We start from the raw sequence: 72,089 nt of genomic DNA, 5'->3' as shown, positions 1-72,089 counted from the left end.
ATCCTCGTCGCCAATGTTATGATCCTGTTTAGGGAGTCACAATACTAAGGTGAGTCCTGGTGTTCACTGTGAGCGGTTAAACTACGCATGTGCTCTTTGTTTGACAGCAGAAATGTCTGGCTTACATAGTACCACACGAATCCATACTATCATAGATACAGGGATGTTAACTACCCCAGAATTTTTTTTTTTTGATTTGGTCGAATTCTGGACTTGCACCATAATAAATTGATTAAATTTTAAGATTTTTAAGTGTCCATCACTTCCTTATTTTTATTTTACTATTAATCAATTTGCGTCAAATACTAAAACTTTCATAATACTTCATATTTCTCACAATAATTTGATTTTGAAATTAAAGTTACAAAATCAATTTATGTTTTCTTTGTAAACAAAACAGTAATTTGTTTTTTTTTTTACTCCCGGGCAACGTTGTGGAACTGCTTCCCAGCTGACTACAATATTGTCATTTCCAAGTTCAATGTAAACAAATTCTTGTTGAGCCATGAATCAAATTCTGGCCAGTCATTTGAAAAAGTTAAAACACTAAATTATTTAATACAATTTTTGCTATTAAATAAATAAAATCATTTAATTTATTTATTTTATTTATTTATTTTTTTTTTTTTCAAAGACTTTCAGTGGTATACACCTTTTTTTTTTTACACAGTGATCACCACTTATGAAGGCCCGGAAGCCACTCAGGGATAAGGGTTATTGCAAGTACATTACGTTAGTGTGGAGATTTGATGAAGTGTTTACTTAAGGGGGCGGTTCATTAGGAATTTGTTAACATTGGACTTGAAGACATCCAAGTTGTAGTCCGGAGGGAAGCAGGCAGACGGAACAGAGTTTCAAAGAAAACTTCTTTTCTCTTTCTCTCTTCATTCTGTGGGTGGTATTATCCGCAAGAGGTAGGCGCCTCATGTGGAGACTAATGTATACATCTGATTTTGTTAATGATTCTTTTGGTGTCTGTGTCTGTGTCTGGTAGGCGCAATTTTGAATAAAATGAGTTTGGTCACATCATTGAAAAAAAAAACTTATTTTTATTTTTTTTTAAACATTTAGTGGTATATAAGTTTTCAAAAAGATTTTTACTTTTTTCTTCATTCCAGCAAAATAAAGGGGAAAAAAAATTCTACTGTAGAATGAACATAAAAAGAAAAAAAAATGTATAACACCGAAAGCCTTAGGAAAAACAAATTATTGATAGGGAAATGAACAGTGTACAAGCCATGATATACATGTCTGTTATTATTGAAAAAACTATTTTATTCATTTAATATGAAAATTTATGTAACATTATTTTATGTTCTAATTTTTCGAATATCTTTACAAAATAATATGTCGGAAGTATTTAAATATTACCACATTATTTAACAAAAACACAAGTTTTCCATCTTTATTGTAAAAAAAGCTTTGTCATGTTTCTTTAGGAACATGTCACATAATAACAAGGGAAATAACTCAGTTATGCTAAAAAGGCAAAATGCACAATTTATTAAAAAATTGACAATATTTACACGTTATTTACCTCTTGGTACTCTCCTGTGTTTTTTAAGCTAAACATTTTATTTTCGATAATTTTCATCAATAATTTTTTTTCTACCTTATCAGTTTTAGTAATTTTTGGATATATTCATTATTGTATCTATTTACTATGCCTCCCCACGGGACAGAGTTAGACACCAGGGTCGTTTTTTAACGTGGAGAAAAGGTACAAAAATAAAAATTGTCTCGGTCGTGAAGGATTTCTCCTCCACCGAAAGAGAACAAGAAATAGAAGTGCAGCATCTGAAGAAAAGATACTACACTTTGATCTTGTCCCGAAGGCCAAGTAACCCTAGAAAAAAATGACATATATATGATATATTCATTATTGTAACATGACAATTAAGTAGAGAAATTGCCTTGAAATTTAATATTAAACTTTCAAATTTTGCTATTATAATATAGTTGCACCAGTGTTGTGTAGCAGGGGGAGAATTTTGTCTGTTGCATGTATATCTCGTATGCATGTCTTTTTGTGTCTATGTATGTAATTGTGATACGTCTAGTGTGTGCATATATATATATATATATATATATATATATATATATATATATATATATTGTGGTCAGGTCATGTCATATGCTACTGGTACCATGTAACCCAGTACTACCTGCCTCATGGTCGGGTCACCGGCGACTAAACTGGTTCCCCCTCCAGACTTGTTTGGTGAGGAGGGCAGCTAATCTCCCTGAAGGATTAAAAACAAGACCTTTCAAAGGGGCGAATGAACCCTTTTTCGGGGTCAACGGCCAACTAGCACCGTGTATATTTGTGTGTATGTATATATGTGTTGGGGTGGAGAGGGCTCCCGTAAGCCGTGGGGAAGGCAACCTTTCTAGAAGCAAATCTCTGATTTAAAAAAAAAAACATGAAGCGGAAGACCAGTACCTGCATTAAGCTGGTCTGCAGTTTAATTTGTTGCTGGCTATCTTGCTCTTGCTTGTTGCTGAATCTGAATATTTTGAACCGAGAGAGAGACTTAGCTGTCGTACAAAGCTAAGACTCTGTAACATCATCTTTGTATAGATACTCCCTAAGGCATTTGGGCTCATGGACTGAGGGAGTGGCACTCGTCTGACAAGACGTTGCAATCATCAGTATGTATGTATGTATATATATATATATATATATAATGTGGTTGTGTTCATAATGTCTTATGTGTGTATAACCAAAATGTTGACATACCTTTTTCTGCCTCTTGTCTTCATCACTCGTAGCTGCAAAAGGAATTACATGCACAAAATAACAAGTCGGAGGCTTCTTTTAATTAATGCTTGGTTTATTTCTTTCTCAAACTTGGCGGTTCAACATTCATTTTTATCGGCCGTTCTTAACTGTTTTTTGTGTTTCTTTCGCTGACGTATCCCTGCGCTAATTTGTTCCGTTCAAAATCGGAAACCAGACTGACTTGCATGCACACGAGAGAAAATATATCTTCCTCTTTTTCTTTCATGCTCTCTCTCTTTCTTTCAACGTTCTCTTTCACATGTACACGAATGACCTATGGCTGCTATTGTCGGCCCCACTACAGATTTTGACACATGTCAGCAACACTTTTTGTACTAACAAACCTTTGCAGCAAAATCACAATTTTCAACATGCCAGCCTAACCCGGGATCTTCCATGCATCATGCAGTCCACTTGAGGATCTCTGGAGAAAACTGATTTTGTTGACCAGGTCTTATAGGAGTTTTCTGGCTTATTACTTTCACATAGATGTGTTACTTTTGGAGTTTGAAACGATTTTCATTGGTTGAAAATAATTTGAGTTTACACATTCTCGTGAAAACTTGCTTTCTTTACATAGTGAGGAGAAGGAAAGAAAAAGTAAAGAGAAAGGAAAAGTAAAGAGTAAAGCATTTGACTTGTTACTTTTGGGGTTTGATATGATTTTCATTGGTTGAACGTATTTAACATGTTTAACATGTTCCTTGCTTGCTTTTAGAAGTGATGATGAAAGGGAATTCCAATGTAAGAGTTTAGCGATTGGAGCCATTTGCTTTTTAGCTTCCGTAAGAATCATTTTACAATTCCGCTACAATCTCACCATCTACCCTACAAATTCATTAATCGTTATCGTCGAGTGATCCTTGAGTCTTGATAAGTGGTTACACATTAATTTTTAAAAAATGTCTATCATAATATCTTAACTCTGTGCGTACATCTATTTAAATTTAATGTTAATTGCTGTGGTATATTGGTAGATTCCATTGTGTATCTAAACAGGGGTTATCCTGTTTAGATACACAATGGACTCTTCCAATCTATAATATAAAAGGCAAAATGCGTGTATATGTGTGTATTTTCCACAGATGCGTCGGACCGTGACAAAATTGGTATCGTTTTAAAGCTCGATGTCTTGGACGACAAATATTGAAAAATTGCCCCAAAAACATTCTTTCACCATTAACTGGGCTGTTTTTTACAAGGAGGGGTCACTTTTTTCATCAACATTTTTGCAAGTCATTCAAGCTTTGCATCAACGCCGTCGCATAAAACACGTTATTTCGACCGGCTGTGATGTCACAATAGCAGTGGGTGCATTGATAAGATCATTTTTTCACCTTTTCCTCTTTCATGTTACGGGTTTGAGCCTGTCTACTACTCCTAATCTTTTTTTTTTTTCTCAACCAACCCCCTTACAAAACCTTCCACACACTCTGGCAATGCCGGGTACCCAGGCTAGTAAAAATATAATACTTTAACTGTGATCCACTTGGTGGCTTGAAGTAACAGAAGCTACACTTACAACATTAGGCGTTTGTCTTTTTTATTATGCCTTTTATGTTTTCTTACCCACAGTTTGATATGAGAAATTGGGTTTGTATTACTGTATACATAGATTCGAAAAAGTTGTCAAAAAAGAAATATATAACAAATAAATGTTATCAAAGGCAAGACAAGTTTCTTTTCTACCTAACTGGATAATTTTTCGTGTTTTTATTCAATGTAACATATTTATTCAGCTCGAAAAACATACAGTGTTTACCGATGTATTGGAAAATTCAAGATGGCGTCTGATTCTCTCTTTAACACGGTAAGTTTGGGAAAAGGTGTTATAAATAAAAAACTATACAAAATACTATTAAAAACCCGCTGAATGTATGTCAACCTATGTCACGGTAACATATATTGAGCGAGTTTTTAACAGTATTTTATCCGGTTTTTATTTATAACACCTTTTCCCAAACTTATTGTGTTAAAGAGAGAATCAGACGCCATCCTGAATTTTCCAATACATCGGTAAACACTGTATGGTTTTCGAGCTGAATAAACATGTTACATTAAATAAAAACACGAAAAATATATCCAGTTTGGTAGAAAAGTAACTTATCTTGCCTTTGATAACATTTATTTGTTATATATTTGTTTTTTGACAACTTTTTCGAATCTATGTGTACAGTAATACAAACCCGAGAAATTTTGTCTGCCTATTTTTAATTAATTTTGTTTTCTTTTTTTTTATTGTAGGTTACCACATCAAATGATAAATACCTGATTGCCTGATTTTTCATCGTCCAGTACTTTGGGTTTTTTTTCTGAGCAACATCTTAATTCTACCGGAAATTAAAGAAAAAATAAAACATTTCAGTTACCAGGATATGAGCCGTTACAACCATGAGGAACTTTATAACCATCATGCCTCATTCAATATGGCCACTCTTTCAAGCAAGTGGCACATGACTCAGTTAAAAAAAAAAAACAAAGCAAATGGTGAAGTAAAAATTGGCTGACGTTTCAAAGACATTATTTATTATTCTTTGTCATTTTCTGTTAAATTTTAAGCTTTTATTTTTGTGAATGTATACATTTTTCGAGTAAATTTTACATATATTTCAAATTATGTATCCGGGCCAACCAACATTTCCGACACTGGAAAACAACCAGTGCACAATCTATGGGCAGCCATTGTATCAGATCAATCAATTACGAAATCCAACGTCGGGAAAAGGGTACATACCTGAGGTTCCACGGAAAAGCTCATATCAGAGAATCTCAATGCCCAACCATGTTCCGATAAGTGTAATCTCAAGTGGTCAGAAGGAGTCTACGGCAAAAGATTTTTCTGCTACAAACTTCGCTACTAAAGAATTTTCCGCTAAGAACTTTGCTGTTAAGGAGTTTGCTACTAAAGAGCTTGCAGCTAAAGATTTTGCTGCTAAGAACTCTACAGCTAAAGACTTTGCTTCTAAAGACTTTCCTAGTGAGAAGTCCTTTACGGCCACAGAAATTCCCCGGAAAGATCCTCATGAAAAAATAGTAGCAGAAAACCATGGAAATGCTTCTGTGGGACGTAAAGATTTTCGGGTTCCGGATATTGCTCGTAAAGATTCAGCTCAGATTATCCCAGCAGACAATCACCAAGAACATCTAGTAAGACAGAAAGATTTACGAGTCCCAAATATCCAACGGAAAGAGACCTCTTCCCCTCAAATGGCGAACATGGAAGGATCACGTACCCCAATTGAAACGCCTAAGCGACAATACTTCTGTACAATGTGTGGAAAAAACTTCCCTAACCAATTCTACTTAAAGATCCATGAACGTGTTCATACCTCTGACCGGACATCTCCGTACCAAATGTTACCCCTGTCGTCATCATCATCATCGTCATCTCCTTCTGGAAGCGTCAGCAGCATCAGTGCACACCGCAGCAGCAGCAGTGGCTACTGTTCTCCACCCCAAGTCATGACGAACGTGAAACTGACGCAACCGAACCATCAACAGCAGCAGCAGCCAGCAAATGTGCATAATAGCCAGCCACAGACAATCCAGTCGCCTCCCCAGACGATGCCGACTAGCACAAGTAATACGTCTTCGCCTCCTACGACACCAGCTGTCCACAACGCAGAGGCTTTTGAGAAACCGTTCCGATGTAGCATATGCACAAAGACGTTCGCACATCTGAACAACCTGAAGATGCACATCCGAACGCATTCTGGGGAAAAGCCATATAATTGTGTAGAGTGTGGAAAATCGTTCGCCCAGAAGAATAGTCTGAAAGATCACCAGAGGCTGCACACGGGCGACGTGTTTAACTGCAGCTATTGCAAAAAGCCGTTTCTGAACGCGTTTTTTCTTCGCAACCATGAGCGAACGCATACAGGGGAGAAGCCGTTCAAATGCGATGTCTGTGACAAGGCATTCACGCAGCGGACAAATCTAAAGACACACTTGCGCACGCACACAGGGGAGAGACCGTTCCACTGCGAGCTTTGCGATCGGACGTTCGCGCAGCTGACATGCCTAAACGACCACAAACGCACACACACAGGCGAGATGTACACATGCGGCGTCTGCCAAAAGGAGTTCTCCAACCAGTTCTTTTTGAAAAGTCACGAGCAGTCGCACGACTCTGGCGAAGTTTTTAAGTGCAGCATCTGCAGCAAGACCTTCTCGAACAAGTTCTTCCTGAAGAACCACTCAAGGATTCACAGTGGAGAAAAGCCGTTTCAGTGTGAGTACTGCGACAAAAAGTTTGCGCAACAGGGCAACCTAAAGATCCACCTAAGGACCCACACTGGCGAAAAGCCCTTCATATGTGATGTTTGCGGCAAGGGGTTTTCACAGCGGAATTGCCTTGTCGACCACACTAAAGTCCATACAGGAGAGATGTATCATTGCTCAGTTTGCAACAAGGGCTTTTCGAATACGTTTTTCCTAAAAAGTCACGAACAAGTCCATTCGGGGGAAGTTTTCAGCTGCACTGTGTGTGATAAGACATTCTCAAATAAATTTTTCCTTAAAAATCACTCGCGGGTCCACACAGGGACAAAACCATTTGAGTGTGATATCTGCGGTAAAAAATTCTCGCAAAACGGCAATCTGAAGACCCACCTTCGGACCCATACGGGGGAGAAACCATTTATATGTCACATTTGCGGCAAGGGTTTCGCGCAGAGGAATTGCCTCACCGACCACAAACGTGTGCACACTGGTGAAATGTACGCCTGCAATGTTTGCCAAAAGGAATTCTCAAACCAGTTTTTCCTGAAGAGTCATGAACAGACTCACAACAACGACGGCGAGGTGCATATGTGTAGCATCTGCGACAAGACGTTTACGAACAAGTTTTTCCTTAGCAACCACGAAAGAACCCACTCTGGGGAGAAGCCATACGAATGCGAGATCTGCTCGAAACGGTTCTCCCAGCGGGGGAACTTGAAAAAACACCAGCGTACACATACTGGCGAGCGTCCCTATCAATGTGACATCTGTGAGAAGTCGTTCACACAAAAGAACACGCTCAACGACCACATGAGAATCCACACGGGCGATCTGTTTCATTGCTCGATTTGCGATAAGGGTTTTGCAAATCGGTTCTTTTTGAAGAGTCACGAACAGAGTCACACAAGGGAGCGGCCGTTCCAGTGCCACATCTGCAACCGGAGTTTCTCACTGCGGGGCAACCTCAAGATTCATATGCGGATGCATACAGGTGAGAAAGATTACGTGTGCGACGTTTGCGGCAAGGCCTTTGCGCAAAAAAATTGCCTCAATGATCACAAGAGGATCCACACTGGTGACATGTTTTACTGCGGCTTCTGTAAGCGTCCGTTTGCAAACAAGTTCTTCCTCCGCAACCACGAGCGATCGCACACCGGGGAGCGGCCCTTCCAGTGCGAATTCTGCGACAAAGCATTTGCCCAACGCGGGAACCTTAAAACGCACCTGCGTAAGCACACGGGTGAACGTCCCTTCCGGTGCGACGAGTGCGGCAAATGCTACTCGCAGAAGAACTGTCTCAACGATCACCTGCGCACGCACAGCGGTGAGATGCTGGAGTGCCGCTTCTGCGACAAGACGTTCGCGAATCGCTTCTTCCTACGGAGCCACGAACGGCAGCACACCAACGAGAAGCCCTACCACTGCGACTTCTGCGGAGAAGTGTTCGCACAGCCCGCCTCGTTGAGGGCGCACATAAGAGAGCACATCGAGGCAGGTGAGAAGCCTGTCTACCATTGTGACGCGTGTGGAAAATATTTCACTGACCGAAATAACTTCCAGCGTCACGAATGCGTTCCAACACTCCGTCAAATCCCCTCCAAAATACACAGCTCCAAGAAGAACAGCAATAATATTGACGATAGCAACGAGGATAGCCAAGATAGCAATACAACCATCGTGAATAGCGACAACAACAGCGATAACGGTAATAACAACAACGACAATATTAAAAAGTATAATTTTGATATTCTTCAAGAGATACCGCCTTCGGAGGAGAAGAGCCCTCCCGAGAAAGATACGCTTACGCCTCTCGTAGTTCCAACTTCGGTACCAGCTAGTTATTCGCAGGAAATGCCACCCAGCTGGGAGAATAACTATATTTGGTTAAGAGAGTTCCCCTTACCTCCCTTGATGAGTTCTGGATGGACCAGTGTTCCGACGGGATTCACATACGAATCAAACGATAATAACAACCAACCAAATTCTGATGCCCCTGCAAAAAACTAACATGATAATAAATGCATACCTTAATTGACCCCCTCCCTGCTCTACTCTCACTTCCCCACCCCCCAACACAACCTACTTCAAACAAATATAGAGCCCTGTTAACTCCTCCCTAAAAACTGGATTATAAAAAAAATAGATAATAATAAAAAAAGATTTTTTAAAAATATTTTTATTCTTAAACCGACCACAACAAGATACATTTCGGTTCAATGGTACGACAGGATTGCGATCGAAAAATAATGTCTTTGATTTAAGAACAAAAAGAAAATCATGCTTTCTGATTTGGGGATTTAATTCAAGCTCAAACTTTTTATTTGTTTTTTTAGTGGCTTCAAATCAGCCATTTTACTTATTAGTAATAGATAAAATAGTGAATTATCATGAAAGTGTGATATTCTGGTCACGGCACCAAAAATGCATCCCCCTACTCCTCGTGACGTCAACAAAGTTAGCCATTCCTGGATTCCGATTGGTTACTTGGTATCTATCAGCAAGAAAATTGCCACTCTGATGAAACTGCAGATGTTCAGAAGTTCAGGTCCATCAAATTAACACTTTCCACACACACACACATATATATATACTTTAAGATATTGAAATGAATTAGATCACAGGTTAGTGAATCTAGAGGTTTCAAGTTTTATAAAATACTGGAAGGAAATTTTTTTTTTTTTTCAAGGATTAATTCTGTATTTGGATACCAATTATCATATCTTTTTTTTTTTTTTTCTTTTTTGCTTTCCACACTCATTCCCTTTCTCTATGTCCCTTAAAGGCATTTCATCTTTAATATTTTCTCTGTATATTCTATTTAGCAAAATAATTTCAAACTAATAGTATTTTGCTAAAAGTTTTCCTCTGAGGAGATGTGCTTACATTGAAAATTCATGGATTAAGGACATTAATTTAGACATTGTATTCTTTGGTTCAAACAATAAATTTTTATTTTGAAAAGTGATTCTTTTTAAATGAAATTTGAGCATATGAAATTATATATATATATATATATGATTGCTTCATTTAATCACATAAATTGATGCACAAAGATATAATTTTATGTGTAAATTTTCAGTAAAATATGTATGGCAATTAATCTACATAAAATATTCCGCGTTTCATTCTTGTGAGAATTTGTCAGGCTTATGCAAAAAGTGGTGGTTATCGTGCATATATATATAAATGCACGATGACCACAACTTTGCACATAAGCCTGGCGAATTCTCATGAGAATGAAGCACGGAATATTCTGTGTAGCTTAGTTGCCATATATATTTTCATATCTTAGTATATTATATATTGGCCGGTATTAATCGTGACACCTTGCACTGATGATTCCCAAAAGGATGAAACACTAGTGTCTGTAGGTATTTAGTAATTATTATAGTAAATTATATATATGCGTTTAGAGATCTAAATGATATTTAAGTCGAATTTCAAAAGTAAAAAGTTCTCAAGCTCTGTGTGTGTGTTTTTTTTTTCCACGCATTTTGAAAAAAAAAAAGATGTAATAGACTAGCATAAAGCAAAGAAAACACGCTATAAAATACAAAGTCATCGTATCTTCAGGTATTGTTTATACTGTTTAAATACAAATTCTCTTTGGATAAAAAAAAAAAACAATTTGCAATATTGCTCTTCCAAAAAATTTCCTTGAAAATTTTATTAATTATTTTGCTATTTTCACTCTTCAATATATAAGTCATGTATTGAATTGTTTGATATTTGGATATTTTATGTCTTTTTTTCTGAAGGGAAGTAGAATCATATTTAATATTATCTTTGGCGGTTATATTTTTCTTTCATTTACACTGGCTTATTCAAGTTATTCAATTTAAACGGAAATCTGCTCCTTCAAACATTTAACTTCTGAAACTTGATTTAAATGCTATTTTGAATCTATGAATTCTCTTATTTTAAGCTTTTTTTCATGCCAAAAGTTTTGAACTTATATTTGCAAGTTGAATATAATTTATAAAAGGTTAAAGTAGTTTGCTTGAAGCATTGTTTAATGTGTATATAAACGGAATTTATAGAAGGCAAAATAATGCAGAGATTTAACAGATAGACTCAAGCTGAAGCTACTTAAAGTATAATGGTGGAACCGGCCACACAGTTTGACTTTATTAGATCAATACATGTGTGTATAGTATATGTACAACCATATATATATTTTATATAACTTTCTAGATGTGATTTTTTTTTTTTTTTTTTTTATATAGGAGTCACCACTTATCAAGGCCCAGAGGCCACTCGAGGATAAGGTTTAAAAAGTGTACAGTAGTCAATGGGACAATATCATAGTAATCGTTAGTAGTGTAAATTTGGTAAATTGAATAACTTAAGTGGAACGGCTCATCAAGAACTTGTTTACATTGAACTTGAAGATAACTATATTGTAATCAGCTGGAAAGCAGGCAAACGGAAGAGAGTTCTACAGGTGTGCAGTTCTAAGAAAGAAGCTTTGTTCATGGAATCTGTTTAGGTTTAGGCACGGATAAAGAGTGGGGAAAATTATTGATAGTGGTTTCAGCTAGACGAGTGTTTCGTGGAAGTTTGGTGAGGGGGGGGGCCATAGATGACGAGCACTTGCCATGAAAATAACGATATGTTTTTATATTCTTAATTGCATCAGTGTGATATACCTTAAGTTGCTTCAGTGTGAGTCCATCCGTCCTATCCCTGTATTGTTCTGCCTTCTATAAACCTAAATTTTATGAATATAATTTTTCAGATAGCAACAAAAGTAATAGTCTTATCTGAATTTTAATTTAATATATATTAAAGAGAGGATAAAAGGAAGAAAAAACTCTGCAGGCCATGGAATTTCGAAGTTAAATTCTTCTCATCAGAAGAGAATTATTAGGTTTGTTTATTAAACAAATATTATTAAAGACTAGACTGGGTACCCGGCATTGCCCAGGTGTTTAGAGGTGTGTGTTGAGCAAAAGAAAAAAGTGGTAGAAGGCGGGCAGGCTCGAACCCGTGATGCGATGGCGGAAAAGAAAGTGAAAGAAAATCTGACGTCTTACCGCTAACTCCATGACACGACCAGAAGTTCGGAACGTTAAAATTAGGCAAAGTCAATGCAATTGATATGATGACTTGCAGAAATCGTTTGCAAAAAATCGACCCCTCCTTGTAGAAAACTGCCCAGTTGAGAGTGAAGGAATTAATGTTTTTGGCCAATTTTTTGATGTTTGTTGTCCAAGATGTCGAGCTTAAAAATGATACCGATCTCGTGAAAATCTGTCGCCTCTGTCAAAAGTTTTAGGTAGGCATACATACATTTAAACAGACAGGTGAGATTTATACATAACAGAGAGCTTACACCTTTTTTTATTTTTCTTAGTATTATTTTTGTGCGAAAATCAAAAATGTTAATATGTCCCATATATATGTTACAGTGGTTTTTGCACCATTCCGAAGGCATCTTCGGGTGAAAGTCGAATGATGTGCTGAGAAATACTTGAGGAAGAATATGGATAGCTCAATAGTGCAGTACTAAAGCTATAAGTATTTTTCTTTAAATAATAATTAGTAAAAAAAAATATATGAATTATCTCCCTTGTCTTTTTTTTCTTTCATCTGTTTAGTTAAAATGTTTTATAATATGGATTATCTAGGCCAGACTAATTGTTTTTTTTGTTTTTTTTAATAAATTGTAGAAACATACTTTATTATATTGCTATTAACACAGTACTACAATAACACATAAAAATGGTTGGTTAGAAATAAATTAAGAATAAATAAGATTGATTTGTCAGCTTAAAGACTATTCGGATCTGACTTTGAAAATCTGACAAGATAGTTATGGACAGAGATGATAATAATAAAGAGAGAAGATATATATTCTACATGTAACTACCTGGCTTGCCTGAAAGTAAAAAAAATAACTTGCATATTTATGAATGGAATAAAAAGTAATTTCAAAATTATTTTGTGAAATTGTAAAAAGCTACTTGTCTTTAAGATTTAAAATTGAATTGTTTTTAGATATTTATTTTTTCAAAAACTCTGTGTATATGTGTGTGTGTATATATATATATATATATATATATATAAGAACTTTAGTTTTTGCCCATTGCCAGTCATGGCAAATTTTCCCTCAAAAATTGAAAAGGTCTACAACCTTTTTAATTTTTGTACCTTAATTTTTCTTGCCTGATGATATCTCATATGATTGAAACGGTCTGCACATCATAGCAAGATATGACTGTATTTACATATATATATATATATACACACACACAAACTTCCGAATAGATTTATCCAACAATCAGCTGGTATGGAATCTCTGAAGAGATGGTAGGCATCGAAGCCCTATAGGATAAGGAGATAAAATTTCTAAAGTATTGTTTGTTCTTACTTGGAATAATAAAAAATCCTTGATTTGAATAAAAGTTTTTTTATTTTCATTGAATCACTATAATTTGCTTATATATATATATATATACACACACACACACACTAGTCATGGATTTGTCTTCAACAATTATTCCAACAATGTGGAGCATTGTTGAGGTTTCTTCTAGCTCTACTCTATCAGTCTGAAGTATGGTTCTGTATAATTCTAGGAGGTCTACACTTTACCTTCTTAAGCTTGTTAAAGGGTTAGTTTGTTGCTAATTATCTATGACAGCCCTACCAGGAAATGCTGATGGAGCTGTCCAGTTATTTTTTGTATATACCTCTTGAGTGATGACTTTACGATCTCCACTTCCGACCTTGTCACATCTTCCCTTCACATTTGGAAGGGGTAAATAAAAACACGACACAATTTAATGTATCTGAATATTCAGTGGTTAAAAGGAAAAATTGGCCCATCAAAAGTTTTCTCAGCTGGAATTAAGTATTTTTAGGTAGAACTGACACAAAATAAGATATAACAGTGCTAATAACACAGTGAAAGGAAAAGACAAAAAAATAGGCTAATTCGAATTAAGTATTGATATTTCAGGCAAATTGCTATTTGCTTCTGACTTTGAAAATCTTTACTGGCGAGACCTGTGGAAATTCCACTGCGGACTCTTTCATATATAATATACAGAGCTATGACAACAGCATTTTCTTTTCCTTGTTTTGATTCTCAGATATATATCCATTGATATCTTGTATGTTTTTATGGAGAGTGGTATGGTTCTCGGTTGATTAATTGTGTCGAATATATACTCGAGAGTCAAAACAATGAAAAGAATATGCTGTTGTCATAGCCCTAGTAATATATTGATGTTGGCATTTTGTGGATGTTCAGCATAAATGGAGAACGACACCCTGATATTGTAGCTCTTTTGTTAAAACTGCAAAAGTATCTGTCTAAGCTTGCATGAACGCCCGGCAAAGCCCGGTCGTAAAGTACGCTTAAATATGATATTTTGATTTATGCAGATTTCATATATTATAGTCAATTTTCTATCGATACTTATATATTAAAAAGTTTTGATTTCAAAATATATTCATATGACTGGAGTGCATCAACTTGAATCTATATGTATGTGTTTTAGCACTTTTTATATACTCCCTAGATTATAATAGCTACGATTTGCGAAGAGATGTCATATCTAGATTTATTTTGATCAACTTTTATAAAATTCATGCTATCCCTTCCTCTCGTGTGTTTGTTCGGCTTTTTTGTATAAAAGTCAAACAGAATCGAAAGCGAAGCCAGCTACCCGGCCTTTCATGCCAGAACGTCCAGAAAGCAATCAGCTTTGATCAATGTCAGGGGGAACCCCCCTCATATCAGACAATTGCTATTCATTTAGACACTCCCTTGTTGTAGGGAGCTGGTTTTCCTCAACATCGTGGGGAAACAAATAAATAAGAACAGCAGAAAGCTGAACTGATTGACATCGCTAAATTTCAACGATTTTCACTTCCTGTGGCCCAGTAGCATCACTGTAAGATCTCGCGTTTTCTTTCACTTTCTTTTCCACCTTCTAGTTCGTCACAGGTTCGAAACGCATTTCTTTTTTCTTTTACACCTACAAACACCAGGGCAACGCTGGGTACCCCCGCTAGTAACAATTAAACGACAGTCACTTGGGAAAAAAAAAAATGTAAGCATGACACACAAAATGACACACACACTATCGTATTAATATATAGATAATGTTACATGGATATTAGTGTTGGGACGATTAATCAGAACCGAAAAAAATCAGAAGATTTGTGGGTATCGGGATCGGGGAAAATTGATGCCTATTTTCTAATGCCAAAACAATTCTTTTGTCTTTTTTTTTTATTTTGTTTAAACCAAAATCTTCCATTGCTGGTAATAATGATAACATATTAAATATTTATTGATTTTAAAATACCAGTTGAAAGCTAAAATCGATAGATCCTCCTCCACAAGTGTATTTTGATGTTTAAGAAAATATCTGCATATTTAACAATTGTTTTTATGAAAATCGGGGGGGGGGGGATAATCTTATAGTTAAATAATTAGAGATTTATAAAGAATCGGAATTGGTAATTGTATCGGAATCAAGAATTTAGTACAGAATCGGTAATTGCATCGGAATTGGGAAAAATATTGGAATCGTCCCATCACTAATGAATATGTAAATCTGAAAAAGAAAATTATTGATGAAAATTATAAACAAAAAAATGTCCAAACAGAAATAATAAATTTGTGCTCATAAATTAAAGGAAAACCTGGATTTTTGGCCTGTGCTACTGTTGTATCATTGAACCCATATTTTAATACTCAAAAATGTTGGCGGAGGTATAAACAACCAAACTGCCTATTGACTGGTTGGGTTTGTCCTCTTCAGTGTTTACTTGAATCAAAAAAAAAAAAAAAAATAGTGGTACCGATACTGAACAAATTGACTGTACATTATGCTTGTGACGAGCAGGAGAGAAAAAAAAAAAAAAAAAGATATTTTGGCACTGCTGTTGAATTGACATTAAAAATACCAAATATTTTTTTTTTCCTTTATTTTTGTTTCACCATCAGTACATTTAAATGCTTATAAAAAAAATTTGCTAGACTATTTTCAGTGTTGTATCAAGAGTTAAAACTGAATTTGACTTAACAACCGCCAACAATGATAAACGGTCTATTAAATCATCTGCTGGTTGAACGTGTTTTGTACAGAAAAAGGTATTGATCAAATTATTGTTGATCACACTAGCTCTAATGATAATAAAACAATGGATCAAGCATTTTTATTAATGAATCTTATTGTGTGTACTTAAAGCATCAACATATTGCTTTCTAAAAGTGCACTGTTGATGATGGATCAAGTTATAAAACCATGGATCAGGTGAAAAATATCCTCAAAGTCAAATAACAAAAAATATCCTTATGTTCAAGCAATCTGATGTTTTGTTTTTTTTGTTTTTTTTTTTCTTGGCTCAGTTAGTTTGTGAATCAAGCTTACTCAATTAAAGTTTTAAAAAATTCATCTGTCTTTTAATTAGACCAGTTTTAATATTAAAATCCATTTTTTTTTTTTTTTTTTTTTTTTTTTACATAATCATGTGTTAATTAGCCGTCAAATTATTTTCTTATGAAAACGGTGCTGATAAAAAGGCAGACCTGCGACACATATCCCTCTTAAAAATTATTTTTACTAAATTGATTTTTTATTTTAAATTCTTGTTGATACTATCTATCAATTACCAAATTTTCATATAAAAATAACTTTCGAAAAAAATTGTTAAATTTTTGGAATGGGGGTTCAGTTTTCTATGTAAGTTTAATCTAAAATGTCCCTCTCCTTCATCCCTACTTAATTTTTTTTGACAGATGTTAAGTCCCTAAATCTTGTTCACAAGCACCGTTTCAGTATTTTTTTTTTTTTTTTTTTTTTCTCAAAGAAGGGTCATTTTTAAGTTAAATTTACACAACAAATTGAACTATCTTTTGTATTTTTGTTGTTTTGTTGTTTAATTAATATAGAGTTCAGATTTTTTTTTTTTTTTTTTTTTTAAGAAATAAAATTTCGGTTCTTATTTAGAATTCGACTTAATTAAAAATAAAACAAAAATGCAGATAAATGTTATGATGTACATACTTGTCACGGAACAAAGATGTCATTTTCCAAAAATCACAAATGGATCAAGTAGTTTTTGGGTTTTGTTTTTAATTAAGAAAATCAAATTTTATAACAAAGCCAGACACTATTTTTTCATCTGCCATGATTTATAAATAAATAGTGAGACAACTCAATTCAGATTATCAAGATCAAAATTAGTCTTGCAAATTGATAGAATTTACTCTTAAAAAAAAAAAAAAAAAAAAAAAAAATCGCTAAAATCTGTAAAATTTTTTTATTTTCTTAGTTGTAAAAAAAAAAAAAAACAAACTTATGTCATTTTTAGAATATGACACATTCATATGACATGTATGTACATTATAAAGATTGCTCTGTATTTTTTTTTTTTTTTGTCAATTAAGTCAAAAAAGTTTAAATTTAAAACCTTTTATTCACAAGATAATGTTTTGCTATATGGTAATTTTAAAAAGAAAAAAAAACCTTTTTCTTTTAAAGTTTCTTGAAGCAATTTTTTTACAGGCGCTATTCAGACTAAGATCAAAGTATAGTAGAAATCATTCTGGATATGGGTAAGTTTTTATTTTTCCTCTTTTTGGGTAGCTGAATGTATGACACACTTAAATCTTGTGTCAAAGTTTGCCCTTGTAGGGATCTAACTAAATAGAAAAAATTTTGTTTTAGTTTGTAAGCATATTACAGACTATCACAGTTCAACCGCTAAATTACACACGAACCAGCTACAATTTCTAATGTCATCTTTGATCAATTCCTTAGTGCAAGCAAAGGAGAAGGTTAACTATCTCGGTAATGCAGCTGGCACTTGTGAATCAGGTCATTTGGGGAATAACAGTGCACATGTCCAAACCATCAGTCTTCGGTTCTTATTTATAATCAAATCTAATTCAAAAAAATAAAATAAAATAAAACTACAAAAAAATCTTTGTCATGTTATGTAAACTGTTACTGAATGGAAATGTCAGATTCCAAAAATCACATAAATTGATTAAGTTTTTATATATATAAGTGAGAATGTGTATATGTGAGGGCAATTCTCAACCTACATACTCAACAAATTTTTTATCTACAGATTTGATATTTAGGCATGTGAAAAAAATTTTAATCGGATTTTCATCCAGAAAAAAGAGCTGCTAATGGGCAAAATTAAAAAAAATTGGTATGTGGGGATCATTGGATTTTTATCTGTCAACTGCTCCACGAATGCGCATGTGTGAATCGTTGACATTACAGATTCCCCATGCTAAGAATAAGTAGGTTTGAAAACACTTTAAAGATCGGGTCAAGTTGGCGTAATGGTTATCGTACTTGACTCACTGTCTTTAGGTTTTGATCTTAGCTCATTTTTTTTTTTTTTTTTACTTACAAGAAGTGAACTGTTCAGAAAAAAACATAATACTCGCATGCACATCTTAGTTTTTGTATAAATTAAAATATGCATACTATATTTTATGACTGGACAACACCGAGTGCCCTGCTAGTATATAAATAAAATCATTTTTAAACAATTTAAAATGATTAATGTTAAATCAGTAGCATTATAAGGTTTATCTCGCAAGTTTGAATTATTGTGGACTTACCTGCCCTTGTTTCGTTTTTTTGTTTCAACATGGTGATCCAAGACTCCCTTTTTATTTACTCGTAAAATTTGTTTTTTTTTAGTTAAAATTAAACCTATTTGATCAATTTACATAATTTTTGGAATATGACATGTTTGTTTTGTGACAGGTACATACATATTAAAAAATTTTCCGTATTTTTTTTTTTTTTTGTTAACTTCTAAATAAAAACAGTCTTCTTGTTAGAAGGATCTCTTTAAGTTCTGTGAATATGGTATCTCAAATGAATGCTGAGTATGCAGTCGGTGATAGAATACTTGAGGATGCGTTGCACACACTTTTAACGAATGCTTCAAGCTACTGAATATCTGCAGTACAAAGTAACTAAGTTTCAGACGCATAAAATAATGTAGACAACAGTCTGTTATATTAGGAATTTACTGAAGAGCTTAATTTCTTGCCTTGATCATAGGCAGTGTTACAGAATGTGCCTTGTTCATTCTTATAGATATTTTGTACTTCTGCTGTCTCGTAGCTGTAAAAAGATGATACCAAGATATTTAAATTCTTCAACTACTTTCCTAAGGTTTCTGAATTTTTGAGATGAGGATTTGTTATTCGTATTATTTGGATTCATCGGACTATTGTTCTCACTTTTTTTTTTTTTTTTTTTTTTTTTTCCACATTTTGATCGATGTAACCTCTGATTTTCTTCAGATTTATCTTGTCAAACTCAGAAATGTTTCTGTCAAACTCAGGAATTTCAGACGGTACCCTTTATTTACTTCCTGGAGATAGCATGCTCTTGTTCCATCAGCCATGACGGGATAGAGATTCTGAGTAATTCGCAATTGTATTTTACAGTCACCCACACTGAGAATTAGACCTTCAACCATATAAATAATAAAAGTAAAAAAAAAGAAAAGTAAAAACAAATAATACATAATTACTCATAATAATTAGTAATAAATACTGATATTTACAACCAAAAATAAAAATAGGTTTAAGGCTCCTAAAATCCATGGCGCAGTGGTTAGAATACTTAGAAAAATCAATTGTAAAAGTGATATTCTCCTGAAGGTTCAATTCTCAGTGTGGTCGACTGAAAATTACTTAGGCTGCCGGAACAAAGGTATGCTACCCTTATGAAGTAAAAGGGTTCTGTTCAAAATTCAGATGGAAGAATGCTGACTGAAAGAAAGGCGTTTATTCACATTCCCATTCAGTGATGTTGGCAACGTCAAATGCATTTTGTGAATGTTGTACCCAATATTGTTGCATCATCTGCAGAGTCCAAGTCGGTGACTGCAAATTCTTGTTGTATCTGCATGTCCTGAAAACCTTGCATCAATAATCCAATCCATGAAATAGTTGAAAAGGTCGGATGAAGGAATACACCTTTGACGAAAATTAGGCTGTTTACAATGTACTTTGTGGTGAGGTGAATGTCAAAAGAACACAAAGTAGTCTGGTAGGTTTAAGCACCAGAAGCTTTATTCAAAGAAACATACCAGCCTATGAAGTTGGCTGTGTTTCACACACACACACACACACACACACACACACACAGTTTCATAGTCAGTTATAGTCATCGCTATGTACTTCATAACACACCCTTAATCCTTTATGACCTGAATTATGATGTAGATAATAAAAAAATTTAAAAAATTGTTAATTTTAGATTGTGGCATACTGAATGTAAGCAATGGACAGTTATAATCTGGAGATATCTGGCATCTACCTGGATACTGAATTAATATGTATAAGGCGTGTTTGAATTATTTATTGATGCCGTTATATTCATTTAGTTACAACTGAATGAATTAGATCATACAGGCTTAATGGGTGATTGTGTTTCAGCATTCTTCTTTGCATGTTTTCAAAGCATGTAATCATCAGATCACTGCATAACAAGGGAGAAATGTTTAAGCGCTTTTTGGGTCGGCTATCATAGAGCAGAACCGGTAGATCCTACACATTCAAGTAGCCAGTCTTTGAACTCTCTCCAAATGCTGGATATCACATATTATATACTAGTCTGGGTGTTTAGAGGTGTGTGTTGAACAAAAATAAATAAAAATACTTTAAAAAGTGGTAGTAGGTAGGCAGGCTCAAACCTGTACCGAAAAGGAGGAAAAGAATTGGGGGGGGGGCGTCTTTGCCTTTGCGTCCATCACCAAACCGGAGGAAGCAACGGTTTAAATTAAGGCTAGTCAATTGAAAAGAGATGATGTCTTTCGAAAATATTGGAAAAAAAAAAAACATAAGGCAAACGAACGATGTTAAATGTAAAAATCGAAAAAAAACAGAAAAACGAACGTTAAAACTGCTTTAAAAAATCTGAAAAATAAAAAATAAAAAAAAGTGAAAAATGGCTACAATAAGCCTGTTTCGGTATTAAAATTTTAAAAATCGGTGGGTACCCGGGTGTTTTTGGGTGTGTGTGGTCGGGGGGTGTTAATGAAAACCTAAGAATAAGCGAAGTAAAAAAACCAAAAAAAAACCAGAAAAACGAATGTTAAAACTGAAAAATAAAGCGGGGGGGGGGGGTAATCAAAACGTCGAAAAAAAAATTAACGTAAGGCAAACGAACGATGTTGAATGTAAAAATTGAAAAAAGAAAACAGAAAAACGAACGTTAAAACTGCTTTAAAAAATCTGAAAAATAAAAAAAAAAAATTAAAAGAAAGTGAAAAATGGCTTAAATAAGCCTGTTTCGATATTAAAATTTTTAAAAATCGGTGGGTACCCGGGTGTTTTTGGGTGTGTGTGGTCGGCCGGGGTGTGGGTGTAAATAAAAACCTAATAAGCGAAGTAAAAAGAAAAAAAAAAAAAAACAACGTGAGAAATGGCTTAAATAACCCTGCTTCAATATTAAAAAAATCACATCACGGTTCGAACTCAAAACGTTTAGATAATGACCTAACGCTCTAACTAACTGAGCTGACACGACGTACATGAAATTGTGTCAGTTCTTCAAATATTTAAACTAAATCAGGTTTTGACATCGTCTGACGCATGTGTAGAACCGATCTCGTCATGAGAGGATGGTTTTTGCTGACCCCTCCCCGTGTAGAAAAGTGCCGACTTCAGGGTGAAAAAATTAACGTTTTTGGCCAATTTTTCGATATTTGTCGGGCAAAGGATGGGGCTTTCATATGAAACCAAGTTTGTCAATTTTTGTTCAGTCTGTCGAAAGTTTTTAGCAGACACACAAACATACATTTTCGCTTTTATATATATACTAGCAGGGCTACCCGGCGTTGCTCGGGACCGTATAAACAATGAAAAAACAAAAGCAGATATTGAATATATGTTTTATTCTTAGGGGAGAGGAATCTTTCATCTCTATGTATTATTTGTTTTATCTACCTTAGGACTGGTATTGTTCATGTTTTATCCCTAGCGTAGGTAATTTACAGCATGTATATGAAATTGTTTTACCTTAGGGAGAAGAGAACAGGTAATATACAACATAATGTGTCTATATTACATCCCTGGCAACGCCTAGAAACCAGCTAGAACATGTATTTCAGTCAATCTTTATTACATCCTGGGCTATGCCGGGAAACCAGCTAATCTCTATTTAGTGACTTGACCACCAAAATACCTCCCTAAGTGTGTCCTTTCTTTTGAACTTATTAGATATAGGTATCTAGAAATGTGTGTGAAATTTTGTTGAATGCATTGTTCACTATGATTTTCTTATTGTTCTACACAATATCAACTGTAGCGAAATAACACAGTAAACTTAGTGTAGTGTTAGAATAAAGAGCAAAGGAAAAAATTAGAATCATATTCTGTAATTGCAAATCTAAATTTGCTAGCGTGTACCAGTATTTGCCAGGTTGTGGAAATTTGGGGCTTCAATATGATAGCAAATTTGTCAAGTTTGGTTGTGTCTGTCAAAAGTTTTAGCGTTACATACAAACCTACATACACACAGATGTTTGGGATTTGGGGGGCCCCCCTTGAAGAAAACTGATCAGTTGACCCACTTCTAGTGGTCCGTTTGACGTGAAATTTCGATATTTGTCATCCAGGTGATGGAGCTTAAATATGATACCAAATTTGTCAACTCTGGTTGTGTCTGTCAAAAGTTTTAGCGTTACAAACAAACATACATACATACATACATACACACAGATTTTTGGCTTTTATATATATAGATATAGATGGGGAAGAGACCTGGATACCATACTCTAACAGTGGTCTGATGAAAGAAATATAAAGAGAGCTAAGTTGGTCGTATTTCAAATGCACCGTTTCATAGTTGTAATCATAGCTATGTATTCCATAAAACACTCCCTAATGAGTTATTGAGTTTTGGTATTCATCTTTGCATATCTTCAAAGCATCTGGTCATGAGACAGTTTTCCTCATTTCTTTATGCAATCCTTTGGTATAGTTTAAAATTCTATGAGATTTTTCAAGCCGCACTAGTTGGATGATAGAGAGCAGCATTAAATAATCTGAAACAAAGAGAAATCAAATCTATAACATCTATAATATAAATTTCACCTGTCTGTTTAAATATATGTATGTCTGCCTAAAATTTTCTACAGAGGCGACGGATTTTCACGAGATCAGTATCATTTTGAAGCTCGACCCTTCGGTCGACAAATATCGAAAAATTGGCCAAAAACATTAATTCCTTCACCCTCAACTGGGCACTTTTCTACACAGGGAGGTTTTTTTTTTTTTTTTTTTTTTTTTTTTTTTTTTTTTTTTTTTTTTTTTTTACACCGATATTTTCAAAAGTCATCGCCTCTTTTCGATTGTCTAGCCTTAATTTAAACTTACGTCACTTCCGGTTTGGCAATAGGCGCAACAGCTAATGTGTCATGTTATTTTTTTTCACTTTCTTTTCCTCCTTCGCGGTACAGGTTCAAGCCAGCTTACTACCACGTTTTTTTTTTTCTCAACACACACACCTCCAAACACCCAGGCAATGTAAATATATGAATCCTATAACAGCTGATCTTAGCATCAAACGTTGACAGCAACTCTTACAATATCATTTGTAACAACCAAACGGTCTTCTCACAAAAGGAAAACAATTCCTTTTTATAAACAAGTATTTCCGATCACCTACACCGTTGGGTGTAGGTTGAACAGTTTCTGGGTGAAGAAAGGAAAGTCTTCTTTGTGGAATATGTCTTCAATGAAGATAGCTTCGCATGGCTGTTCATTAGGCAGAAGAGAGGAAATATCTTATTTTGACAGTGTCAAGACTCTCGACCACCAAAATAAGACATTTCCTCTCTCCTGCCCACTAAACAGCCATGTGAAGCTGTCTTCATTGAAGACCAGATGCTTCAAATACATGCAAAGAATGCTGAAACACATTCTTTAGAGGTGTGTTATGACTAGGGCTGTGACAACAGCATATTCTTTTCATTGTTTTGACTCTTGAGTATATATCTTAATATCTTATATGTTTTTAGATAGACGGATGTGGTTCTTGGTTGTCTGTGTCAAATATATACCCAAGAGTCAAAAGAATGAAAAGAATATTCTGTTATCACAGCCCTAGTTATGAAGTACGTAACTATGGTTACAACTGACTATGAAACAGTGCTTGTAAAACATGACCAACTTCTTCCTCTTAAACCATTGTTAGATTATGGTATCCAGACCTTTTCACTATATCTAATGATTAGGGCTATGATAAGAGAATATTCTTATGATCGTTTCGACTCTCGAGTATATATCCGACACAGTCAATCAATAGAGAACCACATCACTATCTAAAAACAAAAGATATTAACTGATATATAATCGAGTCAAAATAATGAAAAGAATATTCTCTTGTCATAGCCCTAATCATAACACATATTTCTGGTTCCATCGAACGTGGGCTTAGCAGTAACTTTTGTAAAGAAGAGGTAGTTAAGTCAAATTACATTTTTCAAAATAATATGATTGAAATTAATTTGTTTTTCTGCTGTAAAAAAAAAACAAAAAAAAACATAATAATAATACTCGATCAAATTAAGTGAAATTTTTTTCCGGAGATTTTCAGTCCAAAATGGATATGTATAATAAAACCTTTTTTTTTTTTTTTTTTTTATATTTTCATTTTTTTAATGTCCTAATTAAACTGTACAGGTACCAAAAAAAAAATATACAAACGAGCCATTTTTAAAGGATAAAGCAAACTTAATATATGTGAACCCAAAGTCCAACATTCCTCATCAATCATAACTACGGCTATGACAAGAGAATATTCTTATGATCGTTTTGACTCTCGAGTATATATCCGACACAGTTAATCAATCGAGAACCACATCTAAAAACATACAAGATATTAACTGATATATACTCGAGATTCAAAATGATGAAAAGAATATTCTCTTGTCATAGCCCTAGTGATGAGTGATATCCGGCATTTGGTGAGAGTTCAAAGATTAGCTACTTGAATGGTGCAGGGTCTATCGGCCATGCCCTGTTATAGCTGACTCAAAAAACTTAACCGTTTCTCCCTTGAATGACGATGACTACGCAGCAATCTGATTTTTAACTACAATTTTCTAAATTAGCATTATGATAGACCACAGAACCTTTCTGACCACCACGATTCAAAAAGAGGTCTCAAGAAGTCCTTCAAGACAGGTGAAATTAATACATTCTGGAAGCTGATTGGCCCTTGCGGGACCAAATCACCTTATAGGGGTGGTTCTCCAAAAAGAGAAAAATAGATGCTATGTTTATGACTGCTACAGACCAAAACTAGTACGAATACCTGATGTTGTTCGAGATGGAATGAGAAGTTCTGTGTTTCCTTGCAGCCAGCCTCAAACCTTCATATCACCATTGTATATTTTTTTACTTTTTATAATTTTCAAGTTTGGAGGTGGACACTCACGGATGTGCTCAGCATTGCTTGTTCGTACATTGAATAATGTTCACGGATTAAATATTTTAGAAAATAATGACTACATTTACACACTCCTATTGGGAAAGGTATTAACCCGTAACCCGTTTTACTATTTATGTACGATAAATTAAAACACGACAAATGTACGATGAGATACGACAATTGCTTCTGCTGATTCTCTATTCGCGTGATATTTAGGCACGACTGTTTTTTTGATTTTTTTTTGTTTGTTTTATTTTCACTAAAAGTCTTTGTAAAAGAATTTTTTTTTTTTTTTTCTTCCCACACTTTTGAGGAATATTAAAAAGCGGAGTCAAGCATAAACAAAAAAAAAATGTTTCCTTAAGTTTAAAAAAATATATATTTGCTTACTTTGTTAAAATCGTAGTTATAGTTAGCTAAAAGCTCCCGGAGGTTTTGTGCAAGCCTGTTACTGGTGAGGATTCAGAATCATCTTTAGGAAAGGAAATTTTATGTTTTCCTCCTAGTTATAAATTTGTGAACAAAAAAAAAAAAAATAAATAAATAAATAAAAATAGGTTTTATTCAATATAGAAAGTAGAACCGGCAGGAAGAAATTTCTCGTTTCTTCGGCAAGGGCTGGTATGCCGAAGCGCTTAGGGAGTTGTCAGCTTCTACGAGAGCGGATGAGTTGTTGCGTACAATAGGCATGTCTTGCTTTCCAGTTGAGTTCCCTCTACTAGCTGACTAAGTTCCCAAAAGGGGCTGAAAAAAAGCTCCTTAAGGGACAGATTAATCAATGCGCTCCACCAGCTGATTGATCAGAGTGCGGCCAAATCACTCGGGGAAGAGGGGCATTGATTCATAACAGAAAACAGATCATTATTTTATTTGCTGGTACACATCCCTTCTATTTTTTTTTTGGAGGGGGGGGTTGCAATCATGAAATAATGTTAATACTCTAAAACAGATTTATTGAAGTAAAATATATATATATATATATATATATAATTTTTTTTTGTGTGTGTGTATTGATATATTAAAAACCTGTTTTTTCTATTCATTTAAAAAGAAAATACAACTTTGTTATGAGTCATGGAATTGCATTCACTTGCAAAAGATCTAGCTAATTTTTTTAAATATTCGTTTTAATTAATTCCCTATTAGTTTTTTCGGTTTTCTTATGGGATGATCATCTTTAGTTAACTATTACGTGTAATTATATTCATGCAGATATAATACATGATTTATAATTGCATAATATTTGTGTTAAAAGGTTATAGTAAACACAAACCTCTTATATATATATGTTTAAAAATTTTGCCTACCAAACTCCTGTCAGTTTTTGGTCTACAGACATTAAACTTAATATATAGGGTATTCGAACCCTTGCAAGACTTCTGTGCAAAAGTGTGAAAATAAAAAAAATGGAATTTGCCAGATGAAGGTCGAACGATGGCATTATAAATATGCATGTGTAACGTAACAGCTCTTGGTTCATATTTGAATTTTTAGTTTTGCAGTAAACATGTCTTCATAGCTCAGGCATTAATGTCAAAGGAAAAAGTAAATCGTAAGTTAAATGTTTTGGTTTTGATTCTCGGTGGCGTACAAATAATTTTTTTATTAACTTTTTAAATCATTACTATATATTGGATCCAACATAATAGATTAAATACAAAATCTGCGTTAAACATTTTACGACCAAGCAATGCCGGGCAGCCTGCTAGTAATTTATAATTAAAATGTTTATGATATGAAAGATTATATGAAAAAAAAAAAAAATAAAACTTACATTTTTTATGATGCTTGATTTAGAAAAAAAAAAAAAAAAAAAAAAGTCATATTATAAACATATTGCAATCATGAACTAGTGGAGGGCACCCAACCTTACTAGATCGTAAAATACACTTAAATATATTTTAATTCATGCGGATTCCATATTTATTGTTACAGAGCCAACTTTCTAATGAATATATTATACTTAATATATAATAGTGATTTCAAAAATTAAAAAAAATTTTTTTTTTTTTAAATTGACTTGGGTGCCATCAGCTAGAATCGAAACCAAAACACAGCATTCTAGATGAGTCTCCTGCCGATGTGGCTATCAAGAGATAGATTGAAAGATTTAATATTAAACGACTTAAAGAAATGAATTGAATTTGGGTATGCACAGAAAGTAAAAATATGTCGGCAAGTTGAGAAGAATATTTTGCATTTCAACTTGCCGATATGTTTGTTTGGGTGGATGAATAACGCATACAAAGATTTTGCTCGTTACTAATCATACACCAAGGATGGTTTATATTTCCTATTAATTTCAGTGTTTTCTGACGAGTAGTTTAAGAGTTTATTGGTTAAATAATTGCAGACACACACACACATACATCGACTATTTATATAGATCATATACAAATAAAGACATTGTTATTTTTATAATTTTTCATAATTTGTTTGAGGTTTGTTTTTGTTTTTTTTTTTTTTGTTTCATTAAATCGCTTCACAATATAAAAAATTGTTAACATCATTACATGATGAAAAACTTTTCTAATAATTAAAAAACAAAAGGGACGATTCCGTGTCGTCAGCGCTTCCCGTAACAGGCTCACGCAAAACTTCAGGAGACTTTAGCTGACTATAATCGAAAAGTAAACACACCAATAAATTATTTAATTCCCTCAAATCACAACCCTTATTTTCGTACAAAAATTTAGCCAAAAACAAAAAAATAAATAAATAAATAAAATAAAAAAGGCCAATCTGTCTAAATAAAAAAATCTGTTGCTTCTTGTTGTTCTTGACATAAGAATCCCAGATTACTCAAACGGTGAGTCTTAATATCAGAGGAATAGACTCAAAAGACTCATCATCATGAATGATGCTCAACACCAAAAATAATCAGCAAAACCATGTCGCGCCATAATTAATAAAACCTACCCCCCCCACTACCACCAGCTATGTATGGATGAAATAACTTGTGTTCAATTAATAGTATACAATGAATCATTGATCATAGACTGCTTCAGCATTTAATAACCCTGAAATGGTTTGATAAACCAAAACAATAGAAAAAAAAAAAAAAAAAGGAAACTTGAAGGCGTGTATAATTGTCTGAATACCCAACAGAATAACAAGGATTCATCTCAGAATTTTAGACAATAAAGAAATCAGCCATCTTTTTGTTTGTACTTTAAAAGCAGAACAAGATTACAAAAAAAAAAATAAATAAATAATTAAAGACCTTCGTGTTGATTGTGATACACGCACATAAATGGAAACAAAATTTGAAATTCTTGAGAATTTAGAAATTTTTTTGTGTGTAATGTTTTTTTTTTTTGTTGTTGTTGTTAAATAAAATCCTTAACACTGAAACCGAAAAAAAAAAAAAAAATGAAACGCTCAATTATCTCCCTTGTATTGACTTTATTTAATTAAAAGACCCACTGGTGGCAGAGGTTCTCAACCTGTTATGGACCCTGGCCTACCAACTGGCGTAAATCAAAAAGTATGTAGTGGAATATACCATTTTTAAGCAAGAACACATCGAATATTTTTGTTAAAATATATTAAGCTTAGCTGACTTTAAGGATTTATTCTCTAAAACTTTGTAACAAGTGAGATTTTGACTATAATAATATATATGAAATCTGGACCAATTAAAATATATTTAAGTGTATTTTATGCCTAGGCAAAGCCCCCCCCCCCCAGTATTTATTTAAAAATAATGTGTGCGTATATGTATATACACTAGCAGAGAGACCTGACGTTGCCGGGATTGAATGATGATCAACGAATGTTTCACACTCCCACATTTTATTGTCACTTAAATTGGTGAAATCATCCATTTTTCAATCAAATCGATTAATTGCTTGCTCTAGTTGGGGACCCACCGCGGTGCACCAAGAGGAAGCTTAATATGCCTCCATGCAGTGACTTGGTTCACAAAACATTGTACTTTACATTACACTGTAGAGAATCTTCTGTTGGTTTTATAAAATTATTTTTATATAATGGCTTGAATTAAAGTTTAAAAGGTAAAAGTTCATTGTTCAATTGTGCTTTAAACAGAAACATTTATTTCTAACACAACTCTGTCAAATTATTCTTATGTTAAATTAATATCTTTGGGGGAATAGAATTAACATTTATTCAAGTAAACATTTTAATAATCATTTCATTGAAAAACAATGCCCCTTATTTCAAAATATACAAGGATGCCCATTTTATTATCAAACTAGCCGTACTACTCTCCTTTATTGAAGTAGCACTTATGCAGGTTGAACCGGCTTCCTCTGAAGGAGTAAATTTCATAGAAGTATGAAATTCACAAGCGATATATATCCCCGTTAGGGGATATGTTAGGTTTAACAGCTCTTGCAAAGAGGTATCACTGTCCTGCATACAGCACCTACTATTTCTAAATAGTCACCTATCTGGTACTGATCAAGTTTGACGTTGCTTAATCAGTGATCCAATGAGAACTGTTGTGAGAATGCCGTATATATTATGCCATACTGACTCAGGATCTAATTATGTTCAAATTAGTTTTGTAAATATTTCTGTTCTTTAACCAAATTTTTTTGTTAATTCAAGATCCAGCATATCAAAATAAATAAGGAACACTAACTCTTACTAAAATAATAAGTTATTCCCCTTTAAGAATATCCCCCCCCATCTGCCTAATAGCACTAAATTTCAGAACCAACCAGATTAAGATTTTTATATATATAATAATATATTTATATATATATTTATATATATATAATTGTATCAAAATATGTTAGTTGATTAATAACATGGTACAACAATAAAAAAAAATGAAAATTGATTGGTCAGAATTTAAGTTTAATTTGTCAACTTAAATGCTATTTTACAAAGTTCCAACTTCTTAAATCCTGTAGTAGACTTCTGAACATGTCAGCATACACCATTAATAGTTTATGGACCAAGCTGTTGAGAACCGCTAAACTAATGGCTTGCAATATACACAGTACTTACAGGTTGAGAACACCTCTACATTCAGATATAAAACTGTAAACTTCTTTTAAAAGTTAAAAATACAAAAAGAAAAATATTTAGCCAAACTCAACTCAGATTAACATGAGCTGTCACAAATTTCAGACTGAAACCATTTCAAAAGACAACTGTAGTCTTATGTTTCCAAATTTTTGAGATGAGGATTGATAATTTGGATTATTCAGACTACTTTCATTATCTAGGATGTTACGAGATGCTTTAAATCAGTTTCCAGACTGTTTTCGTATGGACACTTATATTGATAGTATACACATGAAACTAGTCCGCTTCAAAGTAATCTTCTCCGGCTGCAATGCACTTGTTGTACCGTTTCAACAACTTCTGGAAGCCCCCTGTGAAGTCCTCCTGTGTGAGTGTGTCAATGACCCTCATTACAGCCGCTTTCATCTCAAATGTCCCATAACGGCAGCCTCTAAGGTTTTCCTTGAGCTTAGGGAATAACTAAAAGTCATAGAGAGCAAGATCTGGACTACAGGGAGGGTGAGGAACTGTCTTGATGCCCATCTTGGTCAAATTGTCTGATTTTCTGAGCACCCTTGGGACAAACTTTGTACGAATCATCCGAATCTTCAGTTCCTCGCGAATTGTGTGGTAAAGTTCCCACACTGACATCAAACTGTGCACTTATTGTCTTTAGAAGAACGACGATCCTTATTCATGAAATTCTTTTAGTTAATTAATTCTGGTGTTCTGACTTCCTTACTTCTCCAACACCTCTCATCATGCCTTACAGACTCCCTGCCTTCCTTGAATCTCTTATGCCACTCAAAAACTGATGCTCGATTCATTAAAGATGGTCCAAAAGCAGTTCAAAGCACTCCATATGTTTCTGTGGCTTTTTTTTTTTTTTTTTTTTTTTTTTACAAATTTAAAAAGAGAATTTTATTGTACATCATTCTTTTTTTTTTTTTTCATTTTTGAAATTCACCAGTTGTGACAATCAGGCTTTGGTAGCTGTTCATTTGAACCTGAAATCATAAAAATTGGTCAGTCATCTCACAAAATGTATAGTAATAGCATACTGAATTTTCAAGAGTCTACGACAATTTTAAATGTGTGTACAAAAAGTCTGGAAACTTATTGAAGGCATCTCATATTTTTAAGCTTTGATGTAATCTGTGGTGTAACAGATGTCCTCGATAAAATTCATTTCCAAGTCATCATATCGTATGAATCCAAAGATCTATTGTTAGCATTGGTTTATCCGATATTTTTCAAGAAATCAAATGGTTATGGGATGTCGCATGTGACGGTTGCCAATATCCTAAGTGAAAGTGATTCTTGTTGAACGAACTGGATTTGAACTTGAGACACCCAGGTTGTCAGTCTGGGTCATTAACCACTCGACGACCGTCACCTTCCATTTTTAAGTGACATTCCTCTGAAAGTTGAAGGTTCAATCTTCAATGGAAGTAATACTAATACAATTGCAAATTAAAACCTCTACCCGGTCATATAGCTGACGAAACAAAAGCATGCTACCCCCATGGATAAAAAAAATAAAGTGTTTTATTGGAAATTCCATGCAGATTTACGAGTTCAGCAGAAAGATACACGAGTTAGACAAGGGACACTTGAAGAGGGTCCATATCAGCAGAAGCATTGTGAAAATAACACTCCAAATATAAAATTTAGTTTCAGCAAGATAAAAAAATAAATAGATTAAAAAATAGAAACTTTGCACATTTATTTAAATGGTCCATATATTGTTTTGTTTCTAAAAGGAAAAAAAAATCCAATTTGTAATATTGTAATCTGAAATGTTTAAGTTAGTTTTGAGATAAAAATTGCACTTATATTTTGTCCAAGGCAATCATGCAAAAAAAAAAAAAAAAAAAAAAAATTTATGATAATTATTTAATACTTACAGAAACTGGTGTTCCATCTTTTCGGGAGTCATCAGTGCAGGGTGTCACAACTAACACTGGTTGAGAGATTGGAACCCGGCAACAGAAGCCATCTCTGGCTTCATTAGCAAGGACCTAATCCATTCAGCCACTGTTAACCGCGAGAAATATTGTTGAAATTTAAACATTTTTTAAATGTGTTTTTAACAACTGTCAAAGTGATCTAATCATCTGACATTTCAATTGTTGTGATTTTCCTTCCTATGATAGTGCTTGAATATATGGTTAAGTGGGAGTTTTAAGTCTACTGGATTAAAGACTCACCGCTCACTCATTTTTCGACCAAATTTCAAACAATTTATAGATCACCTTCTCAACTATATTGTGAAGAAAAACAAACTTCAATTTTTGTTCAGTAAAACAAAGTTATGAATTTACTAGTGTTCAAAATCGTAAGAGGTGAGCAACGTTTTTTATGACTGATTTCCAACCACGTCGCTTCAGTGACTAGTGTTGCTACTAATTCACCGCCGTCACAAAAAAAAGTAACAAGTAAAACAGAAAGAATTTTTTTAAATTCAATTCATAACATTATATAATCAATTCTTAATGCTGCAATATTTTAAGTTATAAATTTATATTTTTTTTACTTGAATATCTTGTCCTTTTCTTTTCCAGTTTTAACAACTAGTCCTTTACTTTATGTTTAAGCTTAACCGTATTACAATAGAAAAATGCGAGCATGAATAATATATATATAATGAAGATGATCAGTCAATTTCCTTACTCATAGGGTTAATTTAATTGAAAAAAGAATTATCAAACTCAATTTGAATAATCCATTGAAGTTGATTTTTTTCACTTGAAAATAAGTCCATTTTAATGTTGATTATCATTTTGAACTTGAAAGGGTATATATTAATAAAAAACAACCCCCCCCCTCCCCGGATAAAATTGTATTAAAGATGGGCATATTTACTTAATGACAATACTCTATAACAGAAATGAGAAACATCTAATGTACACATATCTAAAGGCATAACAAAAACATTAGAAACAGACCTCTAGTTCGTAGTGGAATAGTCATAAATTCATTTTATTCCAAGACTAGCTGGGGTACCCGGCATTGCCCGAGTGTTTGTTTCTGGGACGGGGTTTAAAAAATGTTATGGTAGGTAAGTAGGAAGGATCAAACCTGGAGTCATGAGTAAAAGTAGGAAAATAAAGTGTGAAAAAAAAAAAAAAAAAACATCTGCAACGTTAACAGTTAGGCCACAAAGAAAAGTCCATTCCAGTTGTTTAGGAAAAAAAAAAAAACGACTACGGTAGGTCGGCGCGAACGTGAAAATATAATGTGAATTGTCCAGCACGCTAACCACTACGCCACAGAGCACTGCAGCTTAGTTTAGTGATTTTAAATAACTTCACATGAAAGAACTACGAAGCCAAACCGGTGTTCTCTTCTCAACTGTTCCTTGTGAACGATTCCCAAACGGTGTTAAGTGGTGGCAGGGGGAGGAGGAATTTATTAGAGAGAAAATATTTTACCACTTCCATTGATCTTAACCGATTTTGGCCGTGACTTCTCACCAGAAAAAGTATAGAAATCTAAGATTATCGAGGAATTTGAGAAATAATAAGCCTATAACACACCTCAGATATTGTTCTGCCGTTTGTGCATATTATATTTGCATGAAATATCTTGATTTTTAATCCTATTAATGTCAAAATCAGACAGGAAAAAACGAGTTCATTTTATTTATATAGAGATTAAATCTTTTAACAATTACAAGAAACTTTCTAAATACTGATAGCTATGACTAATAATATCCTACCTGAGAACATCGTTTAAACTCTTTCACTTAACATTCACAAGCAACAAATTCATTGAGGATGTTGCAAAGGTGAGCTCCCTCTACCACGCTAGAAAAATTACTCACACCTGACAGCATCCTGCATCTTTACAAAGTCACAATTTGCTCATGCATGAAGTATTGTTGCCGCATCTGCACTGGTGCGTCGACTACTAGTCTCTCCCTCCGAGGCAGAGTTAAAAAAATAGTCTCCAATCTAATAAGTCCCACACTATCAACCAAACTACAACCTCTGTCCCATCACCACAATGTTGCATCTCTGTACCAGTTTTACAAGTATTTTAATGGAATGTACTCTGATGAACTCCTTGCAGCTGTATTCCACTTGCTGTACATACTCCCAACAAACCTATCTAGCAGCAAAATCTAACCCCTTTATTGTAGAGGTCCCTAGATGTCAGACTGCTAGACTTTGGAATTTCCTCAGTTTCCTACTTTCCTGCGTGGACTAACACCCAGAAGTTTAAATGTAATGTGAACAGACATCTTGCTGCTAATCTCCTCATATTTCCCTACAAACATGGAATCAAATAGTAGCCTCCTTACATCTAATATGCCTCGATATGAACACAAGTAAAAAAATAAAATTTAAAAAAATAAAAATACCAGGGAGAGGTGGATAGAAGAAGTGGCTATCTTGTACAATGAGGATGGCATCAATTTGGAAGGGGGTATAAAATTCAAGTGGTGGACACGGTTTCTCGCACAAAACTGCTTGTCGCATCACATTAACAGTTGTAAAGGGAGAGAGGGGATAGGGTTTTCTTTTCTGAACAATTAAAACGGTTGACTTAAACTAACTGTGCCTGCCTGTGCTTGGATAGTAGGTCAAACTTAATATTGATAATGCTAGAGTATGGAAGGCAAGACAGGACAAATTAAAATTTTCTTAGAAAAAAAAAAAAAAAAAAAATACCTGTAAGAGTGTAGAAAGGCAGTTCGCATGTTTTAGACATAACTTTCAAAGTCTAAAAAATATTGAACAAAATTGTATTTAATTTAACATGAATAGTTATTGGAATGTGAGATGTCATAATATTAACACTGTCAAAAATACTTATGATCTCCAAGACTATCGGTTGTTCATGATACGAGCCGGTTGCATGAAGAATCCTTGGTATGATAGATATTAACTAAATTAGGAAGCTGAAATAAAAAAAGGTAAAAAAAATTAAAACATTGTTTTAAGATTGAGATTTTTTTTTTTTTTTTTATTATTATTCAAGGTCAGACATTTTAAAAATGATTTTTATTAATGTTTTCAGAATGTTTTTGTCTTTGAAGCAATCTAAATGTTCCAAACCTTAAAAAAGGTTTTGATGCAATTGTTCCGAACATTTTCAAAGACAGAATTAAATCATTTCTTCACAGGTTTTATTCAATTTATAAAAAGTTTTACTTTCATCTTTAAAATATTTTTTTTCTTATTTCTTCACATCAGTTTTAAATTAATAAAAAATTATTTTTTGAAAAAAATTAAAATCATTCGAAATTGAAACCTTTTCAACTCCAACATTTCTTTTAAAAGTGAGAAAAATGCAACCAATTAATTTTAGGTTGTCTTAAAAAAAAAAAAAAAAAAAAAAAAAAAAAAAAAAAAAAAATCCTTTTCAGTTTTTAAATTATACAGAAATTCTGAATAGATTCAATAGAGATTACCAAAGGATGGGTTGCATATTACTTTGCAGTAACATACTTGATAAAAAAAAAAAAAAAAGTGTAGAAAGAGTTCCTAGATACAATACAGGAGAGGGAGGGAGTGACCTTGGGGAGTCAGCCAGACCTTAATATGGAAAAGGAGTATTTGATTTATTAGCAGAATCATGTGACTTCAGTTTAGATTTAAAACTTAATCAATTGCTGGCAAGGTTTTTAGTGATGCTAAATAGAATGTAAGACCTTGGAGTTTTGGAGCAACTCAAAGTTAAAGAAATAGTTAAGCTGGAGAAAATTTCGACTAAAAAAAAAAAAAAAAAAAAAAAAAAAAAGGCCAGCATCCACATTTTCACTTCCTGGTCCGAAAGACAGAAAATGCATGATAGAACTCATTTAGGAACATGACGGATGCGGTAATATTTTTTTTCACAGTTGGTAAAAGAAAGCAATTTCTCTAAATATTTAACCCTTTATGACCTCAAACTAATTTGTTGAGCCATAAATGAATATAACAGCATAAATAAAGTGGAAATTGATTCAAACATGCCTTGTACGTATTAGTTTAGTATCCGAGTAGATAGCAGATACCTCCAGATTGCAACTGTCTATTGCTTACATTAAGTATACTGCCACCTGTCTCAGAGAGTGGAGGATTTCGTTTGTTTTCATTAACTCATTTTTTTTTTTCCCCCCCAATCACTATGGATAATAATCAAGGTAAGTTTATGAAATGCAAAAAAATTCCCAGCGGTAGTTAAACTATTGGACTTCATAATGAAAGATTGTTATAGTGAAAAAGTCTTATAATCATAGTAAATCATTACCATTTAAACTAAAATTAACAAATATTTTTAAAATCATCTGCATCATAATTCAGGTCATAAATCGTTAAGTGTTTTTTGTTCTTTAAATATTGTGACACCAATTTTTTTTTTTAGAGACAGGAAGAAACGGATTCATGCCTTTTCCGAATGATATTAACTGTTTTAGTTGTGATTTTAAGTCGTTAAAAGAATTTAGTGTTATACAAGAGTAGAATGACTATACATATGTATGTGTGCATTTAGGAACTAGTTATTTTCAAAGCATGGCTGGTTGAGTATGAGTTTTGTTTTTTCTGCTAATTTTCCATTTCACAAGCATTTTGCTTCAGGTGGTAGGTTGTGTAGTATATAACTGATTTTGTGTCGAATATTTTTCCTTGAGCGTTTTTGATCAGTGATAGTTATGAGTAATTTTGTTAAGACTTTTTTAATAGATAATTTATTATATTTTTTTTTTATTATTATATTTTATTTGTTTAATTTCATTAATTTAGTTTAACTAAGTTGTCTGTCAGGGAAGGAAGAATGAGGAAGGGGTTTGGTTGAGTATTTTCTATTACTATATGCATGTAGTGTGCATAAAACTGCCGACCATCGATGCATTGGTTCTAGGTTCAATCCTCAGCTAAGGAAAGGTGCTAGACTAGCCGCACTGATGATTTGTGATACAACGAAACCGTGTGTGCGTGTGTCAATAAAAAATAAACCAAGAGCTATATAGAACACAAAATAATCTAACATTGGATAATGCTAATTTAAATTCAATATTTTGTTTCAATTACAAAACAGTCAATAAATATTTATTGAAAAGAGTGTTCAATAAATAAATGCTATTCTTGACGAGTTTCATAACTGGAACAAAATATTGAAGCTAAGGAAGTATGATGCAAAGTTCAAGTATTCCTTATTCCATATAGTTTGTGCTTTCTGATCTATACATACATATAGTCGGATATTCATTTTCTTTAAACAAACATTCACAGACACAGACACACTGCTTGATCCAATTGAATCACCAGTTCTTGTTGAATCAACAAAGTTAATGTTCAGCCTGGCCAGTGCCAGATGGATGACCATTTGGGAATTGCATGTACTGCCTATTTACGTCTGCATTGTTTCTTGGAGGTTTCCTTGCCACTGGAATCAGGTTGCAGACCCTTTGTGGTGTAAGATAGGGGTGGTTGGAGATTGAGCAATCCTTGCTACACAATTGCATGCGTAGCCAACTTTACAGTAAGGTATCCATCGCCTCTCAAGACTGAACAGAGACCACAAGTTGACACCAAGAAAAGACAAAATCAGAGTCTGCAGCTTCTGCAGAGGCAGATTGAAGGAGACTGAAAAGCAGCATTAGTCACTCTGGAGTTCGAGCCAACTGCCTTCTGCGCATGGTGTTGGCACAAGAGGTTCAACAAAATTAGAGACAAACCTGCCTCATCCAAAAATGTCCTTGCAGTAGATACCTTGATATTCCTTGATCACACAACATTTCCTTTATTAATTTGCCAGCATTTATACTCACAATATTCACACCGACAACTTTTGCTACCTCTTTCATGTGACAGGAGCGGGTACAGGCCATTCTTTTGTTGCAAGAAGCCGACCTGTATGGAAATTATTTTTCATACCAATCAAGACTGGAATGTGCATATCTTTTTGAAACAAGCGGCACAATCTTTTAATGCCTTGTTGCATATGGGCAAATTATGACGGGATAGAAATGGATAAGTTGCTGGATATGTGGTATAAAAAAAAGAATTCCCACACCATTTTTAATAAAGATTTAACATGTGTTCTGGCTTGGATATACAAACTGAAGTGGTCAGTGGATTCATTGATGTACCAAGATCTGGGCCCAAAGGGAAAGGAGGCATCCACAGAAGACATGAAAATAGATAATTAGGGTTGATCTGAAAGTCTGTAACAAAACTATTTCTATAATGAACACTCTGAAGAGACGCCTTAATTTTTAAATAAATAAATAAAAAAATTAAAAAAAAATGGGCGATGCTTGTAACAAACAAGGGTGTTGAACAAGACAAATATATAAGTATGCACCTAGGATTAGTAATAGGTACCATACTTTCGCTTTGACATTTTTCACCAGTCCATATCTGCTAATGGAGACTGATAACAGTTACTGTACCCTGGAACTTTAGGATCTCTAATAAACACAGTAATATATAGCACTTAAATAAAACAAATCTGCTGCTCAGAGATTTGAAAGATTCTGCTTTGGTATGTAGTTTCTGTAATAACATCAACGACGATTAGTGTTGTTCTGAGAGAGAGAGAGAGGGGGGGGGTACAGCTAAAACGCTCCAGACTTGCATTACCCCAAGGTCATTTATTTTATCAAAACTTTATTGGAAGCACAGTTGCTGTTTTTGTAAAACTGGTACGAGTTTTGTGTGTGCACTTGTATGTGTTATATATATATTACACACAATTTACTTGCAATATGCAGTCTTTTTGTTTCATTATTAGAATAATTTTGTATCAATTTTTTTCTTCTGTACACATATTTCACTGGAAAATGGTGGCTATATGGAAAAGAGCTCAAGATTTTGTAAACAATTTATCAAAGGGGTTCAGAGTAAGTAAAAAAAAAAAAAAAAAAAAAAAAAAAAAAAAATGAACAATTACATTGAATGATAAAAGTTTAAAAAGTTGACATCTCTTAATTGGGGTAGACTGTTGGTGAACATGTCTATGAACATAAAGACAATTTCCGTATGAACACTTGAAATTTTTGGAAAATAGCAAATAAAAAGTTGAGTAGTCACAAGAAAATACTTAAAGACATTTTTCAACTAGCATTGATTTTTAAAATTAAAAATCTAAACGCAATTCAACATGGAAATTAAATATATAAAACAATGCGTACAATGAGATCCATATAATGCCCGCAAACGATTCAGCGAATCGACAACTTGTGTTTATGACAAAAATGTTGACAAGAAATGAAAGTTAGAAAGATCACGATTTAAAAAAAAAAAAAAAAAAAAAAAAAAACTATAATGTAATTCATATTTGTTTTTATATCCCTCCCATAGTGAGGAGATACGAAGTCAGAAAGTGAGATTTGGAAAGCCTTAAAGGAAGGAACACTTTGGTTGAATTGCCTGGTCAGTTCCATCGGCATTCCCTGATAGGAACTTCTTTGACAATTTGCAATAAACTAACTCCTTTTTAAAGGACACGATGGTCAAGCCTGAGAAAGTGGGCGTCTTAAAACTGCATAAGACAGTACCCCAGACGGACAGAGAACAAGCTGTCCTTAAAAACAGCAGAGACAGTCTGATTTTGTTATGAACTAGCCCCAGAAAGTTGCAATTCATATTTGTTGTTGACAAGTGCTTTGGAATTTGAAAGACTATTGGACATTTATAACTGAAACTTGGAGGACAAGTCAGAGTGATGTTCGACTAAGGAGGAGATATTTTGCTTTATTCTAGTTTCAAGACAGAATTGTTCCAACCACATTTAAATTTGTTCAAAATGAACCAACTTTGTGAAAAAAAAAAAAAAAAAAAAAAAATTTAGTGCCAAATACCAAGCGTTATGCATTTGAAAAATTCTTCTCCAAGAGTTTGACTAAAACATTTGTAATCCATGGCTACCTTTAATAGACAGAATGCTTTAAAGGGCACACAGTCTTTGTGCCAACTAAAACAAGAAACTTTTACATATGATGACCCCCCCTCCCCCTCATCCTAAAATGTCACCTACAGAATCAATTTATCTTTTCAGAATCTAAACATTTAAAAAACTATGTCTGGCTCAGAGAACGCAAGTCAATGCCTGACTTGTCCACCAAGCTTCAATCATAAATGTATAACCATCTTTGCATTATCGCTGTTAAAGAAAATGTTCCAAACATGCAGGTCATGATTTCCAGGCAGTTCATTTCATTACAGATCAATATGCTCCGAATGTACATTTCTGCGTTGATCAATATGGAATGCTACTTAGTGATTATCAAGAAATTTATGGTAGTCTGGGGCAAACCAAGAAAAGATGTTGCAAGGGATGAACAGGTGTTTCAACAAGATGGGACAACTCTCCACACACTTTGGTTATCAGCTCATCAGTAAACATGATCTTGGATCAACTCCACATTCACAAGAAATATACCTCCAGATTTTTATCCGGAAGATAAGGTCTATTGAAACAATCTGCAGACTACTCATGAACTGAAGACGACCATCACCGTTACAAATCAGGACAGCGTTACGGAGAGTGTAAAAATTATTGACAACTGGGTTATACAGATCTTCATGGTCCATTTTCAAGGCCTTCTCCAGACAAAATTCAAACTTTCAAAACAAAATCTGATATATAAACAATGATCTAATAAACTAAAAAACTTAATTGAAAACAAGAAAAGTCATTTTCATTTACATACAAAACAATCTGTCGACAATCATATTTATGTCCTTGGACCCACTTATATTTGGCCAACTAAGCACGATTGAATGTTATTTTCCTCATTGTAGATTGGTCTACGTCATTTAGCTTTAAATTTCTGGTATTATAGATTCAAGAGTTATGTCCCTTTATCACAAAACTACCCAATGTTATATGGAAAGCATAAGATTGTTTTGTGATAAAGGGACAACTCTTGTATCCACAATAATACAATATAATTTCAGAGTAATGTATTTCAATTTCATTTCCAATATTAAAATTTTATAGTATTTATTTTGATTTTAGTTTTAATATTACAACAAATTTTTACTGGACATAAAGAATGATTTTCAAGGTCTTTTCAAGACATTTTTCAAGGTAATAATAGAAATAAGGTCTTTTCAAGGCAAAAGTCAAAATTCAAGGACTTTTCAAGTCTGTGTGAACTGTTATAGTTGGTCAGTTGTTGCGGCGTTCATCTTGGATTGGTTGCGCCGGCTCCATCCAACAAATTTACCACATCCTGTATAACGGCCGACCAGGCACGGCGGTCAGAAGCTGTAAGCCATTTGTGATTCCATTGGCAGGAGCCAAGGATCATTTCAGTTTACTGTTTCACTGTCCTGAGCCAGGTCTTGAGTTGGCTACCTCGGCGATTCTTCCAGTCTGGAGGTAGTGCTGGATCGATGACTTCACAAATGAGATCACCTGGGTTTCGCTGAAGTGCATAGCTGAACCAGCAAAGGTATCTAGCAAGGAGGGATTGTTGAAAGGGGCGTATCTTGCATTGTGCCTGGACTGTTGGAAGTACATTGTTGCCAGCGGACACGTACAATGCAGTATAGTTGAATATCTCCAGCTTGCAAATGTCCCTTGCATGCATAGGCCAGGTTTCGCAGCGATAAAGCAGAATAGTGTGAACCGAGGCCTGGTAGATCCTGACCACCTTGAATTTATCCCCTTCCGGGACCAGAGCCGCGATCACAGTAGACATAAGGCAAGACGAGCATTGCTGGTGTGGTTGTGGATATCTTCTTTGCCTTGGCCTGTCGCGGTGATGATGGATCCAAGGTATTTGAACTGATTGACCTCTTCGAGAGTTTTTGTGTCGAGGACAAATGGCTGTCTTTCAGTTGGAGGGATAAGACTAAGCTTCAGATTGCTCGTTTCCCTCCAACCTTGTTATTGTTTGCTCTTTTTGACTTCTGGTTTCTGCTTTGTGGACAGGACAACAGTGACAAGCAATAGATGTATTAATGATTATCTTCCTCTCAAATAACGTGAAAGCCCCCCCCCATTTTCTCCCTGTTAAGAATGGCTTTCTTGATCATGTCTAAATATCCAGTCAAATGGACAGCACAATCTAGAAGTAAAAAAAAAAAAAAAAAAAAATCCTTGAAGCGTCGTATGCAAGCGGGCTTCAAATACAAAGCTGCATATTTGGAACATTTTATTTAACAGCGATAATGCAAAGACTGTTGTACATTTATGATTGAAGCTTGGTGAACAAGTCAGGCATTGACTTGCATTTAACTGTACCAAACATGGTTAGATTGCAAAAAGGATTATGAATTATATTAAGAAGTTCAAGGGTGGCATTTTTGGGGACGGGTATCCTGTATTAACACAGCATAAAGGGGCATTTTCAAAAGTTTTCCTAGTTTTCATTTTCCTACTTCCAAATAAAGACATGAGGTGACAAAGGGTCAATCTCAATGCGGTGTGGCCAGAACCGAACAAGAGTTCATTGCCAGAAACAAATAATAAATGCCAGTAAAAAAATGTCCTCTACAGTCAAGCCTGTCTCTGCTCTCGCTATTTTCATGGCAAGTGCTCAACTGAACTCCAGTTTATGGTCCTCCCCTTGCCAAATTTTTACAAAAACCTTGACTAGCTACAACCACTATGATTTTCCCCCCCACTATCTGTGCCTAAATGTACCTATTTACTATGCCTCCCCACGGGACAGAGTTAGACACCAGGGTCGTTTTTTAACGTGGAGAAAAGGTACAAAAATAAAAATTGTCTCAGTCGTGAAGGATTTCTCCTCCACTGAAAGAGAACAAGAAATAGAAGTGCAGCATCTGAAGAACAGATACTACACTCTGATCTTGACCAAAAGGCTGTGCCTAAATGTAAACGCAGATTTCATGAACAAAGCTTCTTTCCCCAAGACTGTCTGCGTTTGGAATACTGTTCCGCTAGCATGCTCCCCGCTTGAATACAACATGGTAGCCTTCAAATCTAATATAAACAATTCCTGTTAAGCCGTCCACATAAATAATCAAATTTTACCCCATTTACATTATAAGTGATTACTACACTACCTTACATTCATTAACCCTTATTCTCAAGTGGCCTTCGGGCCTTGATAACTGGTGACAAAAAAAAAAAAAAAAAAAAAAAAAAAAAAAAAAAAAAAACTCTTCATTTTATGCAATGGAGAAGATACTGCCTGGGAGGACAGCCTAATTCAGCAAATAGGTTACATTCAGAACAGATCAACACACCGTAAACCAAAATCTAGTATTATACTCAACAGCAGTTTATCAACGTTTATTTGCTTATATACTTTGAACACAAAATACATGCTAAAATGCACTTTAATTCTGGGAATGAGTTATGTATGAGAAACAAAAAAACTGTTTTAATTGTTATAATTAGCAGTAATTTATAATTAAATTAACAAATCACCAATCTCCTTAGCTATGTGTGTATTCCCCCCTCACTATATGGATTCAATCACTAATTTTTCTAAACATCTGAGTATTTAGAAAGGGTGACTTTTCTCAACATCAAATTTACATACATGCATCTGTACATACCATAAAGCTGTATGTAAATTTGATTGTAAAATAAGAGTTTAATAATATTTCTATATAATCTATATAAGTGAGAATGTGTGTGTGAGGTCACTTCAACCTATATACTCAAATTTTTAATCTTCAGATTTGAAATTTGGTATATAGGATATTCAGACATGTGGAAAACTTAATTGGTTTCACCCACCCCCCAAGGGGCTGCTAAGGGATCAAAATTGAATAATTGGTACGTGGAAGTCATCGGATTTTTATCTGTTTGCTAACTGTTTGACGAATGCGCATGCATGAATAGTTCACATTACAGATTATTTATGTTAAAAATAAATAGTTTGAAAATACTTTAAAGATCGTGTCATGCTGGTCTAATGGCTATCGTACTTGACTCGCTGTTTTTAGATTTTGGTTTCAATCTCAGCTCGAGTATTTATTTATTTTTTAGTTAAAAGTGAACAGTTTAGAAAAACCCAAAAAAAAACCAAAAAAAAAAAAAACAAAAACAACTCACATGCAAGTCTCAGTTTCTGTATTAATTAAAATATATTTATGCGTATTTTACCACCAGGCGGTCTGCTAGTAATAAAATTTCTATATAATAATATTTCTAAATAATAAATTTTATATAGAAGTAAAGAACCTTACTTTTAGTAATAGAATAATGTCGGAATTCATGAATTTTCAAAGTAAATCAAAAAATGCTGGAGTGGTTGCGACCCAACGAGTTGCGGGTACGTCTAATAATCTTACCAGCAATTTGGGCTTACGATAAAATCCTTTAACGCAGTCAACTCTAAAAAGGTTTAACACATTCTTTCAGGAGACAAAGCCTGTCATTAATCATGTGACGGGGTTGTTAACATTACATTTAAATAGACTTAATAAAATGTGGGCACATTTAGATGCTCCAGCAAGACTTGTCAGCATATCCAAATATAAAGGGACAATGAGTTTTAGGATTTTAGTTTTCTCGTTTACTTCCGGGAATTTTGTGATTCTTTTTTTTTTCTCCTGCCATTTTGCATAAAGCTCTTTTCCACATTGCCGCCATCCAAATCATTCTTTATCATACACCGTAATTGATATCATATATATACATTCTATTATTTACATAAAATGCGCCATACACCACGATGAGAAAAAAAAAAAAAAAAAAAAATTTTGTTTTCAGTCATGTTGAGGCTTTTATCATGTACAGTGTGTCACCTCTTTTATAAAGCGAAACTGAACTTTCACAAACAGTTGTTTTCCAAGGAACTCCCATCTATGAAACACGTTACCACACTACCGTTTCCCCCTGTAGACTAGAACAGGGTTTTCAAGTTCAATCTCAACAAATACTTATCGAGCTGATCACTAATAAAATTTTGTCCAACTTGTTCATAGTTTTCAATCCTCATTGTACTGTTTTATTTAACTGACATTAACCCATATCCTTGGGTAACTTTTGGCCTTGGTAAGTAGAGATGATATCCCAGGTATTAGAGATTATGGTAAATTGAGGAAGACGTGGTTCGAGGATGTAAGAAGCAACATAACGCCATGCAACCTGTCGACCCTTTGGCTCGTACTGCATGGACAATAAGCAGGAAAGGTTTGGTGTTGCGCATGGAATTCTTGCAGCATTCTTAATACCAAAACTGGATAAAACAGCTTAGTCCATCACAACTTAAAAAGTACAGGGTCTAACTTTAATAAAATTAGTGCACCAACTTTGACGATAGCCTTGAATTTGGATTGAATCATGAAGTTATTTAAAATTACGACTACTGATTTTCACACTTACATTTGAAGTAACATTTCCGCCGTTAAAACGCGTAGATGTAATGGACGCATCATAAGAATACCCGTTCTTGTTAATAAACGTTTTGTATATGTTTTGAATGATTTTCAGGTTTTTTTTTGTTATTTTTTATTTTTATTTTTTTTTTTTTTATTAGATATCAACACCAGTTTTCTTTGCCTTCAAAAAATAATGCATTTTTTTTTTTTTAATTTAAAAAATATATTTTTAACGGGAAGCAAAGTAGTAATAAAAATGTATTTATTTTTTAAACTCATTTTTTTTTTTCAGCTCCTGCTAATCAAAAAGATCGGAGGGAATGCTTACTTTCATTCCTGAAATCGTCAGACGCACAAGCATCAACGATTACATAATCAGTTTACAGAAAAAAAAAAAAAGACAAAACAAAAAAGCCTTCTGTTCATTTTAAATCCTCCACTTTTGGTGGATCTTTCACTGGCGGTTCCTCAGAGTCTTTTTTCGTTGCTAGAAGAGAGGGGGCACTAACTTTTTCCTGGCCCTTCAGAAAGCCAAGATACTCTTCGACGTATTTCGTAGGAATCTTTTGAGCAGATGCATTTCCTTGGTCCACATTTAACTTGTTACGTTTCACAAGTTTTTTTGCCCAGTCTTCGCTTGGTTCAAATTCATCGGCTGTAGCAACACCTTCCTTGACCATTTGACCAAAAATCTCCATTGCTTTCGTTTTTAAATCCTCCTGTGAGACTTGCAGCTTCTTCTCCTGCTGAAACTGATAAAACTCGAGAACTTCATCATCGACTTTTTCAAGCTTAAGTTTTTGTTGCAACTGGCCTTCTTGCATTTGCCAGTCGCGTATCGTCTTGCGATTAATGTGATATTGACGTGACGTTTTGTGGATTGAAAACTTTCGTGAATATGCAACTACTTGCAGTTTAAACTTGATGGAATATTTACGGGCCGTTGTAAAATTCGGACCTCTTTCGTCCACATTCAAATGATTATTGTTCGTTTCAGACTCAATAAATAAAGTTGGCGGAGTTTCTACGGCGGTGCATTTACTCTGCAAATCCTCAGTTAAGATTCTCTGGCACGAATTCCAAAACGGATCCGTCTCCTCCGACAATTCATCAACTATTGGATGATGATTGCCATGGTTTCTGTCAATCACAGGGCACACCTCGTCAAGATCGAGTTCATTTTCGCTGGTCGAAGGTTGGCCGGATTCCGGTTGGTCCTCAAGAGACATGTCGCCACGTTCAAAACGGGAATACCACTTGCCCACTTCCGATTGGCTCAAAGCATTTTCTTTGAAGGCTTCAACGAGCATTGAAACAGCTTCTGCGGGAGTTTTCCCCAAGAGGAAACAGAACTTCATGCAAGCTCTTTGTTCTTTGTCAGCACCCATCGCAAGAGGAGAGAAAAAAGCTCAAAAATACCAAAAAGAGAACAGGAAACAAATCCAGATCAATGTAACTCACAATTTGGGAAATCTTACGTCCATTTCATGCACCAAATTTGAATGTCTGATTTTTGGGAAATCATAAATGCACACGTTCCTGTTTGAGAGATTTTGTTACAGTTGATACTTAATAGGACACCATTATAGGAATCATTACCAAAACAACTGTATCCATAGCAGCTGTCTGTGTTATATGTATATGCATTTTGCATGTAATAGCCAGGATTAAAAGGGTTCATTTTTGGGGGGTGGGGTTTTGCTTGTGTATAAGAGTCATCAAATTAGCCTCTTTTAATCGAACAAAATCCAGTTTGTTTTTGTGTGTGTATAGGGTAAAGAGTAAAATTGAAGAGTAATTGTATCCTTAAAAATCAATCGCTTGATGTTTTCGTACCTAAAAGTAAAAGAAAAAAAAAAATTAAAGACATTTATAAATTATATACAAAAAAATAAAATGTTTATTTTCTTTACGTTAAAAGAAAAGTAAATCGAAATTATAATTTATACTATTATTCAAATTTTAGTTAAATTTTTAGAATGCTCCAGTCTTTGCAACATTCAATCTTCCCGTGCATCTTTTCCAACACTGGAAGTTATACAAAATTTAAAACAAAGACCTTTTCAATCCATCAGGATAAACCATTCTTATTCCAGCCATGATTATCCACGCGAACCTTTAGTGCAATGAATAAAAGCATTGGTTAACAATCAGTTCTCGAGGGAGTTTGCTAGCAGTTTACAGTTCAATTTTTTTACTACAGGTAACAAAAACTAAGAACAATCTACCCCCATCTCTCCATATTAAATTAATGCTTAAGTTTAAAGTTCCATAAAGATACCCAGTTCAATGGAAAGATTCCCCAATTTGAAAACTAAATTTGGAGGTTACATCAAAAAAAAAAAATTTGTGAAAATAACCAAGATAATAATGGTAGTCCAAATAATTTAAATTATCAATCCTCATCTCAAGAACTCTGAAACAATAAAAGTTATCATTTGAGGAAGTAAAATGAACTCTTTGCATTTGATTGATTTGCAAACAAAAAAATGTACAAAGATCAAATTTTAAAATGATTTTGTAAACATTTTATATAATCCATTAAAAATCAATTTATGAACATGCGTTGCAAGTGAACATTTGGCTATAAAAAGGTGTGTTACAGTTACATAAATAATGATTTTGCTCAATATGCAACAGAAATAGAACTATCTCCAAAACAGATAAAATATTTTAGAAATATACACGTAACCTTGTCCATTTGTCTATGTCCGAAGAATGGGCTACTAAACTATTGTCAATTTTTAGTCTACAGCCTTGAAACTTGATCTAAGAAGAGATTTAGACCTGTGGAATAAATTCGATTTGGTCTTTAGCCAGTAAAAATAGCTGCTAAGAGGTCAATTTTTTTTTTTTAAATTTGAACTTTGCAAGTGTAAGTTTACTTATAGTGCTCTTCTACACATGCGCAAATATACATTTATATTTTTAACTTTATTTTGAGTTTTTAAATATGTAGAGGCGTAGTGCACATGGTTACGAATAAGGCTGGAAAGCTATATATGTTTCGGTTCTAGCTGATGGCACCAAAATCTTACTTTTGAAATCACTATGTATTGATTACAATATTATAATAGAGAATTGGCTTGAATACAAAATCAAGTAAATTAAAATATATTTAAACGCATTTTATGACTGGGCAACACTGGCTGCCTGCTAGTCTATGAATATCTATTCAAACATGCCGAACAGAAAAACAAAAACCTGCATATAAAGATTAACTTAGATTTTTTTTCGTTGGCAATAAGTAAGAAAAAGAATATACAGTCTTATCAATGTGATGCTAAACATCCAACTGTTCACTTCTACAGGTTTACCGCTTACGAATCATAGGAAAAAAATTTGGAGGGAAGTAGAAGTTGCCTTTCCCATGCAAATTTTTTTTATTGCTTGATGTTATATAGAGGCGTGCCTTCAATAAGTTTCTGGACATTTTTTCGTATGCGCACTTATTGATAGTACACACACTAAACTCTAGACCCCTTTGAAGTAATCTCCTCCGACTGCAATGCACTTGTACCGTTCCAACACCTCTTGACATGCTGCATAGAAATCCTCGTGTGAGCATGTCAACAATGACCCTCGTCTCAATTGTCTCATCACTACAACCTCTAAGGTTTTTCTTGAGCTTAGGGAATAACCAAAAGTCACAGGGAGCAAGTTTTTGACTTGAGGAACTGTCTTCATGCCTACCTTGGTTAAATAGTCTGTAACAAAGATGAAGCACCCTTGGGACAAACTTCAGAAATCTTCTGTATCTTCAGTTCCTCCCAAGTAATTGTGTGTACAGTTCCCACACTGACATCAAACTGTATACTTATCGTCTCTATAGACACACGACGGTCCTTATTCACAAAATTCTTTATTTGTCCAATCAACTCTGGTGTTCTGACTTCCTTACTCCTCCCACACCTCATCCCTCACAGACTCCCCATCTTCCTTGAATCTCTTATGCCACTAAAAAAACTGATGCTCGATTCATGCAAAATGCTCTAAAAGCAATCTGAAGCGTTCCATATAGCATTCTTTTCACAAGTTTACATATTTTTTTTTTTTTTTTTTTTTTTTTTTACAACTTTAAAACAGAATTTTATTGCATATTGTTCTTTTAAAGTGTCCCCACATCCAGATTGCCTTTTTGAAAGTCACCAGCTGTGATGATCTGGCTGCAGTAGGGTGTATTCCAATTCCTACTGTAGCTTATCATTTGAACCTGAAATCATAACAATTGGTCATAAGATGTATAGCAATAACATAGTGAATTTTTAAGAGTTTACGACAATTTTAAAAGGTGTGTACAAAAAGTCAGGAAACTTTTTGAAGGCATTTCCCATCACTCCACGAGTAAGAACATGCAGGTGCAAAAGAAAACAAAATTGTATAACTGCTACAGTTTTATTTATTTAAAGAATATTTGACCAACAAGTATTATTACAACAGGAGAAAAATGGTAGGTCTGCAACAGTGGAATTTTCATGCAGTTTTATTGATTTCATAAGATTACACATGCGACCACGTTCTTTAAAGTATGGCAGCAGAAAATGCTCACTAGATATCTTGTGTTCCTAAAGAAGAATTCAATTGATCGATGCCTCCATTCAGTCTGTAAGGGTAGCTGCGTGTAATTGTGAGGCACGGGTTGCACAATCTCTACACGCCTCTTTTGAATTGGCACTGCTTGGATCCAGTGGCAAGGAGAGACCCATGACTGACTAGAAACAATGCCGAGATGAGCGGAGAGCATATGGAATTCCCAAATGGTCAGCCATTTTAGTATTGACCAGGCTCAATGTTGCTTAACTTTGGTCTGATGGGAACCGGTATGTCAACATGATTATGGCGTTTATAATTCAAGATATAATGAACGATATATTATACTGTTATTTGATACAAAAATAAACATTGGTTTTGTTTTGTTTTTTTTACTTAAGGAGTCACTACTTACTAAGATAAGAGACCACATTAGGATAATGTTAATAAATGTCAGGTACATGACAAGGCAACATGATCAGCAAGGCTCTATAGACAAATTTATATTTAGTTGACGTTTGACAACTAAATATTTTCGTTTATTAGCCAAATAGAAAAGTTACAAGCCAAACCCACATGATTTTTAGAATATGATATCTTAGTTCTGTGACGAGTATGTAGATCATAAAGATTTTTCTGTATATGTTTAAATAAGTTTAATTCTAAATATACAATAAATTTTATGCTGCTACTTGAAGGTATAAACATTCTGATTTCTTCAGATTTTTTTTTTTTTTTTAAAACAGCCTTTGTTTAAAAAAAAAAAAAAAAAAAATTGTTCTATTAAACTTATTGTTTAAATAATTTAACTTTGTTCGTCTATAATATAAATCCCACCTGTGTTTAAATGTATGTATGTATGCCTGCCTAAAACTTTCGACAGAAGCGACAGATTTTCATGAGATTGGTATTATTTTGAAGCTTGACACTTTGAACGACAAAAATCAAAAAATTGGCTAAAAGCATTCATTCCGTCACCCTTAACTGGGCACTTTTCTACAGGGCGGGGGTCGCTTTTTTTTTGCTGATATTTTTGAAAGTCATCCCCTCTTTTCGATTGACTAGCCTTAATTTAAACATTCGTCACTTCCGGTTTGGCGATGGACGCAACAGCAAAGACATCACATTTTTTTTTCACATTCTTTTCCTCCTATGCGGTACGGGTTCGAGCCTGCCTGCCAACACTTTTTCGTTCAACACATACCTTCAAACAGCCGGGCAACGCCAGGCACCCAGGCCCGTTTTATTATAAAAAATGAATAAAAGATATTTTTCACTCAGTAGTGAGCCTTAGAAGATTACCAGTGAAATAAATGCAATCGGCAAAAGATAAGCGTTTCATTATTTCTAGTCAACACTTTGAAAAATCACTCGCAAATGCGACTGTTTCACTCACAATGTAGAGCCCCGATCAGTAAGAGTGGAACTTGGGTATGGCTTAGTTATTGTAAAAAACTGCTTAAGAATTTATTTTACATTTTAAAATGACCATGTAGTCAACTGGGAAGCAGCTCCATGATACTGTGTTCTACAGACGGACAGTTGTCGGAAAGAAACTCTGCTCTTGGAATTTTTGTTTACTTTTAGGCACAGATAGAGAGGGAGGGAAAATTGTTGACAATTGTTGCAGCTAAGCAGGTATTCGTTGCAAACATTTTACAGGGGAGAACCACAGATTGAAGCTCAGTCGAGCACCTACTATAAAAGTAACGATTGTAGAGAAATTGATGCACAATAAATTAACACAATTCGTACACATAAAAAGTATACATTTTATTGAAAGCTGCAGGTATAGGGCACTTAAAAATTTGTATGATGGAGTTGAGCGTAAAATATTTTAATTGAAATAAACTCAGCAAGTGTCAGGCTCCCGCTGATTGTATAAGAATTCAGCTTGTGTGTATTTTTTTTATTTCCAAAAAGTTGTTGCAAGTAGTGTTTTTTTAAATTCTTTTTCACCCCAAACAAGGCACATTGCCACTTGGAATGTAAGGGGCTACAATTTGGGACTGTGTCTACAAGTGGACTGTGGGGAGTTGAACAGCGAGATTTCTATTCAAATTAGTTTTAAACTTCAGCAAGTTAGTAGAGTTAAGAAAGCAGGAAACAGGAAGGGAATTATAAAGTCTAGCAGTCTGAGGGAAGAAACTATTAGAGTAGAAGACTGACATGGAGAGACCTCAACAGTAAAGGGTGGGATTTTGCTGCTTGTCGGATTAGTTGGAAATATGTATGTTGAGAGGGCACAAGTGCTACGAATTCGTCAAGGCATATTCCATTAAATTAGCTGTAAAACAAGCACAGTAAAGCGACATTGCAGCGATGGGGCTGAGGTTGGAGCTTGGCCGATAATGTGGGACCTAAGATTTGAAAGTCTTTTGGACCCTGTCTAAGAGGGAGAGACTAATGGTAGATGCACCAGCCCAGATGTGACAACATTTGCATGCAAGGGTGAATGGCGTCTTTGTAAAGATACTCTTGTGAGAGTAATTTTCTAGTACGATAGAGGGAGCCCATCTTCGCAGCCTTAGCTAGGTCTTCAATGTATTTATTCAAATTCATGTTAGGCCAAAGAGTTTGAAAGATGGGCTCTCAGGTAAGGTGTTACTTGTCAGAGCAACCATTGGTTGAGAAGGTTATCTTTTTTTTTTTTTTTTAAAAAAGGAAAGTAGCTTGTCAGTATTAAATGTTACCATCCGTTTACAGCTCCATTCCATTACCGACTGATGGTAGCTTTCTGGGGTTACTGCCAGTGCCTTGGATAAGTGTACATTCGTTTTCCATCATGTCTATTATAGAGCGTAGTGTCATCAGCAAAGTTACACAATTGCATCAGTAAGATTATTTCATATGAAGTTCTTCAGACTAAGTGCTACAGTCGTTGTAGATTGCTGCAGTGGCGAATGGTTGATTATTGCACTGCAGATAAGCTATATCGACTTCTTGGCTTGCACATTTTTAATTCTTTTCTGAAAAATCATTCGGCAAATGTGTATTTCAGCAGCATGAATTATTTGATAGACAAAAATTTATAAAAATTATTTTTATATAAAACAAAGACCTTATTGGCCCTTTTATATAGTCCATGCAAGAACGTAAAAAAAAAAAAAAAGGGCCAAATTTGTACCTTAAAGAGACCAATCTGTTAATCCTTAGAAAGGCCAAATTTTCAAAAGCAGATGGCGGCCTCAATTGTTGTACATTTAGTCTAATAAAAAAAAAATTTCGGGTTTTATTTCAGCCTTAGGGTCTAATAATGTTTTATAGAAAAATAAATTTATGTATGTCAAATAATTTACGTCGCTGAAATACACATTCGCCAATCATTCTCTTTTTTTAGCAGATTTTATACAAAAATCGGCATTTTTTAGAAATATTTTTTTTTTTACAGACAGCATCTTCACTTTAATTTTATTAAAAAAAAAAAAAAAAAAAAGTAAACTATTTGTTTGTTATCGTAAATACAGTATTCACACAAAAAGATTAGAAAATTAGCATTTTAAAAGGGCAGCGAATAAGTCCTCAAGGGAATATTTATCTTCCGGGGGGGGGGGGGGTTAATCTTTCATAAAAAAAAAAAGCTACCTACAAATTGCATTGTCAATTCAGTATCTAATCCATGATAACCGGTAGATTATAATAAAAAAAAATAAAATAAAATGGTGGGAACTACTTGAAGAGTTATCTTTTCTTAGTTTAAGTAGCCATAGTCGGTCAACATTAAATTATTACCGAGCTTCAAATACTCCAATTGGAATGGTAAATGTTTTAAACCCCGTGCCCAACCCTACTTAAAATAAACTGACAAATTTCCTGAACCGCCCAGCAAAAACATTTTACTTCAAAGTTAAAATAACTAATTCATAGCTGACGTCTAATCCAGATGTGTTAATTGAAGCTTAAACTAATTTAAAATATAATTGGTTAGATTCAGATTTTACATCCAAACAGTCCATGAAAAAATCGCCGCCTTGCACAAGGTAAACATGTTAGAAATTTAAGATTTGTGTAAAATAAGTCAAGTGGGGAAACAAGGGAGGCTATTCAGTTATTGGAATGCAGAAAATGATTTGGCGCTAAAGAAAAAAAAAATGACTAAATTAATTGTTTGCATTGAAAATAAATTATGCTTTAAGGGTGTGTGCAAAAATCCAGTTTTTACCGTTTTAGAGCATTGAGCAATTAAAAGGCAATGCTTCTTAGAAGCATTGCCTTTTAATTCACGATTGCTTTTTTCGTGAATTTTACACGTGCGTTTGTAAATTATATTAAATTTTCAACACAGTTGACATATTTTAAGTAGGATAGGCCACGAGTAAATGACATTAATGAACTAGCCGAGCCATGATAATTGCTAAAAAAATAAAAAATACTGAGAAATACATCTAATAAACGTAACTAATCGTGCGAAAATATGTTCTACCAATATTTTGTTTAATTTTTGAGCGATTATCGAGACACGACTATGATTCTGACGAGACCACCATTTTGTTTTTCGATCTAACATTGACAGGCTTTACACTATATTTTAAGTTAAAAAAAAACACTTTAAAATAAGTTAAAAAAACAAAACCTTATTAGGTAGTAAAAACTTAACTGTCTTTGGTAACATTTATTTTTTGTGTATTTTTTCACCTTTTTTAAATTTTTGCTTTGTTGGCTATTTTAAAAAATCTTCCATGACTGCGATAAACATTGCACGAGGACCTTTGCCTAAGTGCAAGAACAGATACTACACTTTGAATTATTTGCAAATAATTCAAACAGAATTTAAATTTGGAACAAATTAGGCATAAGATTATCAAAAGTGTAGGAAAATGGGGTCTTATTAGTCTGTTATTCTTCGATGGAATCGATGTATGTAGTCATAATAGCTACCAAATTTACTGAGGAGGTATCATTTCAAATAAACTCAACATGTTGAAAAGGCCATAAAATTTTATTCATGTGCAGTATAAAAGGGGTACTGCAACGTTTTTTGGTACTAGTGCACTTATTGATCCGTGCTGAAATAACGTTACTATTTAAAAAGCCATTCTTAGCATGGGGAGGGATGGGTGCTTTGTACCTATTCTGTACTTTAACCTTACAAGTGAATAAAAAAAAAAACTTTAATTAAACTTGGAAATACGATTAAAAAAGATTTTTTTAATATAAAAATTAAACTAATTAGGTAGCAAGGAGAGATTTTATTTTATGATAAAAACGTAGAAAGAAGCAGAGAAAAATATTCATTCATTTGATAATTTTATGTTAAATAATATTTTATTTGCAAATATGTGAATTTCTATTCATAATATATATTTAAAATCCTTCTCTGCAAAAGTTTCGTCTGCATTTTTGTTTATACAAACATCGGATCGGGTTCCGCAAATACCGCGGTTATGGCGGCCGGAAGGAGGGGCGCAAATTATAACTCATTTTGTTAAAAATTTATACTCCATTATTCAACGAGATTTTGTGCTACATTTAGTGCGCTTAAATAGAACACGAATAGTTTCGTTGTATATTTTCATTGCCATCTTTAACTTTTATTATTTTTGTTCTTCTAGAGAAAAAAAGAAGGATTCAAAATTCCTTGTTTTTGCGCTGCTTTTTTCGAATTTTCCGGCATGAAAACTATTTTTAGAACTGCTGTTCGTTTCATTTGATGACGTCATAGAAATGTGCCGTGATCTTACGTTTTAAAACTAATAAAATAAATCCTTTAAATGTCTTAGCCCCCCCCCTTTTTTTTTTTTTTTATTAAAGTACTCATTTTACTGTGGGTCGGGGATATATAATTTAGAAGAATGAAAAAGATTTTAAAATAATTTCAGAGTTAAAGAATCATGCCGAACGCTTTTTGTCTATGTCACAAAAACGTGTTTATTTTTTCATTAAACCTCAAACGCTTTAATATATTTGTAAAATGTTTGCATTTTTAATTTAAATAAAAATAAAAGGTCGAAAATAAGTATAAAAATTTAAATTTTTGGATTTCAAAAGCAAAAATGTTTTGATGTTTAGAATTTTGTTCGATACAAATACACCCGTACATTTTTATTGCCATACTTTTTAGTTCAATAGATTTTTTGTATTTTTATTAAATCACCCCAGTCTTCAAACTACAATATTTACATTTTTAATTACAACCATTTTCATGTCTTTATCCGCTGTTACGGCAAAAAATCGTCCGAATAAGGACGGTAGTAAGTTTATAAAATTACAAAACTAAACGTACTCTTACAGAATTAATACTCTTATTGAAAAATTATTTCCACGAGGGCAAAGGTCGACACTACGTATCTTTTTAACATGGATGATATCCAAGTTAAAGGGACACGTTAGATAGTAGTAAAAAATGCCCCAGCCGAGAAGCATATCTACTCCAATTAAGGATAGAGATCTATTCTAAATTATTTATTCACCAATAATTTTTTTTTACTTACAAATTAGGCACAAGGCCATCAACTGTGGGTGTGGCCACACTCAGGTTTGGTGAAGAGACGCATTTCGTCCAAAATTTACTGCACTTTGTTCTGAGCCCGAATATCCGGACTAAAATGTAGCATGATTTTATGCGTTTTAAATCAACACCGGTAAAGAATTATTAAATTATTAATGAAGAGGAGAGAGGAAAGAAAAAAAAAAAAAAAAAAAATAGACGCCCGTAAATTTATCAGTAGCAATTCAACAGCAATTAACTTGAAAAAAAAAAAAAAAAAAGCTAAGGTTGGAGAGGTTCAATAAATTCAAAATGTTGCAGTTTAATTTTTGAAAAAGGAAACACATTGCCCCCCCCCCCAAATTTCAAGTAGCATTATTATGAACTTTTAAAACATTTAGAAAATCGTGGTTTTTCATTTTACCTATCCAGTTTTAAACAACAGGTAGAAGGCATGATTATTTTCACGTACACACAAGACGAGAAATAAACACGTTAGGAACATTTCCCGACATATATATATATATATATATATATATATATATATACACCTTTCGAAACAACTGAAAATATACGCGTCTATCGGCTACGATAAGTAATGAAACCGCTTGGTACTTCTCCAAAATTTGAACCAAACTGATATGTGTATATATACACACATATCCTAACCCAAAATTAAATTTTAGGTTTAGTTCGGCAAAAGTCGGTTTGATTCAGTTCAAACCCTGTAAAGGCATCAACCCTTTTTCTAGATGATGGGGAAAACAATACCTAAAATTTTATATAATATATATATATAGCAAGAAAAATGTGAATAATTTTTTTTTTCAATTTTTATAAAAATGGTGACTGTACTTTAGTTAAGCGTCGAAAAAAAACAAAAACAAAGAAATATGAACTCACATTGAAATATATTCCCTTCCGCCTGTCTCGAGAAACGGATTTTCTCGATTAATTTCTTTCTTTCTCTCCGAATGCGTAAGTAAAGTAAACGTTGCGAAGTGGTCATATGACCGAACGCACTTCTCACCCCCAACAGCAACAACAAAAAGACACGTAGAATTTTTCGAGAATGCGTCTAGCCAAAATATAGAACCAGGAAACGATCAGTAGAAATTTACAGGCATTATTTAGGGTGTATGTGTGTATATATATATATATATATATATATATATATATATATATATATAAATTGGTTTTGGAATTCGTATAACAAAAATAGTTTTATACGTAAAAATAAAATATTTTAGCAGTTAAAAATTTTGAAAAATTATAATTTTATTTAAAAAAAAAAAAGTAAAAGAAATTAGAATTTTATGACTAAAATAATACCCAAAATAATTAACACCTTTTTTTTGCGATATATATATATATATATATATATATATATATATTACAAAGAAACAAAACAAACTTTTATAAAACAAAATTGCGTCCCTTGCCCAAATGATACGTAAAAATACGGTAACATCCAGATAGAAATTCATTTTACTTACATCCAAAACTGAAGTAAATAATATCGTTGACCGTTTCTCCATGCAAATTCGAACGTTCAGCCAATTGTTTACGTTTGGTGCGAAGCTGACTATTGATTTTCTGAAACTACGGATGATCATACGTGATATAATTAACTATGAAATGCAATTTATAAACGTGAAAGCCTCAATATACTGATTCAGATTTCTTTAAATCGTGTACTTTAATAAAAAAAATTCTAAACCGTTTTTGACATCTTTACAGTCTTTTTATTGATTGAACTTTCGACTCTTATTTTACAAATGTAAGAATTAAAAATCGCGTCTAAATCGCCCACCAGAATGAATCTTACATTTCCTTCAAATATTTGTTTAATAATTTCAATTTAAGATCGAAACACTAGAGGAAGACCTCCAATCTGTGGTGGAATGGGGACAAAAGTGGTTGGTTGCGTTCAATGCTGCCAAGACAAAACTAGTTTCATTCAATAATTACAAGAAACCCTCTCTACCACCTATAGCAATGGCCAACGACTCTTTATCTGAGAGTACATCTTTCAAACTCCTTGGCCTAGCGTTCACAGGAAACATGAGTTGGAACAATTACATTGAAGGCATTGCCAGGGCCGCTGCAAGAAAGGTGGGCTCTCTCTACCGTGCTAGAAAACTACTAACACCCGAAAGTATACTGTACCTCTATAAGGCCACCATTCGCCCATGTATGGAGTATTGCTGTCACATCTGGGCTGGTGTCTCTCGCTCCTTTACAAGGTTCAAAAGAGAGTCGCAAATCTGATAGGCCCTGAACTGGCATCTAAGCTTCAACCTCTGTCCCATCGACGAAATGTTGCATCCCTCTGTCTTTTCTACAAGTATTTTAGTGGTGAATGCTCTGACGAACTGCAATCACTTGTGCCCTCATGACGTGAGCACCCTCGACAAACCCGACAGGCTGCTAAATCCCACCCCCACACTGTAGAGATCCCTAGATGTAAAAAATCTTTTTACTCCAATAGTTTCTTCCCCAGAACCGCTAGACTCTGGAATTCCATTCCAGGTCCCTGCTTCTCCAACAGTACTGACATGCAGAAGTTCAAGTGTAACATGAACCGACATCTTGCTGCCCAAATCCCTAAATAGTACCCCAGTAGTTGTTGCCCCTGATAGTAGCCCTCTACACCAAAGTGGCAATTTGCCTTGTTTGGGGTGAAAATGTAATAAAAAAATAAGAAAAGAAAAAAAAAAAGAAAAGAAAAAAAAAAAAGGAAAGAAAAAAAAAAGAAACAAACATTTGATCCTATGTACTTTTTCCACTATTATTTATCTTCGGAAAGTGTTCTACTTTTTTGGTACTTATGCACTTATGTTACCGTGTTAAAATAATAAAGTTATTATTTAGAAAGCCATTCTTAGCATGTGGAGGGGGGAGAGAGAGTTTTGTAACTATTCTGTATTTTCACCTAAAAATTTAATAAGAAGAAAATGAGGTACTTGTACAGTTTAATCAAGACATTAAAAAATGAAAATATCGAAAAAGGTTTATATTGTACGTATCCGTTATGGAATGAAGTTCTACGAAAAAAAATTTCACTTAATTTCATCAAGTAGTTTTGTTTTACAGTGAAAAAACAATTTGTTATGATACCGAGCAAAATGTTCGATTTTTAGGAAGAAAAGCTAGTATTAAAGATGGGGAGGGAGTGTCGGCGCTTTAACTGGAGTTATCTCCCGTGGCGTTTCTAAACTCCAAACAAAAATTTTTAAAAATCCAACATGTCTGCCTTCAACGTGCTGTCATAGAAACGTGTTTTTCCGCTGTAAAAAAAAAAAACTACTTCAGTGAATTTTTTCCGGAGATCTTCAGTTCAGAACGGATATGTACAATTTAAACTTTTTTTTCGATATTTTCATTTTTTTAATGTCTTGATTAAACTATACAAGTACCAAAAAAAGATATCGTAAAACTCGAATTTAACTTGAAAATACGATTTTTAGAAAATAGCACGGTAACATAAGTGCATACGCACCTACTTTTTTAATTTTATTTTTTTCGATTTTAAATTCTTTTAAGTTGCAAACCTTTTCTCTCTTGAACACCGACGATTATGCAGTGTGTAGCAGCCACTCTCATTTTACCCTTAAGTCTCAATGGTTATTCTGATATAATTCAGGACCTATTATTACTACTGCACCAGAAAGAGGTTTGTGCGAACACTGCAAGAAACTATTTCACTGCCGATTTCGATTAAACCAGAGGACGGCTGCTTTCCCAATCAGGATTCCTTAACAATGGAATAAACTTCCGAGAGAGTTAATGTTAGATAATAGCCAGGAAACACCAAAGGTATGCTAATCACCGATTGTTGAATGTTATCATTAGTGTTGGGATGGTTAATCGGAATCGAGAATCGGAAAAATCAGAGATTTTGGAGGTATCGAAATCGGTATCGGAATTGGTATTGGAATCGGTATCGGAATCGGTATCAGAAAAATGTGTCTATTTTCCGATGCCCAAAACAATTCCTTTAATCATCTTTTTTTCATTTAATTTTCTTTAAAACAAAATCTTCCACTGCAAGTAGTAATAATAAATAATAAATATTTATTAATTTTAAACGACTCGTAAAGCCAAAAGGTATAAATCATCCCTCACAAGTGTGTTTTTTGCCATTGCTCCCAGGTCCACTCTAACCCGGAGTGGGAGTACCTGTTAGGGTTCCAACTATGGGTTAAATAGAAACCGACTTGAAAAAAAAAAAATATATTCTATTAAAAAATTTTTTTTCGAAATCACTGGATCCGGCATTAAGTAACCTGAAAAGGGTTGATATGCCGTAAAACAAAAACAACCAACCAACCAACATACTATACAAAAACAAACTACATTCACCGTTTTTTTTTTATTTTAATTGCCTTTTCCCGCCAAACAAAGCGCAGTGCCATTTTGATTTAGAGGGCTACTATCTCGGACATAAGTTTTAGGAGTACTATGTAGGGAGTTGAGCAGCAAGATGTCTGTTTACATTATACTTAAACTTCTGCATGTCAGTCGATGTTGATGAAGCCTCCATTTAGTCTCAAAAGAGAAAGGATACCCCCTGTAAGGGCAGCTGCACATGTAATTGTGCAGCAAGGGTTGCACAATAACTGACTACATCTCTCCTGAATCGGCACTGTTTGAGTCCAGTAGCAAGGAGAAGTCCAGGACGACTGGAAACAATGCCGAGATAAGCGGAGAGCACATACAGCACCTGGAAGTTCCAAACGGTCACCCATTTAGTAGTGGCCAGGTTCAACATTGCTTAACTTCGGTGATCCAGCAGGAAACGGTGTGTCAATGTGATTATGCATGTCAGTACAGTCAGGGAAACAGGAACCTGGAAGAGAATTCCAAAGTTTAGCAGTCCTAAGGAAGAAGCTATTAGAGTAGGGTATTTACGCTGAGGCGGGTACAAGGGCTTGTAGTTCATCGGAGCACCTACCATTAAAATACTGGTAAAACAGGAACAGTGAAATCCTTGGACCTTTATTATTCCTGATATTTATAAATGACTGCCCTGATAAAATTGTATTCAAAATGGATACATTTGCTGATGACAACACACTCAATAACAGATATAAGGGGTCAAAATGAATTTACACATATGAAAGGTAATGTCTGAAACCTTAGAGAATGACGTCCCGTCTGTATTTATTTCTTTTCTTTTCAGTTTTCTTATTTTGTTCTAGCTGTGGATAGGGCATCCTACCGGATGTCAGACATTCACTTGGTATCTCATATATTCCAACTGAGAGATCTTTTATAAGATTCTAACCGTCTCTTTAAGTGCAGTTGTTTGTATCTCTCTTGCACTTGGTTAACCAGGTATATTTACTAGGTAGTTTTTAAAATTCTATTTTTGTAAGTCCGGTTGCTACTATAATTACTGGAATGATGGAGATCTTCCCAAGATTCCAGTTTCTTTTCATGTCGTATTGCATTTCATTATCTTTTCCCTCTCAGCTTTAACTTAATAATCCAGGGTGAATTCATCCAGAAAGCCACACTAGTGGAACAATGACAATTCCTGACATCAACATCCGAAGAGGAATCTCCCAAGGCGAAAGATTTTCTCCTTTACTTTTTGGTCTGGCGATAGATCCGCTAAGTAAACTACTCAATAAAAATATATCTCATATCTGGGCTGGTGCACCTGCCACTAATCTCTTCCCTTTAGATAGAGTTCAAAAAAGAGTCTCTGTTGCAATATTTTTGAGATATAATGGGGGTAGATATTTAATTGCTGCCCACCACAACAATATTTGACACAAGGCCGGAAAGTGGGGATCCAAGCAGGCTCCCCTAAAGGAAGGGCACTCCTGCAATTGCAAAAATTGCCTGAGTAATCCTGTCGGAATTCCCCGTTCGAGGTGCCTCAGGTGACAAGCAATAAATTTGCCCCACCAGAAATCCTGGTGGCAAGGCCTGAGTATTACCCAGGCGGTGTACCTCAGTCCAACGTGTGCTGGGCCGGTTCCTGGCCCCTCACCTATCGGATTGAGTGTCAAGAACAAATCCTTGACAAGTACTCTACCGTCTCCCTGCAGCTGAAGCAGCATCCCCAATTATAATGAGGGTATGATCCCGCACAATCTGGAGATTCTATTTATAAATGATGCTGCTAGGAACTGACGAATCGAATTAATTCACGTTCTGCTACCAACCAATCAGAAACCAGAATTGCTCCATAAAAATGAAACCTTTTCTGTAGCAACTTCGCATATACTTTCTTCGTGTCAACACGGGAAGAATATTTTGCTCTGTGGATTTCAACTCAAGAACTGTCAACTGGATGGACTGGCTGTGAGAGGGAGTCCCAGTAGAGTTACAGCCTGGAAGCAGACAGTAGAGAGTGGAGTGTGTATCACATTCTGAGTTTGTCAATTGTATAATTAATTTGTTGAGTAGCCCTGAAAAGGGCTGTTTGGGTACTGCTACTGCTGCTGCCCCTGGTCCCTACGGTGACTAGGAACACCGACTTGATGAGAATTAAGTCAGGATGGGAGTGCTCCTAACTCCTGAGACGAGATAATATTTATTTCCGTCCCACAACAGGAAGAGCACTCTGGCCTAAGAAAATTTGCCTGGACAGCCCTGGTAGGGGTGCCTCAGACAGTAAGCAATAAACTTACTCTCCCAGAAAATCGGGAGGTAAGGTCGGGGATGATGGACCTCCTGGGACTAAACAGGACTTTGTAGCCTTCACTTAAGTCAATAGAGAAAAGGCCATTAAAAAATGGCCTATACTCTGTTGACTTTAGAAGGCTCACAAACCGAGATTATATTTATGTCCGTCCCACAACAGGAGGAATGTAACACACGCTCAGAAAAGTGGGAAAGATCAAGCCAGCACCCTTAAAGGAGTAGCACTCTGGTCTAACAAAAATTGCCCGAGCAGTCCCGTCGGTATTCCCCAATTAGAGCACCTCAAACAATAAGTAATAAACTTACTCCCCTTGAAAGTCAGGAGGCAAGGCCTGAGAGGGTCATCCTCCTAGGATTACACGGGACTTTGTAGTTGGAATCTCAGTCAACAGAGAAAAGGTCATTCAAAAAATGACCTATACTCTGTTGACTTTAGAAGGCTGGCGAGCTGAGATTATATGCATTTTGTATGATTAAACTATATAGGGAAAAAAACGTTAGGAAAAAAAATGTTGATGGACTCAGCTTTAATGTAATAAAAGATAATGGTAATGCTCTCAAGGATTGAACTCATTGTCCTTAGCTATTTAACTATGAATTAATTTATCGCCCCTGCTGATCAGAAAGTGATAAAAACTTTAAAAAAAAAAAAAAAAAAAAAACCCAAACAAACAAAAGAAACTTAAATTAACATATTAAACTTAGCACGTTTCTTGGCTTTAGTGTTTGAAGCTAACGGCTGTAGTTATTGACTATGCTACTTATGTCTCGTAGGGCCATCCGTAGCTGAAGAAAATCAAACGTCTGCGTCATCTTGTATGTGTTGTACAACTAAGTGATGTTCCAAATTTACAAGGAGAATAATGCAGAACAATAATATCAATTTTACTTATTGTAGGCTTGGATGTAAGTAATTTTATGTATTTTCATACGGCTTTTGCTCATTAGGATTGAGTGTATATGTTTAGCACGGGAAGTAATTTCATATTGCATGATTTAATTTGCCTATATTATTCGCTCTTACGTGACGGGTCAAACAAAAAGTACACGCATAAAAAAAAGAAAAAAAAATTATTTTATATTTTTGCCGTTTATATTAAAAAAAAAAAAACTATTAAAAGATACAGTATTCATTGTAATAATAGTAAAAAAAAAAATGAAATAAAATAAAAGATACCTTTTTTGCTAAAAATGTTCCTTAATTATTAGCAAACATCGAAAACTAAAAAAAAAAATCTTAATATTTTAAAATTGAATAAAAGGGGGGGTGCAAAGAAATTAATTTTAGAATATGAAATTAAAATTAATTACTAATTTAAAATAATTTCTTGCCTTCAACACCAATTAGTGTACGGTACTACGTTAAAATAAAAATCCAACATGTTTTTGTTGGTCATCATTTATTTGGTTAAGTTATGAAGGCGGAACCGATTTGTTTATTAAAAGAGGAAAATAATTCGTGTTTACTTTTTTAATTGTTTATGCGGTGAAACTGCTTCCGAATGTTTTATTTAGACGTAGTTATTTTATAGGTATTTTATTTTTAGACAATAATCGCGCTATTAAGAGTCTGTTGTACGAACTGTTGAAATATCTATTTCACTTTTAATTATTGGCCCTAAATTGTACTTTAACTTCTTGAAATTAAATTTTGCTTCTCGAAAAGTTTATAAATTTGGACTTTTAAGTTTTTAAATTGATGTGCGGTTGTTTGGGTGATAAAATTATAGACCAGTATGTTTTTATTTTATGTATTTAAATTTTTTTTTTTTTTTTTTTTTTTTTTTTTTTTCGTAGAAAAAACAAACAAGACTAGAACCTTTCTTCTACAGGATGGAACGATAAAGTTGTCGCCCTAAAGAAAACGGCACTACAGCTTTGTTTTAAAACTTTTATAGAACAAAAAATCATTTCAGGTAACTTGATTATGTAGTAGAGCTGACATCTATTCAATGTAGCCACCTTCAGCCTTAATCACCGCCTCGATACGGGTCCGGAACTGGGAGCATGCCTTTTCCACAAGCGGCTACTGGAGCTTGACGAATATTCGGCGGATGGCAGCGATCAGACTGGCTTTGGTGTTATTGGAGTCCAGCGGGTTCAGGTCCTGGGAGGAAGGGAATGAGAGAAAGGTACAAAGTTGTAGCACTTCTTCTGAAGCCAAGCCTGGATCTCAGCCAGGGTCTGCGAGCGGCCACCTAATTGCATCAGGGGATTACCTAGCTCCTCAGCACATCCAGGTACACTTTGGTGTGGACTTTCAAGCTGAATTCGAAGATTGTGAGGTGGCATGATATGGCTTTCACTTAAAACAACACCGAAGACCATAACCTTGGCCAGAAACTGTTTTCATCGCTCTTAGCACATTTCTGTTATTCGTGGCAATCTAGCAATGCATTTTGAGGGTGTGGGCAATGGTCCTGTTGTCATAACTTGGATCAGTAGAGAGCAGGAGTTGTACAGCGACGCATCTCCAATCTCGCTCGTTGAACATTGTGTCACTTTAAGGCTCCTATCGCTCTTGAGATTTGTACACAACTGGCCAACAAGTAGATGGTCTGCAGCAAAAACAAGAAAACCAGTTTTCATCAAACGGAAATGGAATCCTGTTGTCTTTAGGGCGACAATTTTATCATTCCACCCTCTAGTTGTATCCGATTGCGATTTACGGAATAAACGAATCAGTTTATTATCTGAAAGCTATTAACAACAACAAAAAAAAAAGCAGACTAAAATATATAAATTCAAAACGGTACTTAACCAGTTTACAACCCAATCTCTGATGTGAGGATTGTTTGTATTTCGTTAAAGAATTAGAGCTGAATGATATAAGCAAAGGTTGAAACAGTTTTATTTCGGAAAGTCAACGGCCGAAAGGGTTACATACGATTCTGGGCAATTCGCAGCAAACAATAACTGCAGTACTGTAACGCCGCTCCCTTCATTTAGTTGAATGTTTATAAGTCTTTGTATTGCAAGGGTGTTCTTATAATTCTGGCTGACTTAGTTCGAAGTGGGCCATATTTATTGTTTTCTGACAGTCTTGGTGATGTTGGGTTTAATGGTTTCAGCTCCAGCATCAGGGGGGGGGGTTGTGCCTGTGCGCATCTTGGTGTTCCTGGCAAAGTATTCACAACGTGCACATCCTTTCAATATCTTTGATGTTTACCCAATACATGCTTCCTTGGCATGTTTTCTCTATGCCTTAATGGGCTTGGTAAAGTTGGTATAAGATGTCTTCCCCCATGGAGGTTGGGATGAGTACCTGCTTGCCCTTGACCAGGATTCCAGATTCTACAGCAAGTTCATCACGGAAAGACCAATATGATGGGATCTCTGCAGCTAGTTAGCGGATATTATCTGTCCATCCATGGTATATGATCTTAATGAGATTCATGGTTGGATCCTTCTGTTTCAATTCGGAGCATTTTCTACTTTTCGAATATAAAGTTGATGGTTTGATTCTTATTGACTCCAGCATCTCTCATCTAGCTCAACTGAACCGACATCTTGCTGCCCAAATCCCAACATAGTGCCCCAGTAGTTGCTACCCCTGATAGTAGCCTCCTACACCAAAGTGGCAATGTGCCTTGTTTGGGGTGAAAATGTAATAAAATAAAAAAAACTGATTTGTTGTTCTCAGGATGGGCAATTGGCTTAGGGTGTTTGCAAGGAACATTTCGCTACCTGGTTTGTATATTACGCAATACAAGTAGTCTTCCTACTTCAGTAGAATTTGCTGTAGCTGGTGTGGTGCTACATGCAGTTGTTTTAACGCATATTGTAACCAGTGGTTTTTGGTCAGTGATGATGGAAAAATCTTTTCCGTAGAGGTAGGTGTGGTATTGTTGAACACCATGCACAATTGCTAACATTTCTCCTTCGATGAAAGGATGCTTTTTTTAGTGGCTCCACTCCATATATGACAACAGTACTCCATCTTAGGCCATATTTTACTCGTTAGATAAAAGATCATGAAAATTTATCCAACAGTTTTGTTTTTATACATATTGAGCTACCAAATCCCTCATTAATAGCATTTGCTGACTAGGCTTTACAAGGCAATGATTCGTCCCCATTTGAAATATGGATCGTTGGTGTTTGCCATAGTTGGCAAGGTGTTCTCGGAGTCTCTTGAACATCTACAGCGTTGCGCCATCAGATGCATACTACATATTCCCTGCTGCAACCCTGTTCCCTCTGGAGTATGTGATCTGCTTGGATTAGATCTGCTGTTTACTTGCCCGTTGCTTCTATTGCCTACAGATTGTTTCATGGTTCTTGCCTCACCGCAATGTTTAGCATCCTGTGCTGCAGCCGAGTAGACCAAACCTGCAACGATATACATTCACATTAGACCCTTTACATAATCAAACTGGTGTTTGTTCAGAGATGTACCGACAATCTCCTTTCACATTGTCTTCTGCAATCCTGAACGTGCTGCCTCAGAATGTGTAAATGGACATGATGTATGACTGTCACATTTTCAAAGTTATCGTGATGTTCCTAGGTTTTATGCATTCCCTAATTAGCGTAATAGCTTCTGTCTATTGCTAATGGTTTTTATGACCATGGTTTCATAAAAAAGAAAAGATATATACATTCACATTAGACCCTTTACATAATCAAACTGGTGTTTGTTCAGAGATGTACCGACAATCTCCTTTCACATTGTCTTCTGCAATCCTGAACGTGCTGCCTCAGAATGTGTAAATGGACATGATGTATGACTGTCACATTTTCAAAGTTATCGTGATGTTCCTAGGTTTTATGCATTCCCTAATTAGCGTAATAGCTTCTGTCTATTGCTAATGGTTTTTATGACCATGGTTTCATAAAAAAGAAAAGAAATTCAACTTTAGTTGTATGCGTAATATCACTGCATTTATCATGATACTCAAGGGAAATAATTTTTTTTTTTTTTTTTTTTTTTTTTTACAACAAAGATTTCTTTCTCTTAGAAAAGTTTTAATTATCTCCCTTGACTTTCATAATCATCCCTATAATGGTGGTGATATTTAGCATAGGGCTAAAACTACTAGATAAATTTCTATAATTTTTAGTGAACAGTATTTCTTTTCCCTCACTAGCAAGTACATCATAAAAGTATCTTGCTATTTTTATTCATTTTTTTTTTTCCTATTAATTTTTTTTCCTTTTTAAAAATCTTTTTAAAGTTTTTTATTCATTTTCTTTTTACTTCATTGTTTTTCATTTTTTTTTTTTTTTTATTCATTAATGTGAAAAAAGAAAAAAAATTTTTTTTTTTTTTTCTTTTTCGTATTTAATCTAGTTGCAATCATGGAGAATCGCCAATCAAAGTTCTATTAATTTAAAAAGTGAATTTCAAATTTACCTTTAGACTAAAACTCGATTTTAAATCATTCTCAACAATAAATTCTTTTCAAAATATGCATAAAAAAGCTAAATGAAATGGGTGAGATGCTCCAGCAATTTCCATATGCATTTAAAAATTACAACTTTGGTTCAAATCTTTTCTGCCTTTTAAAGATGTACTTTCAAATAACAATGTATTATGGATAAAGTAACCGTGGGAAAGCATATGAAGTTCTGGTTCAACTAGAGCCGATAATCACTAGAAAAATGGGTAATTTCACCAATTTTGATGACAATAAAAGTATGGTGTAGGACATTAATTATTCTCATTCAATCCTAGGCAATGTCGGGTTTCCCTACAAGTATAAATATTTACATAAAACTAAATCCTTGACCTGCAAGACTGGAAACATAGGTGGAAAATAAGATGTAGTCTCGACTGGATTAATCAGACTGCTTTTGAATTTGAATTTTGCGTACAACTGTATTTGCCTTTAAAATTTGGTGTTAATTTACACATCTTCCTACATGTTACACATGAGAAAATGTTTGGCCTTGGAGGCAAGGTAGACAGTGACCATGACCTAGCATGAGACTTTAAATGATTGAAATAGTCAACCTTTGATAGAAGAATGTAAATTATATTTGTCACGCTTCCAGCTCTGGGTGCCTTCCTTTAAACTTGTTCTGCCAGCCTTTGTTTAATCTATGCTTCAGTCTTTCATGCTCTGTGGTTGTTTACAATGATTACACAATCAGTATGTGTGTGGGTCTGCATTATATATATATATATATATATATATATATATATATATATAACTAAAACCTCTGGCCTTGATGGAGGGAGGCTAAAACTTGCTATGGTTTCAAATGATCTGAAATAACAGCAAGGGAAGACTTGATTCCCAATATTTCTCATGTTATATCTCCCCTCTTCTGGAAATAGAGTACAATTATGAATATCTTGAATGTCAAATAATTTTTATACACTGTGAAATTTACTCCTTGTATGGAAACCAAAGAGGGGAGATATATAATGAGAAATATTTGGAATCAAGTCTTCCATTTTTATTACAGATCATTTGAAATCATAGCAAGTTTTAGCTCCCCCCCCTCCTCAAGGCCAGAGGTTTGGGGGGGGGGGATATAGAGATATCTATACTCGTAGCCAAATTGAATATTGAAATGCTCATATCTTTGGTTCTATAGGGCTAAAGTACATGAACATTTGTAGCTTTTTGGGAGATTATAATACTATTCTATGGTTCAAATTTTATTACAAAAATTGGTAAAAAATGAACCTATATTTTCAAACCAATAAAATATGCCCAAATTTGCTCACATTTGTATATATAGTGTCCTAGAGGACCAGCTTTAGTTTTGCCACTTCTGTTGTCTCTCCTGTGGCCTTGCCAGGCCACTAATATATATGGTATAATCATGTTTACACCGGTTCTTGTCAGATCACTGAAGTTAAGCATGGTTGAGCGTAGCTAATATCAGATAAGTGACTATTTGAGAATTCTAGGCGCTGTATTTGCTCTCTGCTTATTTCGGCAATGTTTCCAGTCGTCCTGAACCTCCACTTGCCACTGGTATTTAACAACACTGACTTGGGAGAGGTGTGGTTGGAGATTACAAATCTTTCCACACACACGGGAACCATCACAGTGGGTATCCATAGTCTGTCAAGACTGATGGAAGTGTGTGTGCCTGTCTCTACCAAACTTCTGTCAATTTTTGGTCTACAAACATGAAACTTCAAATATAGAGGATCTGAACCTGTGGAACAAATGAAATTTAGTTTTTAGCTGGTAAAAATAGCTGCTAAGGGGTAAAAATTGAAAAAAAATTGAAACTTGGCAGACATAAGTCAACTAAATGTGTTACTTCTACACATGCGCAAATATACATTTATAACTTTATTTGTCCCCTGACAAAAGGTGGTTGGACCTGTAAGTTCACCCTTGTCCGTTCATCTGTTCACGCTTTTCTCAATAACTATGCCTTGAATTTAAAAAAAAATTTTGCACAAACATTAAACATGCTATAAGTAAAAAAAGTAACAGAACGGATTTTCCAGGAAAACTCCGGTTGCCACCCTAGGGGTGCCTTTCGGGTTAAAATGGCTAAAATTGATACTTTTGTGCTTATTAAAAAAAAAATTGATGCTTTGGATTTTTATAAAACTTTCTGAAAAGTTGTAACTAACTGATTTCTATATAATTTTGTTTGTCTATACTTCGCGATAATTCTTGGATGTGTCCCAGGGCTCTTTTACGGCTAATAAAAACACTCCATTTTTGGGACTATTTTATTAATTCGTCAAATCTTTCTCTAGGTAAATTAATTGTATCATTTGAAATTTGCAAACACTGCTTGAGTGTAAGTCTCTTCATGATGAATTGCCAAACCAAGCTGAACTTAAAATAACCAACTGCTGCCAAATCTGCAGTTAACGAAAATAGCTGTCAACTTAAAGTTTGTTACTTCTAAAAAAAAAAAAAATTACCATTGCTCCCAGGTCCACTCTGACCCGGAATGGTAGTACCTGTTAGGGTTCCAACTAGGGGTTGAATAGAAACCGACTTGAAAATGACAAATATATTCTATTAAAAAAATTTTCTTCAAAATCTTTGTATTCGGCATTAAATAACCTGAAAAGGGTTGATATGCCGTAAAATAACCAACCAATCTACAAAAAAAAAAAAAAAACACCCTGTATATTTAATATATATTGTAACAAATTTTGAATTTATTTTTTTCAGAAACTCCCATTTCTTTGGTTGGAAACATTGAAATAATGTGACCCATATTGTTTGACTGCTTGGGTCAAGAAAAGATTGCAGGACCCTTACTTTTGAGGATTTATTTCTGTTTGGTAAATAAACTTGCTAAATTTTGAAAGCATGAAATTAATTCGGTTTCTAATTGTTTCAAAGTTGATAATAAATTTATAAATCAATTTTTATTGTAACCCATGCCTAATATGTTATAATGATTTCTCCATATATCTATACGTGAGAATGTGTGAATGAGGACACTTCTCAACCTATATACTCAATGAATTTTTGCTCTACATACTTGAAATTTGGTATATAGGATATTCAGACACGTGGAAAACTTTTTAATCAGTTTTCATCCAGAAAAAAGTGCTGCTAAAGGGTCGAAATTGAAAATTGGTACATGAGTCATTGGAGTTTTATCTGTTTGCTAACTGTTTCACAGATGTGCATGCATGAATAGTTCACATTGCAGGAGATTACTTATGTTAAAAATAAGTAGTTTGAAAACCTTAAATTTTGTGTCATGCTGGTCTAATGGTTATCATACTCGACTCGCTGTCTTTAGGTTTTGGTTTCAATCTCAACCCAAGTTTTTTTTTTTTAACCGTTTAGACCAAACATAATACTCGCATGAACATGTCTCAGTTTCTGTATCATTTAAAATATAATATT

The 72,089-nt window shown here is 34.3% G+C and overlaps 3 protein-coding genes across 7 annotated transcripts in view; 2 read left to right on the top strand and 1 right to left on the bottom strand.

The window, feature by feature from the left end:
* LOC145242583 (uncharacterized) overlaps nucleotides 1–9,425 on the top strand; it is a 38,147-nt gene extending 28,722 nt beyond the window's left edge. For both annotated transcript variants that reach the window (XM_080105678.1, XM_080105679.1), the window contains exon 2: nucleotides 5,027–9,425. In XM_080105678.1, the coding sequence (XP_079961804.1) occupies nucleotides 5,399–9,010 (3,612 nt within the window). In that variant the 5' untranslated portion in view covers nucleotides 5,027–5,398 and the 3' untranslated portion in view covers nucleotides 9,011–9,425. The remainder of the gene's footprint in view (nucleotides 1–5,026) is intronic.
* A 36,365-nt stretch (nucleotides 9,426–45,790) lies between these two features.
* LOC145242581 (uncharacterized) lies at nucleotides 45,791–58,296 on the bottom strand. 3 transcript variants are annotated; one of them, XM_080105676.1, is made up of 2 exons: nucleotides 58,131–58,296; nucleotides 45,791–47,513 (listed from the first exon to the last, which is right to left on the bottom strand). In XM_080105676.1, the coding sequence occupies exon 2, from the start codon at nucleotides 47,063–47,065 to the stop codon at nucleotides 46,100–46,102; it is 966 nt and encodes a 321-aa protein (XP_079961802.1). In that variant the 5' UTR covers nucleotides 47,066–47,513; nucleotides 58,131–58,296; the 3' UTR covers nucleotides 45,791–46,099. The 3 variants fall into 3 exon arrangements, with proteins under 3 accessions (XP_079961802.1, XP_079961801.1, XP_079961803.1); XM_080105675.1 differs by lacking the exon at nucleotides 58,131–58,296 and adding an exon at nucleotides 57,538–57,777; XM_080105677.1 differs by lacking the exon at nucleotides 58,131–58,296 and adding an exon at nucleotides 56,639–56,771.
* Nucleotides 58,297–64,080: 5,784 nt separating this feature from the next.
* The window catches only part of LOC145242580 (uncharacterized), a 10,653-nt gene continuing 2,644 nt past the window's right edge, over nucleotides 64,081–72,089 (top strand). Inside the window, exons 1-2 of one of the 2 annotated variants that reach the window (XM_080105673.1) lie at nucleotides 64,081–64,200; nucleotides 71,400–71,512. The gene's annotated coding sequence lies outside the window, so the exon portion shown is untranslated. The remainder of the gene's footprint in view (nucleotides 64,201–71,399; nucleotides 71,513–72,089) is intronic. The other variant, XM_080105674.1, reaches the window with a different exon arrangement.

The sequence above is a fragment of the Euprymna scolopes genome, chromosome 21, assembly GCF_053919585.1.
Source record: "Euprymna scolopes isolate OS-2025 chromosome 21, ASM5391958v1, whole genome shotgun sequence".
Classification (NCBI taxonomy): Eukaryota; Metazoa; Mollusca; class Cephalopoda; order Sepiida; family Sepiolidae; genus Euprymna; species Euprymna scolopes.
Note: the sequence above shows the minus strand (reverse complement) of the source record. Positions and strands in the feature narration are given on the sequence as shown.

Coding starts and splice junctions, on each gene's coding strand:
- LOC145242581 (XM_080105676.1), bottom strand. CDS start 47,065: ATGGGTGCTGACAAAGAACAAAGAGCTTGCATGAAGTTCTGTTTCCTC.